Below are 67,369 nucleotides of genomic sequence, written 5' to 3' on the forward strand. Positions count from 1 at the left end.
GGGAAACCCAGGTTCTGGAGGTGGGACGTGAGCGGGGGCCGCAAGACCAGCCATGAGCTAGCCCAGGAGGGCGAGTTCTCTCAGCAAGAAGGGAGGCTGGGAGGTCACAGCCTGGCCAGCAGGTGCCCAGCCGGTGTTAACTGCATAGCAGTGGGTGCATAAGCAGGTACCTGTGGGCTGTGGCTGTTTTGGTTGGTTTGTTTTTGCTGCTGGCAAACAAGTGCACTCCCGACAGAAGCACCCTCACTTTCCTCTAGGAACCCACCCCTCCCTGATTCTTAGGACATGCGTTTTGGGTGAGCAAGTTCCCACCCCTCATTTTCCCACTTAGGCAATCAGTCCTGGCCAATCAGTGCACAGCGTCTGCTCCCAGCCTGAGTAGCTGATTCAGGGAGAGACGCGAGACTGCAGTGGGACACGTGACTCCCTGTGAAGTTGCCCAGTTCCCTAGCAAACCCCCACCTCTACCCTGATTGCTCACGTTTGCGCCTGAACTTCCTTCTGCCTTGAACCCCAGATTTGGGTCTCAGCTGCCTTGTTGACATCTCCCCTGGTACTTCCACTGCTGGACGTCTTAAACGTCCTGTGTCCAAAACAGAACCATGACTCTTGACCCCTCCCCAACCGGCCCCTCCCAGAGTCTTCGCCAGCTAAGCCAGTGCCATCTCGAGGTGCCTTCCTTGTCCCCAGGCTCCATCTCCAACCCACCAGGCTCTTCGGAGTCCAGCACTGACACCACGTCCCGGGCCCGGCCACGCCGTCTTTCACCGGGACTTTGCTGCGCCCTCTGGCTTCCTGCTCCCATTTTCTCCTGTTTGCTCTGAAATTCATTTCCCACCCTTCCTGAGAACTGATCTGCCCACATGCCTTATGTTTATTTGTTTTAATTAAAAAAATGTTGCAAGGCAGAGAGACAGAGGGACAGAGATCTTCCATCTGCTGATTCACTCCCCATGTGCCAGCTGACAGCTGGGGCCGGGCCAGGCCGGAACCAGGAGACAGGAATGCCATGCAGTCTCTCATGGGTCACAGGGACCCAGTCGCTTGAGTCATCCTCTGCTGTCTCCCAGAGTATGCGCGAGCAGGAAGCTGGAGTTGGGAGGAGAGCTGAGGCGTGAACCCAGGCACTTGGGAGTGGGTGCAGGTGTCTCCAGCAGTGCCTTCGTCAGCAAGCCAAACACCTGCCTCTCAGACCACCTTGACCACTGGCTTTGGGGGTGTTCAGCTAATGGAAGTTACTAGAAGAAGACTTGGGGCTGGGAGGAGCAAGGTTGTCCTCGCTTGTGCAGCCTGGGGTTGTGGGGCCGTGCGGCCGTGTGCTGAAAGGCAGCCTGTCTCTGCATAGCCCTGGCTCCCTCCCCGCAGCTCCTGTGTGTTTGGGTCTCCTGGAGGACGGCCCTGGCCTCTGGGCATCAGAACACCCCCTCCCTCCGTTGTCCCTCGGCTGCAGGTAGGGACTCCTGCTGTCGCTCGTCTTTGTGCCCATCCAGGTTGGTCATTCACTTCTTTTTTTTTTTTTTTAATAAGATTTATTTGAAAGAGTTACACAGAGAGAGAGAGAGGCAGAAAGAGAGAGAGAGAGATCTTCCACGTGCTGGTTCTCTCCCCAATTGGCCACAATGGACAGAGCTGTGCCAATCCGAAGCCAAGAGCCAGGAGCTTCTTCCAGGTTTCCCACGCGGGTGCAGGGGCCCAAGGACTTGGGCCATCTTCCACTGCTTTCCCAGGCCATAGCAGAGAGCTGGATCGAAAGAAAATGGAGCAGCCGGGACTTGAACCAGCACCCATATGGGATGCTGGCACTGCAGGTGGCGGCTTTACCTGCTACACTGCAGTGCTGGCCCTGGTCATTCACTTCTCTCCCTCTGTCAGATTCCCCGTGGGGTCTGGATCTTGACTGGCACACGCCCTGCAGCCCACTCACACGCAGCAGCCCAAGTGGGTCGGGTCAGGTCGTGACCCTGCTGTCAGTCAGCCCCGCCAGAGCTTCCCAGACTCATCAGCTCCCCCTCATCTGTGCCTCAGTCATCACTTGCTGTCCCTCTCACCTGTCAAGCCACTTCACACCACAGGCCCTTTGCACTTGCTGTGTCCTCTGATAGAAAACCCATCCTTGGGTCTGTCTGTGGGTTGCTCCTGCACTTACGTCAGCTCGTCGCAGGGAGGCCCTCGCCAAGCCCCTGTCCTAAAGCTGTCCTGCTTCCCCCTCACGCTAACGCTCGGGCCCTGCCTTGTTCTTCCTGGCATTTTCCTGAGATTTTATGTCACATCTGTGTCAGTGTTTGCCTAGAGGCTCTTATGTTACGAGTGCGAGCTCTCCGAGGGCAGGGACCTTGCTGGGTGTCGCTTGGGCCCCTGCCCCTAGAACCGACCACAGGCGCACGGACAGCGTGGGCTCGGGCTTGACGCGTTTCGTGCTGGAACTTGAAGGGCCCCATCCAATTCTCCGTTGCTCAGATGAGCACACGGAGCAGAGAGGGCAGGAATGTAGCCCAGTGCACACAGGTCCCCTGCTTCCCAGAGCTCTGCCCACACAGGCACCCCTCCCTGTTCTCGGCCGCACCTTGAACTTGGGCATTTGCCTGTGGGAGGTGATGGAGGACTTTTGAAGTCTGGCTTCAGAGGATGGGGGAGGGCCACCTCCTCCTTCCTCTTCTCCCTGCCAGCCTGTGGCAGCCTCTGGACCCCCAGGGCTGGGGAGAACTCAGCAGGGCCGTGTGGGAGAGCAAGAAGTGTACAGTGGGGGCGGGGGCGGGGGTGTGTGTCTCTGGAGGGTGGGAGCATGCACGCTCCCTCCCAATGCATAAAAAGAAAGGAAAAATGAAAACGCATGTGTGTGATAAAAAATGTATTTTCCAAAGCAACACAGGAAGGATAAAGCAGAGCTGATGACGCCGGCCCCTGGCCACAGGTGAGTGGGAGTGCAGTGAGGACTAGGGGCCCTCTTCTGAGCTCACTTTGTAGGGTTCACACCCTCTGTACGCCTTAGTTTACGGAATCTATCAGAAAGGCAGACGCACACGCACACACACACACGCACACACAAGCTCCCATTCACTTCCCAGATGCTCACAACAGCCAGGGTCGGGCCAGGCTGTGACCCTGTCACTGAGCCGTCGTCTCCTGCTTCCCAGTGTGCGTATTAGCAGGAAGCCGGATGTAGAGCAGAGCCCAGCCCAGTGTAGGCTTTGGGGAACTATGTTGATGTTCTCCATGTTGAAAACAAGAAATTAACAAAGATGAAGAAAGACTGGGTCGGTGCCGTGGCTCACTAGGCTAATCCTCTACCTGCGGTGCCGGCACCCTGGGTTCTAGTCCTAGTTGGGGCGCCGGTTCTGTCTCGGTTGCTCCTCTTCCAGTCCAGCTCTCTGCTGTGGCCTGGGAGTGCGGTGGAGGATGGCCCAAGTGCTTGGGCCCTGCACCCGCATGGGAGACCAGGAGGAAGCACCTGGTTCCTGGCTTCGGATTAGCACAGTGCGCTGGCCGCAGCGCACCGGCTGTAGCGGCCACTTGGGGGATGAACCAACAGAAAAGGAGGACCTTTCTCTCTGTCTCTCTCACTGTCTAACTCTGCCTGTCAAACAAACAAACAAAAACAACAACAACTGAAAGTGAATATAAACAAAAACAATGGACCGGGCCGGTGCTGTGGCGCAGTGGGTAAAGCCGCCACCTGCGGTACCAGCATCCCATATGGGCGCCAGTTCGAGTCCCAGCTGCTCCACTTCCAATCCAGCTCTCTGCTATGGCCTGGGGAAACAGTAGAAGATGGCCCAAGTCCTCGAGCCCCTGCACCCCCGTGGGAGACCCGGAAGAAGCTCCTGGCTCCTGGCTTCAGATCGGCGCAGCTCTGGCCGTTGTGGCCATCTGAGGAGTGAACCAGTGGATGGAAGACCTCTCTGTTTCTCTCTGCCTCTCCTCTCTCTCTGTAACTCTGACTTTCAAGTAAATAAATAAATCTTTAAAAACAAATGGACCTAGATGTGTTTTGGATGAATAACGAAACCACCCTGAAGAATAGCGATCAGCCAAGGGGCTGGCATTGTGGCACAGCGTGTTCAGCACTGGTGTGAGTCCTTCCTGGACACTCCACTTCCAATCCAGCTTCCTGCTAATGGCCTGGGAAGGCAACAGAAGATGGCCCAACTGGTTGGACCCCTGCACCCACGTGGGAGTCCGGGAGGGGGAGGGGGAGGGGAGGAGAGGAGAGGAGGGAGAGGGAGCCATCCTGGCCTGGCTCCAGCCTGGCCCAGCCCTGGCCATCACAGCCACTTAGGTAGTGAACCAGCCGATAGAACCGTGCACGTTCGTTATCTCTCTCTCTCTCTCTCTCTCTCTCCCCCTCTCCTCCCCTCCCCCTCTCTCCCTCCTTCCCTCCCTCTCTCTCCCTCTCTGTGTGTGTTTCTCCCTCTATGCACGTATCACTTTGCTTTTCAAGTAAAGAAAAAAATCCCATCTGCTGCCAGATCTTGATTTCAAACACCTTGTCCTGCTCCAGGGCTCCTTGGAGAAACGGCAGATTCTAGGTTTGTACGAGATGAGCCTGGAGCAGCGTGTGAGGCAGGGAGAGGAGGTGCGCAAACAAAGACGGGAACCACAGAATGGGCCCCCCTTGTTTTGGTGAAATCTTGGATAACTTGGGAATCAAGTAGTGACTGTGATGAATTATCACCCACTGAATGAAAAAGGAATCCATGGATCTACATCAATAATAAATAAAGCAGCATATTAATTAGTCAATATAAAAACGGTGAGATTAGATAACTCATTTGCAAGCATCTCAGCAAAAACTGATTCAGATAAATCGCATTAATGGGTGCTAAGGCTCATGGGTGGAGCGGACGAGCTCACCGAGTCTCCCCACGGGTCACTGGTTCATCACAAGATTAGGGGGGCAGCTTGACGGTGGAGAAACACCGGCAGCCGCTTTAGTGAAGGGGCATCAGCAAGACGGGACCCGGGCTCTCGCTGCAGTTCACCCAGGGCGCGACACTTATGTCCAGCTCCTGTCCGAGCCATACCCGAATCAGTCACGAGGAGACATTGAACCCAGGCCAAGACACACCGCACAGGACAGCCAGCCTTGCTCTGCCAGACTGTCACGGACGTCACAGCAAGGGACGAAAAAAAGGCTGGGAAAGTTTTCAGAGGGAAGGAGACAGAGATGAGCTAAGTGGAGGTGTGAGCCCAGGCTGGATCCCAGCCTGCTTGGCGGCAGCGACACCCCTCGTCCGTGGCAGATCACCGGGGGTGACAGCTGGTTTCCCGCCCGGGCAGCCTCCTCGCGTGTGCCCAGCCGGGCTCCTCTGCTGTATGCTGAATTTGTTTGTTAGGCTCAGACAGAAGACATGCAGGGAAGCTCTTCTGCCCTGGCAACGTCTTGGCCAAAACAGAGAGTCACCTGGTGAGAAGCAGGTGTTTGGTCAAGTGGCTAAGAAGCCAGGGCGGTCACCCACACCTCCCATCAGAGTACTGGGGTTCAGTGCCCCACTCCAGCTCCTGACTCAGCCTCCTGCCAATGCAGACCCCAGTGCAGGTACTTCCATCCCTGCCTCCCATGTGGGACACCTGGCTTGGATTCCTGGCTCCGGGCTCCGGCCCAGCCCAGCCCTGACCATTGCAGGCATTTGGGGAATGAACCAGTGGGTGGGAGCACCCACTTTTTATCTATTGGTATCTCTCTCTGCCCTCTCAAATGCAAACACGGATCACCAGACAGGTCCCCCAGTGATGGAGAGGGTCCCCTGGAAGACTCGATTATGAGGAGCAGGTGATGGTGCCCAGGTGGGGTAGGGGTGCATGTGAGCCACATCAAACCACAGGGGCGCCGTGTGCTGGGTCTCCTCACGGAGAGGGCAGAGGCCCGGGCCTGGCGCAGCTGTGACAGCCGAGCAGAGGCTGGCACGAGAGAACACTATGCTTAATGCACCTGCCTGTGCACACCTGAAGTTGGGTCTACCCCGGTGTGTCGCTCCCCCTCTTCGTGGAGGAACGACACAGGACCCTGCGCTGTTCTTTCGTCTGCTCGGCCCTCCCCGGGTTTGCTGCTGGTTCTTCCCGGGCTGGCTACTATCCCTTCCACCTCCGTGGAAGGGCAGTTCCCCCTGGCCACATTCCCCACTTCCGCAGGGGAGCGGCACACCGCCGGCCGGCTCTCTGGGGGGCTGCACAGGTGTTCCTTCAGATGTTCCCCTTAGATGTTCCTGGTGCATGCCGTCTCTCTCCTCCTTTATAGTCCTCCTCCGCCAATCCTAACTCGGCTGCCCACACGCCGAGTACGCTGCTCTCCTCCAATCAATAGCAAGTCCTACAGTTTATTAGTTGAACTGGAGGCAGCTGTGCGGAAGCTGTTTACTTCTCTCCCAGCGCCATATTGTGGGAGAGCAGATGCATAGAATAAGTCTTAATTCCAGTAACAGTATAGTCCGAATTGCTCCCCACACCGGTGGCTGCACCTGTCAGTCTGCGCAAGGGCGGACGGTGCAGGCCGATGTGGGTCCCCACCCACCCTCAGCCTGTGTCCCTCTAACCACGTCAGGTAGGCTACCACTCTGTGTCCGGTACTAACCTCCCACCCCACGGGCAAGACCCTGTGGCCAGAGCCATGCCAGGGCTAAGAGGGACTGGAGGGAAGCAAGACTGCTGTTGGGGGCACGGCGGGCCTGGCAAGAAGGGGCGATGTGGATGCAGCCGCCCTGCTGCTGCTAGACGGTGGGATCAGCAGGCCGAAAAGACACCTGTACGCAGTCACCGCCGCCAAGACAGGGAAGCGACCAGTGCATCCATCCGCGGGTGGCTGAAGGGCTAAAGGAAGCGGGGGGGGGGGGGGGCGCACAGGGACCAGGATGCAGCCCTTACGGCGAAGGCAGCCCTGTGTGGAGCGGCCTGGAGGACCGGATGCTAAGTGAAATGAGCCAATCAGAGAGACAAACAGCATGTGACCTCGCGTGTATGTGGAATCAGAGAAAGCTGGGCTCCTAGGAGCAGAGAGCAGAGCGGGGGTTCATGGCGTGGGGTGGGGGTCGGAGGGGGAGGAGCTGGGCAGATGCGGGGGTGGGGAGTCACAGTGGTGGGGGAAGTGAGACGCACGGCGAGAGCGGTGGCACAGCTTGGTGACTGCGTGAATGGCTCCACACCCGCACAGGCACGCACCATCCACGGCCGGCGGCACATCCTGACAAAGGCACCGCGCGGGGCATCTCAGAGTGGTCTACGCAAACGGAGATGGCCGGAGGTCGCCAGGCAGGCGGTATCCTGTGTGAGGCCACGGTGGCGTTCTGTGCATGACATACGGTATCCTTGGGAAAATACGGAAGTGGTGTGCGGGCACCAGAGATGGACAGGGAGACTGCAGACCCCGGGCCAGCCCCTGGCCGGCCCCCGGGCGCAGGGAGGGCAGCTCAGAGGTGGATCTCCAGCAGGTAGCGCAGGCGACACTGGCTCTCCTGGTAGATGAGGTACTCGCTCTGGGAGAAGTGGGAGCTGCGGAACTGTGGGCAGGGCACGGGCCGGCCCTGTGGCACCGCCACTCGCTGGCCATCCAGCTCCAGCTCAGTGTCCTGGGTCGGGTCTGCAGGGCACAGCAAAGGTCACTGGGCCCCTGCGCTCCCCATTTGTGCCACAGTGACTGCCTCCTCCCACCTGAGCCCCACGGTGCAGGCTGGACTGCCGGCCTGCAATAGCCACACACACACACACACACACACACACACCCCAGCTTCCCTCTGCGGAATGCCTGCTCCTCCTTCAAGGACACCTCTCCCTGAAGCCCTCCAGGATCGATTGGTGAGCTGGGGCGGGGTGGGGGTGTTTGTTGGAGGACAGTGGATGTCCACGGTGAGGAAGGCTGCTGCTTTGTGTCCTCCCTGCGAACATGCCTGTGCCCTGTCTCAGTATCCCAGCCCCACCGCAGGTCTGGTCAGTGCCCTGGGGCTCACCTGGCTCTGTGTGGCCTCGGGCAATGACACTGTCGAAGCCAGGGGGTGGACGCTTAAGGCCGGAACTGTCCGTGGTGATGTGGTGCTCCCTGCCCAGTGCCACCTCGCCCAGGAACATGTAGCCGACGTAGTGGGGCCCGCACTGCATGCCAGTAACTGCAGGGCAGGCGGAGGCTCAGCGGCGGGCGGCCCGGAGCTCCTGCCCGGCTCTCGGCTGCTCTCCTCTGGGTGGCTGCCGCAGCCGCAGGTCCCCTCGGCTCCGGCCAGCTTCCTCCTGCCTCACCTTACGCCCTCACTGCTGGCCCGCCTGCCCTTCTCACCCCGGCCTGTCACGGCCCCCTGGATTAAACCTGGGGAGGGGCTTCTCACTGCAGCCTGCTCTGCTGTCTGCTACTGGCATCCACGGCCCCCACCTTGCCGTGCTTTCTTAGACTCCCCTGCCCCCTCCCCAGGCCCCATGATCTTGGGCAACCTCAGAGACCCCAGAATGTGAGCCCCACCCTGGACGAATCCTGGGCCCTGGAGTGGGTGGGGCTGGCCTTCAGTGATGGGCGTGGCCAGGGCTGAGCCAAAAACTCAAAAGCCACTGGAGACACCTCTGACCTTCCGCTACCTCACTGCTGCTCTCCCACCCCCAGCCATCCCTTGTTCGGAGCCTCTCTCCACGGTGTGCCCTGCTCGCTCCATCCGGCCTGCCTACAGCCTCTGGCCTCTGCCCCACGCAGCCACCAGGACCCTGCTGGTTTCAAGTCCAACTGCGCCTTCCACTGCGCTCTAGGTAAGACCCCCTGGATGGTCCAAGCTCCCCTGGCCATGTTCTCATCTGCTGCAGTCTCCCCGCCTCTGTATCCACCCCACTGCCTTGAAACTCCTCTCCCAGTGCCTCCTGGTTCTGCTGGGCACACTCATCCTACCTGGATCACCTCCTCCAGAAAGTCCTCCCTGACCAGCAGGCTGGGTGCCCCCAAGCCCCAGGACGACTGCTGGGCATCGAAGGCTCCTCCCCCCGATCTGCAGGGGTTTCTAGTGGGCAAGGATGAGGCCCGGTCTCCCTTAGTGCCCCCATGCCCGGCCAGGCTGGGCCAAGCAGGTGTCTCACCATAGCTCGCCGACTTGCTGTTCTCCGAGGCGAAGTAGATGCCTTTGCCCACGCGGCCGCCGGAGTGTGGCATGATGCGGAGCCCGCTGCTGAGGATGGCGGCCACCACGGCCACATTGGTGCCATGCCACAACAGCCTCCGATTCCCCAGCTTGGAGTGGGCCTGGAACCTGTCTCCCTGAGCAGGGAGGAGTGGGAAGTGGGAGTCACGCCATCCAAGGGTGCAGGGCCCCTGGGTGCCACGCACTCACACTCACACACACTCGGCCTGCTGGGAAGGGCTCTGAGTCCCTGAGCAGCTCACTAAGGGCCGGATAGGCTAAGCTTATCTCCCTAAGGGCCAGGGTGACTGGCGGGGGGCGGGGGGGACTGTGCCTCACCTCCCCTTCTCGGTTCACTTTCCAGATGTGTTGAAGAGTGGGGCACCTGTGCTGGCTGCCAGTCTGCTCTAAGTAGGTGCGGATCACCTGTGGGGAAAGGGGAGGATGGAGGCTAGGAGTGGGTACAGGTGTGTGTGTGGGGGTGGCTCCTGGATCAGCCGCCTCTTCCCCCCAGGCCCAGGAAACACAGAGAGAAGGTGCCCAGAGGGGGGCCGCTGGCAGAGGGGCGGTGCCCACTGTGAGCCCAGCACACCTGGTACTCTGGTGCCTGGGGGTCCAGCAGCTGCAGCTGGCAGTGGAGAAGCTGGTAGTCGCGGTCCAGCGGGTGCGGCACCTCCTCCACCCTCCGCTCCTCGGGGGCTGCCTGCAGGGCCTGGGCCAGCTCGATGTCTGCCAGCACCTGGGACCATGAGCACTGGCAGCTGGCCTGCCCACTTGACCTCTGGCCTCTCCCCCCACACACCTGGGACCATGGCCACCCCGCCCGTGTGTGCCCCTGCCACTCTCACCCCATCTGTCTGGTAGGCCTTCCCCGCAGTCCCCCCACCCCCTGGCCTGCTGCCCCGTGGCCCCTGCCACGCCCTCACCAGAAGCATGTCCTTCTTGGTCCGCAGCAGCTCCGGTGAGTTGATGGGAGGGGGCCGGCTACGGCCGAAGTTGTGCGGGATGACGGTGTAGAAGTGGGAGGACAGCTCCTCCAGGCTCCGGCCGCAGTCCCCGGGGTCCTTCAGGGCCGCCTCCAGGGCCTCCAAGGCCTCGAAGCCGCGCGCGATCTGCTGCTTGCTCAGCTTTCCCAGGGGCATCTTCTTCACATCTAGGGGCCAGGGCGTGGAGACCCTCAGTCCTGCCCCGCCCGGCCCCTGGCCACCCCCCCCCCCCGGCCCCTGGCCCCTCACCCAGGTTCATGAGGGCCATGCTGTCCTTGAACATGTCCTTGCTGAAGATGTTGGTGATGAGCTGCTGCGTGGCGGGGTCCAGGGAGCAGGGCTGCACCTGCTTAGCCCCGGGCCTCGCTGGGCCTCCATCCACCTGGGAAGAGGGACATGGTGGGCAGGAGCGGCAGGGCAGGGCCGTACTCGGAGCAGGGCACGGCCTCGGACAGACCGGCCGGGTCTGGGACAGAGCCCAGCCAGGCCCCTCCCCCTGCCCTCCCCGGCCGTCACCTTCACCACGGCCTCCTGGGCCTCGTCCTCTCCCTGCACTTCGATGAGCGTGTACTTGCCGGGGTGGGCCACAAAGCGGTCCCGGTCCGCCCAGTGGTTCTTGGTCTTCTCCCGAAACTTCTTCTCAAAGTCCTTCTTGGCATCTGCCAGGCTTTCGAAGTGGCTGATCTTCGACTGGTCCGTCTCGCCCTGCAACCGACAGCCTTGAGGGCTGGTGCTGCGCACGCCCTGGACGGCTGGAGGGGGAGGCAGGGACAGGCAGCTGCTATGGCCTCCTGGGGACCTGGGCAGGAAGGCGGGGGTGGGGGTGGGGTGGCCCCGGCTCACCACGCGGCCCCAGCGGTTCCAGCAGGCGAAGCCAGCGTCCTCCTGCAGCAGCTGCATGATGTAGAACTTGTTGTTGTTGCTCCCGATGTTGGTCTGGTTCAGGGTGCAATCGTAGTCCTCGTGCACCTGCGAGAGGGGGTGGGGGCTGCTGGTGGGCCCTGATGGGGACAGAAGGACCAGCCACACTGGGCGTCAGAGAAGGGTCTGTCCAGGAAGGGCCGGATGGGGCGGGCATGGTGCTGGCCGAGAGGACAGAGTCCTGAGGACAAGGCTCAAGCCCGGCGTGGGGGTTGGGGGAGTGCTGGACGGATGTGGCTGGGCCCTGGGGAGCCTGCCGGGGCTCTGCAGGCACACGTGACCTACTGGACCCATGGGGGACAGCCCTGACCTCGGGGCGGGGGGACATGGCCTGGCTCTGGGGCTCCCTGAGGGGCCTTGAGCCACAGGGCAGAACTGGGCTCCCCCGGGGAGAGGGTTTGTGCTTAGGAGGGAGCAAGTGGCAGCCTGGCGTCTGGGACTGTGGCTCACCTGGGTCCCGGGGTTGTGGCGGAGTGGACAGGTGGGGTCCACGCGGATCACGCGCTTCTCTGTGGGCGCGGCCCTGAGGGCCTCGGCGGTGGAGCGGAAGCTGTCTTCCTCGCCTGCCTCCGGGCGCCCCTTCTTCTGGGGGCCTGCAGGCTGTGGCGGGGGCTTGCGCTTTGGAGCCATATGACAGTCCTGGGCCACAGCAGGCACCCTCAGGCCTCCCTGGCTGCCGCCCGGTGCCTGGCCTCATGGCACTACCGTGCCCCATCCTGGAGCCCCCACCGCTTCCCTCTCTGCTTCACTGTGCCCATCCCATCCGAGCCTCTGCACCTCAGATAGCCCCTTTCCCAGGCACAAGTGCAGGCTCAGGGCCCTGTCCCGCCCACCCACTCTGGTCAGCATCAGGGAGGCAGCTGCCCCCCCCCCCCCCCCCCCGCCCAGCTTCCCGACAGCGCCTGAGGCCAAAGGGAAAGTGAAAGTCTCTCCCTCCCACTTGGTTCTTCCCGGATCACAGCACCGTCTGGGTACCGGCTGCCCCTCCCCCTGGCCACCAGCTGGGCTTTCACCAGAGCTATGGAGGGGTGGGGAGGTGGGCAGCGCCTCTAGGGGGCAGCTCTCCTGAGGCCAGATCTGTCCCCCAGAGCTTGGGACCAGTGGTCCAGAAGCCTCTTACCCGAGGAGTCAAGAATTCTTGGGTTTCGATCAGGGGCCTGGCACTGTCGCAGGGCAGAAGCAGGTCCTACTCCACCCCTGCCCTGCCCACCCCTGCCCTGCCCAGGCCTGTGGGCAGGCCCACAAGGCACTCACCTAAGAGAGGCAGGGACAGGGGGAGGTGGCTGCAGGCTCTCTCAGGCAGTCACAGGTCTGTGAACACTTCTAAGTGGCCCTTGAGGAGCTGAGACATGACTCAGCCAGAGACTTCCCAACAGTCACAAGAGGGGAAGAACTGGGCGGAGGGTAGAATGCCAACTATTTGGCCACAAGGGGGATGAATCAGAGCCTGGGGCTGGCTCGGGTCTCTGGCCTCTCCTGCAGATGGGTGGACACTGATCTAGACACATCCAAGGCTCACGGGTCTGATGCAGCCTTGGCGTTGCTCATCTGGCCTGGGACCTGCGGCACGTGTTCACCGGCTGCCCAGTGACCTTGGGCACTGTCTCTCTAGGGCTGCTTGGATCCCCACTAGTTTAACGCCGGATTAGTTTACCCCAAACAGGGAGGAGTCACGCTCCAGAACGCGGAATCCCGCATCTCTGGCGCCCCCAAGCGGTCAGAGGACGCAGAGACAGCGCTTCTGGTTCGACCCCCTCTTGAGAAATCAGCCAGCTGAAGAGCGCATGCTCCCCGGCCTCAGGCCGGAAGCTCCGGGGACAGGCGTGCTTCCTACTCAAGCCAGGAGCGGGAAGCTATAGGCTCTCTCGGAGGCGTGGCCACAGCGATATATCCAATGGCGCTCAGGGGCGTGGCAAAGCGGCCAAAAGGCCCAATGGACCCCGCGGGGGGCGTGGCCTGCCGAACAGTGGAAGCCTATGAAGGCTCCGGGTGTTGCGGCGAGGCCGGGGCTTAGCTGCCACGTGAGTTCTCTAGCGGGCGCTGGAACACACACGGCAGGCAGCATGTCGGCAACAGCGGCGTCTCGGAAGCGGGGAAAGTCTGCGTTGGGGAGCGGAGCCGGTGCTGGCCCCGGCAAAAGACGCCGAAAGGTGAGCTGCGGTCCGTCCGGCTACCGGGACAGCTCAGCAGTCGTCCCATCCGGGGGACGCGAACCCGGGCCCCTCCCCAGCCCTTCGCGCAGGACCCTGGCCGGAATCAGCCTCGTCCTTCCCTTATCGGCCCGAGTCCTGGAAACCCTGGCGCTTGACCAGGGACGGGAGGCAACGCCTTCCCCAGTCCCGGGCCGTTAGAGGGACCGGAGGCGCCCTTGGTCAGTGCCGGGGTGTTCGGGACCGCAGACCAAAGAAAGGGTCCTGTAATTCCCAGGCAGACTCTGCGGGGGACAGGGGCAAGTCCAAAGGTGGAGGCAAGATGAATGAGGAGATCTCCAGCGACTCCGAGAGCGAGAGGTGAGCGGAAGGGGAAACTGAGGCCCGCGGTGTGCGGGAGACTCAGTGAGCCCAGGGAGAGCTGCGCCTCCGATTTCTGACCCTCTGAAGTGCCGTCTTTTTTGAGGGGTCCCTGTGGAGAGGACCCCAGGGCTCAGGGAGACGCCTCCCCGATGCATGGCAGGGAGTTCAGTGCAGGGCTGGACTGACAGGCCCGGGGAGTGCTCGGTGGTTCTTGATTGTGTTTTTCACAGTTTCACAGTTTCTCGTCTGTCTTGACCCTTAACAAGCCAGGCACTGGCGTCGCTGCTCGGGGTATGGAGCTGAGCAGACAGGTGAAGAGGGGACCAGTGTCTTCCCGCCTTGTGTTCTGGGAGCAGAGGAAGGACTTTTAAGTAGGGCCTGGGAGAGGAGGAGGAGTCTCTTGTTCTGGGCTTGGAGAAAACCCTGGGGGCAGAACGGGAGTGTGGAGAGGGCGGTGGGAGAATCCAGGCAGGGAGGCGCTGGAAGCCCCCTCCTCCGCAGGTGTTGGGGTGGTTGCTGTGTTGCGGGTGCTGCAGACGGCCGCACCAGGGGCTCCTGGTGCCTTCCTGCTGAGTGGGATTTAGAAAGTCTGCTTCTGAAATTGAGTACGTGTTCCCAGGAAAGCTTACTGTGCTTTTCTTTCTAAGATTTATTTATTTGTTTGAAAGGAAGAGTTACAGAGAGAGAAGTAGAGAGATCTTCTGTCCACCTGCTGGCTCACTCATCAAGTGGCCACAATGACCAGGGTTAGGCTAGTCCAAAGCCAGGAGCCTGGAGCTCCATCCGGGTCTGCACGTGGCTGGCAGGGGCCCAAGGACTTTCCCAGGAATGTTGACAGGGATCTGGATGGGAAGTGGAGTAGCTGGGACTCAGTTGGTGCCCATGTGGGATGCCTGCACTGCAGGCAGCCGCTTAACCCACTGTGCCACAATGCCTGTCCCCCGTGCGTGTCTTTGTATTTTTTTTTTAATTAGTCCTCTTATTTTTTAAAGGTTTATTTATTTGAAAGAGTTACAAGAGGCAGAGGCAGATGTGGAGAGAGAGAAGTCTTCCATCTGCTGGTTCACTCTTTAAATCCCTGCAGGGGCTGGGATTGGGCTGATCCAAAGCCCGGACCCAGGAGCTTCTTCCAGATCTCCCAAACAGGTGCAGGGACCCAAGCACTTGGGCCATCTCTTGCTTTCCCAGGCCATAGCAGGGAGCTGGATTGGAAGAGGAGCATCCAGGGCACTCCAGTATTTTTAAATACGGCCCCTCTAGTATTTTTTTTTTCTTTCTTTCTTTTCTTTTTTCTTTCTTTCTTTTCTTTTTTCTTTCTTTCTTTTTTTTTTTTTTTTTTTTTGACAGGCAGAGTTAGACAGTGAGAAAGAGAGAGACAGAGAGAAAGGTCTTCCTTTTCTGTTGGTTCACCCCCTAAATGGCCACTATGGCCAGCGTGCTGCGCCGATCCGAAGCCAGTAGCCAGGTGCTTCCTCCTGGTCTCCCATGCAGATGCAGGGCCCAAGCACTTGGGCCATCCTCCACTGCCTTCCCAGGCCACAGCAGAGAGCTGGACTGGAAGAGGAGCTACCAGGACAGAATCTGTCACCCCAACTAGGACTAGAACCCGGGGTGCTGGCGCCGCAGGTGGAGGATTAGCCAAGTGAGCCGCAGCACCGGCCCCCTCTAGTATTTTTAGTTTTTTTTTTTTTTTTTTTTTTTACAGGCAGAGTGGACAGTGAGAGAGACAGACAGAGAGAAAGGTCTTCCTTTGCTGTTGGTTCACCCTCCAATGGCCGCTGCAGCCAGCGCACCGTGCTGATCCGATGGCAGGAGCCAGGCACTTAGCCTGGTCTCCCATGGGGTGCAGGGCCCATGTACTTGGGCCATCCTCCACTGCCCTCCTGGGCCACAGCAGAGAGCTGGCCTGGAAGAGGGGCAACCGGGACAGAATCCGGCGCCCCATGTGCCGGTGCTGCAAGGTAGAGGATTAGCCTAGTGAGCCGCAGCGCTGGCCCCCCTCTAGTATTTTTAAAAGTTGTACTGTGGGGGCTGGTGCTGTGGCATAGTGGGTAGAGCCACTGTCTGCTGTGCTGGCATCCCATATGTGCCCCAGTTCACATCCTGGCTGCTCCACTTCTGATCTAGCTCTCTGCTGTGGCCTGGGAAAGCAGCAGAAGATGGCCCAAGTCCTTGGGCCCCTGTACCCATATGGGAGACTTGGAAAAACCTCCTGGCTTGGGATTGGTTCATCCCCAGCCATTGTGGCCATTTGGGAAGTGAACCAGCAGATGGTAGACCTTTGTCTCTCTCTCTTTTGCCTCTGCCTCTGCCTCTCTGTAACTCTTTCAAGTAAAATAAATGAATCTTTAAAAAAAAAAAAAAGAAAGATGTACTGTGGAATGTGTTAATACAGAAGAGTGTATTTGTGTTGGAGAGAGAAATGATAAAGCGTTGGAATCCTGTGCATCTACCATTTAGGTTCAGAACTAGAACATTTGCAGAAACATACAAGCCCCAGCTGTCATTTCTGACTTGGCTTAATCATTTGTTTTCTTCTTTTATTATAAAAGAGTTTTAAAGGCCCCATTTGGGTGTAATGTGTATGCAGTGACACCCACCTTTCTCAGTGAACTCTGAGTTCTGACGGCACACGCGGTCGTGTCGCTGCTGCCATCATGAAGATGCTGGTGGATTTCATCACCCCCGGCCCCCGCTAACCGCTGTCCCGAGTTTTGTCTTATCCGAATGCCCCGTGAATGGAATCTGCAGTGTGTCTTTCCCTTGCTTTCCTTTAGAGTTCTGCCTCCCATGCGTGAATCCCTGAACAAGAATAGTGCGTTTGGGGCTGCTGGGTAGAAGTCCCGACCTTGGCTGTACAGGGGAGAGGTCAAAGGCAGGCTGGATACCCGGCATCTGGGGCGTGGTCTGGCCTTGGCTGTCCTGAGAGTTTGCGAGGTCCCTTCTGGGGCGGGAGTGAGGTCATGAGTGACGGGTACGTGCAGGTCTGTGCGCAGAGGACGTGGTCCCCAGGATGTCTTCCAGCTTCCAGAATCAGGTCAAAGTAGGACCTGTGTGTGAGTGAAGCTCGGGTCTTCCGCCGGCCCAGGGACTGGGGCGTGAGGGGGACAACACGAACTCCAGCAGCGCCAGGCCAAGTGCCAGCCAGCTAGGACTCACCTGGACCCTTGTCCTCGGGATGAAAAATGGCACGTGGCAGTGCGTCGTGGGCCCTGGGATCTGGGCCTGAGGCCACTGCCTGGTCTGGGAGATGTCGCCCAGGGATGGCCTGTGTGTTGTCCCCGCCCCCCCCCCCCCGCCTCCATGCCACACCTCCTTGCTTGGGGAGCACATCCCCTGTCTCCCAAAAGGAGGACGGAGGACACCTCGCAGTCTGACAGCATCCTTGTCGGCGGGGCGTTCCCCAGCCTGGCATGACGGGGCCCGGCAATGCGGGGCTGAGCGTGTCTCTCTGTTGCTGTGCGCGACGCTCCTCGTCTCGGTCTTGTGGCTGTGCAGAAGGCTGAAGCCGTTTTGATGGCTGACCCTTTGTGTGTGGCCTGATTTCTCTGGGAAGCCTGTAGAAGCTTCTCTCCGCCCCAGAGAGGAGAGATTTTCCGCTACTCTCCTTGGTGCTGGGTTCCGAGAGGGGCCCTCCCGTCTGGTGCCGTCTGGTCAGTCGCTTCCTTCAGTCTTCTGCACGTGGCACCACCGGCCCTGTGGGCTGGCAGGGAGGGCATCAAGGTGGCCCGGATGCTGAGCCCCTCAGACCCAGCGCCCTCCCGCCCACAGCCTGGCTCCAAGGAGAAGAGAGGAGGAGGAGGAGGAGGAGGAGCTGGAGGAGACTGCCCAGGAGAAGAAGCTGCGCTTGGCCAAACTCTACCTCGAGCAGCTCAGGCAGCAAGGTGAGCCACGTGCTGGCCAGGCGAGGGGCAGGCCTGCCGCCCGCTGCTGTGGCCCCGAGCCACCTGACGGGTGACACAGGCGTCCTGCGGGCTGCCGGGGCTACTGGGGCTGACTGCTCTGCGGGGGATGGCCAGGAACTCTCACGGGCTTCCTGGAGCAGGCCAGACCTGCACGTGGCTCTGGAGTGACCTGACCAGGAAAGGCAGGAGGAGACCACGTGACCCTCTATCCTCTCTACAGAGGCAGGGTGGATTTCCCTCGGCGTTTGGGACCAGCTGTCGGGCAGTGGGGTGGGGATGGGACGAGGGGAGGGAGCCTCAGTTTACTTGGTCTGGTCTGTCGCACAGAGGAGGAGAAGGCCGAGGCGCGTGCATTTGAGGAGGACCAGGTGGCAGGGCGCCTGAAGGAGGACGTGGTGAGTGGGGAGGGCAGTGGGGGGTGTCCGTGGCTGGCCCTGCTCCCTGGACCTCACCTTTCTTCTCTGTGCGCAGCTGGAGCAGAGGGGCAGGCTGCAGAAGTCAGTGGCAAAGGAGGTGAGTGCACACGGCCCCTGCGCATAAGGTTGGAAGAAATTGGGGGCTCTACTGGGCTTGGTGGGCACGAGGTCCCCTGGGAACTCAGGCGGCAGTGGGATTTTGCCCCGGACCATTGTGGACAGACAGGGTCAGGGAAGGGTCTGGTCTTTGCAGCCCTGGGTCCTGTTTTCCTTTTGCCCAAGGTTGTAGGGCAAGGTTGGCATGGGGCAGGGAGTGGTGGTGCCTTTGTGCCGCCACCCGCAGTGACCCAGCCCTACCCGCCCAGGTCCAGGCCCCAGCCCCAGCCGACATTCGGGTTTTGCGGGGCCACCAGCTCTCCATCACCTGCTTGGTCATTACCCCTGATGACTCGGCCATCTTCTCCGCTGCCAAAGACTGCACCATCATTAAGTGTGAGTGCCTGCCTGGGGCGGGGGTGCAGCCCGGGGGCCACCAGGCGGGCTGGTGTGGGGAGAGGGAGTAGTCCTGGCAAACGGAGCCCTGACGGAGGAGCCTCTGGAAGCGGGCTTGCACTCACGGTGGAAGCTTCCACCCAGCCTGGGGCTTAGGAGCGGTCAGTGCCCACGGGCCAGTGAGCAGAGGCAGGGCCACGACCCACTGGGAATTGGCAGTGCAAGTGGGAGATTGGGCTGGAAGACTCGGGGGCTCTGTGGAGTCCTGGGATGGAGTCCCTGGAGCTCCCTTCTCTGTGGGCTTCCTGGCTGCCCTTTGGGTGGGCTGAGTGTCCCCACTTAAGAAGAGGAGGGGAACTTGTCCAGAGACCGCAGTGGCTGAACCAGCTCCTGTGACCCCTGGCCTGGACTTCTTCTCTGGCCGCTTTTCCATTGCTGGCCCTCGAGGGGGCCGTCAGCCAGCCCTGTTCCCCTACCCAGTAGCCTCTCTCCCTCCCCGGTGGCAGGGAGCGTGGAGACCGGACGGAAGCTGCATGTGATTCCTCGTGCCAAGAAGGGCGCCGAGGGGCAGCCCCCTGGCCACAGCAGCCATGTCCTTTGCATGGCCATCTCCTCCGACGGCAAGTACCTGGTAAGGCCAGGTTGGCCCCTGGGGCAGGCGGAGGCCTGGGTGCGCTGTGGGACCGCTGTGGCCACCAGGTTGGCCCCTGGGGCAGGCGGAGGCCTGGGTGCGCTATGGGACCGCTGTGGCCACCAGGTTGGCCCCTGGGGCAGGCGGAGGCCTGGGTGCGCCGTGGGACCGCTGTGGCCACGGTCCTCATCCCCCTGCAGGCCTCGGGCGACCGCAGCAAGCTCATTCTCATCTGGGAGGCCCAGAGCTGCCGGCACCTGTACACCTTCACAGGACACCGGGACGCCGTGTCGGTGAGGAGCTGGGCCGGCCTCGGCAGAGCACCTGCTGCTTGGGCCGGCTCACTGCTGGCCCCTGGGGCGGGTATGCCCTTCAGGAGGGTATGGTCAGTGAGCTATGGGATGGGGAAGGTGCTGGGGAGACCCCAGCTGAGCCTGCACAGGGACGGGGCCCCCTGAGAAGTCTGCGTGTGCCGCAGGGCAGCAGGGCCGCACGGACGGGCCCCATGCAGCCTCCACGGGGCTTCTTGGCTTCTCCCGGGGCCTGAGCTCCGTCACCCGCTGTGCTCCAGGTTCGCTTTTGCTCCCTGTCCCTGCACCCTTAGGGGCTGGCGTTCCGCAGAGGCACCCACCAGCTCTACAGCACCTCGCACGACCGCTCCGTGAAGGTGTGGAACGTGGCGGAGAACTCCTACGTGGAGACGCTGTGAGTGTGCCCGGGCAGGGGCGCGCGTGTCCTGCGGGAGTTCCCGCGTGACCCCGAGCCGTCTCTGCTCTGCCCCGCAGCTTCGGGCACCAGGATGCCGTGGCCGCCCTGGACGCCTTGAGCCGGGAGTGCTGTGTGACGGCGGGGGGCCGGGACGGGACGGTGCGCGTGTGGAAGATCCCTGAGGAGTCCCAGCTTGTCTTCTACGGCCACCAGTAAGGCGCCTGTGGGGCACCTGGGGCCGCGCGGCTGGGGCCGGGGCCGGGGCCGGGGCCGGGCCCTGCTCCTCACCCTGCCTTCCTGCAGGGGCTCCATTGACTGCATCCATCTCATCAACGAGGAGCACATGGTGTCAGGTGCAGACGACGGGTGAGCGCCACCCCCTTGATTTCTCTCTCTCTCTCTTTCCAATACTTATTTAATTATTTGAGAGGCAGAGTTACAGGCAGAGAAAGAGAGAGAGGTCTTCCATTTGCTGGTTCACTCCCTAAGTAGCAGCTATGGCTGGGGCTGGGCCAGGCTGAAGCCAGGAGCTTCTTCCAGGTCTCCCACAAGAGTGCAGGGGCCTATGGACTTGGGCCATCTTCCACTGCTTTCCCAGGCCATAGCAAAGAGCTGGATCGGAAGAGGAGCAGCCGGGACTAGAACAGGTGTCCATATGGGATGCCGGCACTGCAGGCAGTGCTTTACCCACTGCACCACAGTGCCGGCCCCAGTAGCCGCTTTTCACAGACAGGGGCACTAAGGCCGAGAGCTGGGCTGACCTAGGACATGTTCCCCCGGCTGCGTGTGTGTCTGTCCTGCCCTGGCCCTCACTGCCTGTCCTCTGTGCCCACAGCTCCGTGGCTCTGTGGGGCCTTTCCAAGAAGCGGCCCCTCGTCGTGCAGCGAGATGCCCATGGGCTGCGTGGGGAGCCGGGCCTGGAGCAGCCCTTCTGGGTGTCGTCAGTGGCAGCGCTTCTCAACACAGACCTCATAGCCACAGGTGGGTGCCCCCTGCGTGGCAGGGAAGGGGAGGGGCTAGGGAGGAAGCCAGGCTGGGGCTGCTCACTGTCTCCCTGTCTCCCAGGCTCCCACAGCTCCTGTGTGCGGCTTTGGCAGTGTGGGGAGGGCTTCCGGCAGCTCAGCCATCTCTGTGACATCCCCCTGGTGAGTAGGGCCTGGCGAATGCTCAGCCAGCTGTGCCACACTGCTGGGGCCTCTGGCGTTCCTGGCCCCTGGAACTCCTCCCCTGCCTTCCCTCTGCTCCCCTCCCTGTCCTGAGCCCTGTCCTGGGGGCTGGGGTCCAAGGCAGGCAGCAGCATGGGCAAAGGCCTGGAGGCCTGGTGCTGTGACCAGTTCTGCATGGCTGGTGCAGGGAGCGTGCCAGGCTGGGGCATGTGGACTTGACCTCCCGCACTGGAGTGACGTGGGGGAGGGTGGCAGGACCCATGTCTGTGTGTTGAAATCGCAGGACCTGGGCAGGGGGTGATGGTAGGGGTGTCTCTGGCAGGAGCGAGGCCACACCCTGGCTAGTCTTGGTGTGCACCATTTCCCTAGTCCCCACAGTACCCCTGCCAGGCTGGTGCCCTGCCTCCCCCATCTCTCAAAGGGGAGCCCCAGGCCCCCCAGGTACAGGGCTGGCCCAGGTAAACAGGCGGCAGGAGGCACAGCCTGGTAGGCCAAGCCCTTGACCGTGACGCGGCGTCTGATGTGTGACCACACTCCCTCTTTCCTCAGGTGGGTTTCATCAACAGCCTCAGGTTCTCTAGCACGGGGGACTTTCTGGTGGCTGGGGTCGGGCAGGAACACAGGTACGTGATGCCTCTTGAGGGGTGAGGGTACAGGGCAGGGGAGCCCTGCTGGGCGGCTGGGTGGGGACTGGGCTGGGTCTCAGCTCCTCCTCTGGTCCGTGCAGGCTTGGCCGATGGTGGCGGATCAAAGAGGCGCGCAACTCGGTGTGCATCATCCCTCTGCGCAGGGCCCCGGCGCCCGAAGCTGCTGGCTCCTGATGGCTCTCCCTCCTTATTTAAGTCCCTCCCAGGCCATGGCCACTCCCTGCCCCCGTTTGTAGTAAATCTTCCTCTTTTGGACCTTGTCTCTCTGTTTGTTTTAAAGATTTATTTGTTTTGAAAGATGGAGTTACAGAGACAGAGAAAGAAAGAGAGGTCTTCCATCTGCTGGTTCACTCTCCAAATGGCCATAATGGCCAGGGCTGGGCCAGGCAGAAGCCAGGAGCCAGGAGCTTCTTCCGGGTCTCCCACGTAGGTGGCAGGGGCCCATACGCTTAGACCATTACCCACTGCTTTCCCGGGTGCATTAGCATGGAGCTGGATTGGAAGTGAAGCAAGCAGGACTTGAACTGGCACCCATATGGGATGCAGCTGGCACGGGACTCCCACTCTGTTGGGGGCATAGGCACAGAAAGAGCAGGGACAAGCTGTGTTCCTACGAGCGGAGGGAAGCGTCTCAGGACCCGAGGGCTGAGTCTCCCTAGAGAGGTGGTCTTGTGCTATTTGACTTTACAGTATACCTTCAGCGGGCACGTACTTGGTCCTTGCTTTGTGCCAGCACAGCTGAGCTTCTGGGGACACAAAGGAGAAACGTGGCTTCACTCTGCCGTCAGGAGTGGGTGAAGCAGGCCAGGGACAGGCGAGACCACGATGGAGAGCGGGAGAAGGGCCGTGCAGCCTTGCAGGTGCTGGACCTACCAAGTCCCCCTCCAGTCCTGCTGGGAGGGCAGCTGGCCTAGGGCCTGCATGTGGTGGGGGTGGGACTGCTGCAGAAGAGCTGCCCTGGGGCAGGGGCCCATGGGGAAGGGACGCTTAGCATGGCTCATTCCTGGGAGGCCTGCAGGTTGTGGGGCTGGGAGCGTGTGTGGAGGGCTCATCCCATTGTGACCCTCCTGACCCGTTCTTTCCTTCCTCCCCCTCCCCAAAGAGGTTGGCTGAGAACCTCCAGGGTGGGGGTAGCATGGAGAAAGGGGGCGGAGTTGAGGGGTGGGGAAGGCGGAGACCCAGAGTGCTGGCACCTCTGCAGCTGGGGGCCACCACAGTGGTCCTGAGGGCGCTTGTGTCTTACTCCCTTACCCCAGCCTCCCCAGGCTTGCCCAGGGCTCCTCGCCCTGCACCCCTCACAGCTTCCCCTCTGGGGCAGGTGTTCAGCCCAGTGGGTATGGTACCATTTAGGACACACACATCCCATAAGAGTCCTGGGTTCAAGTCCTGGTTTGGCCCCTGATTCCGGCTTCCTGCTAATGTGGACCCGGGAGACAGTGGTGATGGCTGAAGTACCTGAGTCCCTGCACCTCCCACGGGAGCCCTGGACTGTGTTCCCAGCTCCCAGCTTTGGCCAGGTCCAACCCAGGTCATTGCATGCATTTGGGAAGTGAACCAACCGTGGGAGCTTGGTCTGTGGCGTCTGTCTCTGAATAAATAATTAAAAATTTAAAAACAAAGCAAAACGCCCCTCCGCTCTTTGCCTCAGTCCCTGTGGTAGCTCCTCCCTGCCCACTGGCTGGTCCAGGAGACACTGAAGACCCCAGCCCCTCTCTGCCCCTTTGTCAAGTGTTCTTTCTGAATTAATTGATATGATTATTTTTTTTTTCCTTTAACCCATTTATATGATGGATTATGTTGATTTTTAAAATATTGAACCATCCTTGCACTCTAGGTTAACCCCCACTGGTCATGGTATATTATTTTAAAAAAATATTTATTGATTTAATTGAAAGGCATAGAAGTGGCAGCTTGGGACTGGTGTGGCACAGCAGGTTAAGCTGCTGCCTGGCATTCCAGCATCCCATTTGGGTGCCAGTTCAAGTCCCAGCTGCTCTACTTCCAATCAAGCTCCCTGCTAATGCGCCTGGGAAAGCAGCACAGGATGGCCCAAGTGCTTGGGCCCCTGCACCCATGTGGGAGACCCTGATGGAGTTCCCGGCTCCTGGCCATTTGGGGAGTGAACCAGTGGATGGACGATTCTCTCTCTCAATCTGCCTTTCATATAAATAGAATAAATCTTGAAAAAGAAAAAGAAAAAAGAAGTGGCAGGCTAACCCTGCCGTGCCATAACACCAGTTCCTGGAATTTTCTTTACTAGAATTTTTCTAACATCAGAGTCAATTTCTTTAATAGACATGGCACTATTCAGATGTTCTATTTCTTCTGAGTTTTGATCCTTTGTACTTTTCAGTGAATTTATCCATCCCATCTACCATTTATTTTGCCCCGCTTGCTGTAGTCTCAAGTTGCTCATATATCTCATTTCCTGAGGCGGAAACTCAAGTTTTCGATTGTAGATCTTTCTTTTCCAACACATGCATTTAATTCTATAAAACTTCCTCTAATCGCTGCTTGCCCTGCATCCCACAGACTTTGACAAGCTCTGTGTTGTTTTCCAGCTTCTCCTGGGACTTCTTTGACTCAAGTATTTAATTCACAAGTAGAGGAGATTTTCCGGCCATTACCCCGTCACTGGTTTCTGCTTTAGTTCCTCCGCGGGCTGAAGCACACTGCATCACGTGTGTATCCCTTCAGACTTGTTGGGTTTGTTTGCGGCCGAGTGTGGGCTTTCTCAGCAGCGGTCCTGACGGGAGCCTGAAAGACTGGGGTGTTCTGTCTCGGAGGCCGTCGTCGCTGAGTGTGGGTCGGGCTCGGCTGCTGGCCGTTCAGGTCAGCGCAGCCTTAGCCATGTTCTGCCGGTTCGATCTGTCAGTCGCTGACAGGAGTGTCTGTGCCCGTCAGTGATGCCGGGTTCTGAACTGCTTGCCATTCTGTCAGCTTCTGGCCTCCTGCGTTTTGATGCATTGGGGTTAGGTGAGTGTGGATGTAGAATTGTTAGTGTTCTTGGAACGGTGGCCCCTTTATCATTCTGTAATGCCCCTCTTTATCCCTGATTGTATGCCTTGTTCTGGAGTTGAAGTGGTCTGAGTGTAATACAGCTACCCCGTCATTCTTTTGATTACGGTTAGCCTGGCAGACCTTTCTCCAAATCTTTACCCTTTCTCTTCTTAGTTAAGATTTTGATTTAACATATTTGAAAGGCAGAGGCAGACAGGGAGAGAAGAGAGACAAGAGAAGGAGGTTGGGGCAGAGCGTGAGCTATTGTCCACTTCCTCTGGTTCACTCCTCAAATGCCTGGAGTAGCGTGGGCTGGACCAGGTGAAAGCTGGGAACTGGGAACTCGATCCAGTCTCATGTAGGTGGCCAGGACCCGGGTACTTCAGCATCGTCCCTGCCTCCCAGGGAGGGCATCAGCACTGAGCAGGGCAGGGGTTCTTGATCACTCATCTGCTACCTGCTCATTGAACTAGCTCTTTCCTCCACCCTCAAGCCTTGTCTTCACTATTCTGTTTCCGTACCAGTGGCACGAACTAAGGTTTCAGTAAGTTTTGTTTTTAAAAGATATAATTTATTTGAAAGGCAGAGTTACAGAAAGGCAGAGGCAGAGAGAGAGAGAGAGGTCTTCCATCACTGGTTCACTCCCCAAATGGCTGCAACGGCTGGAGCTGGGCTGATCTGCATCTCCCATATGCGTGCAGGGACCCAAGGACTTGGGGCCATCTTGTACTGCTTTCCCAGGCCATAGCAGAGAGCTGGATTGGAAATGGAGCAGCCAGGACTCAAACCGGCACCCATGTGGGATGCCAGCACTACAGGTGGTGGCTTTACCTGCTATGCCACAGCACCAGCCCCTTCAGTAAGTTTGTCTTTTTTCTCCACTTATGAATACATTTTGGTTACCATCATCATCAGTAATATAGATCAAATTCATTATTACACTCTTATGCAGTATTCTGTTGTATAGATGGGACTATAGAACATTAAATCAACCCCTAGCGGATGGATATGGAAGCTTTTTCTATTGCGTGTTATTCCCGATGGCTGACATCTGTTCCTGGCCCCTTGGCTGTGGAGCCAGGGCTTCCCCATTCCTGACGGTGAACAGCAGGGAGCACTTCAGTCCTGCCTTTGAGGGGCTCGCTGTTGGCAGCCATCCTGGTGCCTGAGTCATAGCTGCCCTTATGACATCACGGGTCCCCCTCCTCCACTCTTGTCATGCCGTGGCCGGAGGAACACAGGCCTGAGGGGATCTGAACCATCTACACCCAATCCCTGCGTGACCAATGGTGAGTACCAGAGCCAGGCACACCAGGCTCGTTAGGGATGGCCCCACAGGTCTCAGGATGGAAGGAGCCCCTGACATCTGAACACACGGGGACGCCTGGGGCCATGTGGCCTTCTGAGTGGAGAGGGGACAGGGCCGCAGCGGCCCCACCGCTGCCTTTCCCCTCACTGATGCTTGCAGGCGGAGACTCAGTCTACACCAGAGGATGAGCCTCAGCAGAGTGCGGAGCCCAGCGGTGTGTCCTCGGCACCACCCGCCTCAAACAAGAAGGAGAAGGTAGGAGGAGGCCTGGCCGGGCGGCCTGAGCCCTGTCGCCTGGTGCTCGGGGGTCCTGTCTTGCGTGGTCCTCAGCCAAGAACAGGACCACCTCATTACTGCCCTCTCTCTCCGTTTCCCCTTCAGACTAAACCTCTGGCCGAGACAGAGAAAGTGGAAAATGCTGACAGTAAAGTCAAAGAAGTATGACCCCTCCCCCGATAACCTCCACCGTGCAGATCACACCTGGGGCGGGTGTGAGGGCTGCGTGCGGGGAGGGGAGCGGAATGAGACGAGGGAGGCTGGGTTTAGAGTTTAGAATTGTGTGTGTGTGTGTGTGTGTGTGTGTGTGAGTGTGAGCGTGTGCCTGTGTTTGCTTAGGAACTAAGATTGAAAGGAGAGTGAAGACGGGGAAGTGGGGTGGGGGACACTGAATACAGTGAGGCGGCAGAGGCGGGGAGCAGGTTGTGGGTGTGAGCTGCAGACAGGGTCAGAGGGCAGCCGAGCAAAGGTGCCCCCTGTGCAGCAGGTGGGGGCTTTGAAGGGAAGGCACGGGCAGAACGTGGTAACCCCTTGACCCACAGACCGCACTGTTGCTTCAGTTGGCAAAGCTGATCACTGGGGAAAGCGAGTAACTAGGGCAGGTGCAGCCCCATATTACAGATGGGGACACTGAGACGCCAAGAGCCAGGGGATGTGTTAACCAGAGGGTGTGGCTGGCTCTAGCCAGTGCTCCTGCATTTCAGGGGGAGGGTCCATTGTCATTAACGATGGCATCAGGGTCTTTCCCAGCACGGCCTGCAGCTCTCTCTGAATGTCCCCTCTTTTCTCTTGCAAGGTGCCAAAGAGAGAGAAGAAGATCTTTGATGAAAAGACGGCAGTTCTGGCGATCCAGGCCTGGTGGCGGGGCACCCTGGTACGGCGGGTGCTGCTGCACGCGGCCCTCCGGGCCTGGGTCATCCAGTGCTGGTGGCGCCTGATCCTGAACAGGGCCCTGGAGAAGAGGCGGCGAGTGGCGCTGGAGAACTTCACCCGGGAGGAGTGGGCGGCCGTGAGGCTGCAGTCCTGGGCCCGCATGTGGCGCATCCGCCGGCGCTACTGCCAGGTGCTCAACGCCGTCCGCATCATCCAGGCCTACTGGAGGTGCCACACCTGCGCTTCCCGGGGCATCATCAAGGGCCAGTACAGAGTCACGGCCAACCAGCTGCATCTCGAGCTGGAGATCTTGCTGGGCTCGGGGCCTTGCATTGTGACAGAGTGTATTCCCCTCCCAATAAAGCAGTGACGTGGTCCTCTCCACACTGTCTCTGTGTGACCAGCTCCAGGCCGAAGCTGGCAGATGCCTGGCCTCGCGGATGTGGAGTTGTCTGTGCCCCGTGTAGAGAAGGGCCCTGAGCTCCTTGCCCGGGCTGACAGGGACTGTGCTTGATTGGCACTGAAGTCTTACTGATTTATCTGAAAAGGAAGGGAGGAGGCAGAGAGAGAGATGCCGGTCTTCCGTCTGCTAGTTCACGCCCCAGATGCCCAGAACAGCTCCGGGGGGTGGTCTTCTGAGCTAGTTTTCAGTGCCTGTGCATATCCATCACATCAAAGCGAGAAGAGAAGAGGAAGGCAGACTGGAAGGCCAGCAGAGCGTGTGCTCCTTACACAGCGACGCTGCAGCTGCGCTGAATGCGGCTGTGTGATGAACCCCACCAGACTCGCCAGTCTGCACTGTGACTCACAGGAGAGCAGTGGTCATGGAGGCAGAAATTCAAAGTGCTGCATCTCGTCACGGAGGAATTTGTTTATAAAAAGCTAAAACAGGCCGGCGCCGCGGCTCACTAGGCTAATCCTCCACCTAGCGGCGCCGGCACATCGGGTTCTAGTCCCGGTTGGGGCGCCGGAGTCTGTCCCGGTTGCCCCTCTTCCAGGCCAGCTCTCTGCTGTGGCCAGGGAGTGCAGTGGAGGATGGCCCAGGTGCTTGGGCCCTGCACCCCATGGGAGACCAGGAAAAGCACCTGGCTCCTGGCTCCTGCCATCGGATCAGCGCGGTGCGGCGGCCGCGGTGGCCATTGGAGGGTGAACCAACGGCAAAAGGAAGACCTTTCTCTCTGTCTCCCTCTCTCACTATCCACTCTGCCTGTCAAAAAATAAAAAAATAAAAAAAAAATTAAAAAAAAAAAAGCTAAAACATGAAAAGGGGGCTGCAGATAGGATTCCAGGCTGCTCATTTGTTAGCCAAGCAGGGGCAGCTGCTTGCTGCTAATTAAATCATGTTTGATGGCAGCAGCCGGAGAGCTGGGGCCAGAGACAATGAACTTAACACTGTTAGCCTGTCAAGGAAGGGAGCTGCTGAAAGTGTGGAAGACACGGGGAGCAGGATCAGCAGTCAGTTAAAAATAGGGCAAATGACTTCAAGTGGTTTTCCTTGGCTCTTGATGAGCTGACAGGTGCCAATACAGCTCAGCTGTTGTTTGTTGCAGGCATAAATGCCAAGTTTGAAGTGGACTGGGGAACATTGCGTAGGAAACAAATACATTGGGAACATTTGTTGAAGACATTGAGAAAAAGCTAGTTTAGTATAACCTGAGATGGAATCTGCTGAGATGTGATAAAACTGCTAGTAGCAAAAATAGGGGTGGAGCAGAAGACTGGCTTCGTTGGTCAAGCTCACCAAGCACAGGAAAATATCAGACACAGGCTAGGGTTCCTCATTGTTATCATCCCTTTTAAGCTGTCCCAGGAGACAAGACCAATTGGAATCCTGAAGAAGCTAGCATTTAATTATTTATTTTCATACTGCATTTGAAAGGAAGGGAGGGAGAGAGAGAGAAGGCTGATTCTGAGAGATTTCATTTGCTGGTTCACTCCCCAAATGCCTTCCACAGGGCTGGACCAGCTAAAACCAGGAGCCAGGAACTCCATCCGGAACGTCCACGCTGGTGGAACGACCCAGGTGCTTGAACCAGCAAAGGTGGCCAAGCAGAGGTGGGACTTGAACCCAGGCACACTGCTAGGGGGTGTGGGCGTTCCAACTGGCAGCTTGAGCCAGTGTGCTGATGTGGTAAAGATTAGATGGATAATTTTAAGTTCATGAGCTGGAAGCCACATCTTCGTTTTGTGTTGTCATGTTCATCTACCTGTCAATCAGGAGACCCCTCCCCAGGAAGTACCTCCTCTTGCCTGGGCCGTGGGGTGGTGCCACGGAGACACTTCCTTTTTTCTGAGCACGTAAAAGGCTAGGAAGAAGGGCAGCGCTTTCTCCATGAGGATCAGGACGAGCAGAGCGAGATATGATAATTCTTTTTTAGGCCCCATTCTCCCTTAATGAAGCCCCACCTTAGGCCTGTGTATTTTTCTTACATTGTAAATAAAGTTTAACACACTGCATGTCGTGTTTGGGCCTGTATTTAGAACTCTAAGTAAAAGGCAAGAACCTGGAAAATGAATTTAGGCCCCAAACCCAGCCCATGACAGTACCACAGCACCCACCCCAGATGCCATTTTAAATGGTGAAAACTTACTATCAGGAGCAAGTAGGCGTGAGCTGCAAGAAGGGAGGGCTACGGTGGACCCTTTCTTTATAGCTGCTGAGTCACCCACATGAATGTTAGGATTGGCTGCAGGGGCCAGCGCTGTGGCATAGTAGGTAAAGCTGCTGCCTGCAGTGCCAGCATCCCATATGGGCACTGGTTCGAGTCTCAGCTGCTCCACTTCCGATCCAGCTCTCTGCTATGGTCTGGGAAAGCAGTGGAAGATGGCCCAAGTCCTTGGGCCCCTGCACGTCCGTTGGAGACCCGGAGGAAGCTCCTTGCTTTGGATTGGTGGAATTCCTGTTGTTGTGGCCAACTGGGGAATGAACCAGCCCATGGAAGACCTCTCTCACTCTGCCTCTCCTCTCTGTGTAACTCTGATTTTCAATTTTTTTTTTTTTTTTTTTTTTTTTTTACAGAGTTAGAAAGGTCTTCCTTTACCGTTGGTTCACCCTCCAAATGTTCGCTATGGCCAGCGTGCTGCACCGATCCGAAGGCAGGAGCCAGGTGCTTCTTCCCGGTCTCCCATGCGGGTGCAGGGCCCAAGCACTTGGGCCATCCTCCACTGCACCTTCCCGGGTCATAGCAGAGAGCTGGACTGGAAGAGGAACAACTGGGACAGAATCTGGGGTGCCGGTGCTGCAGGCGGAGGATTAGCCTAGTGAGCCACGGTGCCAGCCTTTTTTTTTTTTTTTTTTTTTTAATAAAAGAATATTGGCTGCAGTGGGGTCACTGCTGTCTCTCATTGGGAGTTGCCTTTGGCCAAGGGAGGAAATTTGATTGAGGTTTGTACTCTTCTAAGTGGAGTTCTGCAACCAGGGGCTGGCTTTTGGTTGGTGTTAGGGTTGAATTATGCCCTCCAGGGAGACCTGTTGGAAGTTCTAGTCCCCACTACCTCACAACGTGACCTGAATTGGAAATAGGGATTTTCATTATTTTCAGTTAAAAAAGATAATAACTCAGCTATACAAAAGAATGAAATTCTACCATTGAAAGCAAAATGGATGCAACTGCAAGACGTCAAGTTGAGTAAAATCAGCTGGCCACAGAAAGACCAATCCCCTTAAGTGGGAGCTAAAATTTATAACAGAAACTAAAGAAGAGATGCCTTTTTGCATTTTACATGTTAAACAACTTATTTGGTGAAGTATTATGCCTTTTTTACTCTAATGTAAATTTTTTTAAATTTTTTTATTTTTTGACAGGCAGAGTGGACAGTGAGAGAGAGACAGAGAGAAAGGTCTTCCTTTGCCGTTGGTTCACCCTCCAGTGGCCGCCGTGACCGGCGCGCTGCAGCCGGTGCACCGCGGCCGGTGCACCGCAGCCGGTGCACCGTGCTGATCCTATGGCAGGAGCCAGGTACTTATCCTGGTCTCCCATGGGGTGCAGGGCCCAAGTACTTGGGCCATCCTCCACTGCACTCCCTGGCCACAGCAGAGAGCTGGCTTGGAAGAGGGGCAACCGGGACAGAATCCGGTGCCCCGACCGGGACTAGAACCCTGTGTGCTGGTGCCGCAAGGTGGAGGATTAGCCTAGTGAGCCGCGGCGCCGGCTCTAATGTAAATTTAAAATGTTATCTCTCAACTTAAAAAAAAAAAAAAGGGATGGGAAGGAAATGGAGAGGGAGAGAAGGAGAAAGGGAATATCATTATATTCTTAGAATTGTATATCTACAGGGGCCAGCACGTGGTACAGTAGGTTAAGTCTTCGCCTGCTGTGCCAGCATCCCATATGGGTGCTGGTTCGAGTTGCGGCTGCTCCACTTCCAATCCAGCTCCCTGTTAATGGCCTGGGTAAAGGAAGCAGTGGAAGACGGCCCAAATGCTGGGGGCCCTGCATCCACATGGGAGACCTGGAAGAAGTTCCTGACTCCTAGCTTTGGATCAGTCCAGCTGCAGCTGTTGAAGCCATTTGGGGAGTGAACCAGTGGATGGAAGACCTCTCTGTAACTCTGCCTTTCAAATAAAAATAAATAAATCTATTAAAAATGTATATCTACAAAGCACACTGAATTTGTTAAAAACTAAAAACGTAAAGATTTATTTACTTATTCAAAAGACTTAGATGGCGAGACAGAGATCTTCCATCTGCTGGTTCACTCCCCAGATGGCTGCAGTGGCCAGTGCTGGGCCAGGCTGATGCCAGGAACCAGAAGCTTCACCTGGGTCTCACATGGGGGGCGGGGGCCTACACACTTGGGGCGTTCTGTCCTGCTTTCCCAGGCACAGTAGCAGGTAGTTAGATCACGAATGGAGCAGCCAGGAGTCAAACTGGTGCCCAAATGGGATGCTGGCGTTCCAGGCAGTGGCTTAACCCACTAAGCACAGCACTGCTCACCAGGTGATGGCTCACCTGCTACACCAAACGCTCGCTGCAGAAGTGGTTTGCGGGTGTCATCGTTAGGGTGGGGCCACGGTAAGCAGGAAGTTGCTATAGAAGATATGATGGGCCGGCGCCGTGGCTCACTAGGCTAATCCTCCACCTTGTGGTGCTGGCACACCGGGTTCTAGTCCCGGTCAGGGCACCGATTCTGTCCCAGTTGCCCCTCTTCCAGGCCAGCTCTCTGCTGTGGCCCGGGAGTGCAGTGGAGGATGGCCCAAGTGCTTGGGCCCTGCACCCCATGGGAGACCAGGATGAGTACCTGGCTCCTGCTATTGGATCAGCGCAGTGCGCCAGCCGCGGCGGCCATTGGAGGGTGAACCAATGGCAAACGGAAAAGGAAGACCTTTCTCTTTGTCTCTCTCTCTCACTGTCCACTCTGCCTGTCAAAAAAAAAAAAAAAAAAAAAAGATATGATGAGTCTGCCTCCTTCAGCATCCCCTTAAGGGTCAGAAATCTCTTGAAGGGGGGATGATGTGGGAAAGCTTAGATAAATTTAAGTTCGTGAGCTGGAGGCCCCACCTAGTTGGCTTTGTGTTACGTTCATCTGCTTGTCAATCAGGGGATCCCTCCCCAGGAAGTACCTCCTCTTATCTGGGATGTGGGAGTGGTACCATAAAAACACTTAGATTTTTCCTAAGTACATAAAAAACTAGGAAGAGTGTAAGCTTGCTCTCTCTCTCCACGTGCACTTGGGATGAGCAGAGCATGGTATGATAATTCCTTTTCTTTGGTCCGCTCTTTACCTTAATGACCCTAATGAGCCTGTGTATTTTTCTCACTTTGTAAATAAAGTTTATCACACTGCATGCCATAATGTTGTGGGGCACAGCGAGACCCTTGAAGTCAAGTGAGGAGTCTTTATTAGCCAGGTGGCGACTGCCCTCTCAGAGCAAGGCTGGAGAAGACAGCCCCGAGTTGTGGTGGCGGGCAGGGGCAGGGGGTTAAGGCAGAAACTACATTTTGGTGGCCTTGACCATTATCAAGGAAGCAAGCAGACATACAGAAGCCAGAAATATGCCCGTACCAGCAGACTGGTATCTATAACTTGTTTCTCTCAAAGGAACAGTCCCTGCTCTGAAAACCAAGCAAGATAACCTATAACCACTCGGGCAGGGTATGTCCCATGGGAAAACCTTAGACTTAGACACCCTGTCACAGTGTTGGGGCCTGTAGAAACTGGAAAATTAACGTGGGCCTAATTCCCAGCCCATAACATAACCAGAAGTCGGGCCACTGCGGCAGGAAAAGAGAGGACAGGAGGTGTAGGCTTCTTTAGAAGGGGCTCAGCTGTTGGAACACATTCTGGTGGCCGCATCACAGGTGCTGTTATGACGTCATCACCTCTCCCCTGCTCCACTCTTCCCGCTGGAGCTGTGGCTGGAGGAGGGCAGACCTCAGGGTGATGGAACCATCTAGCCCCTAGCCATGGGTAATTTAATAGAGTGGAGATTTTGGGGATTTGGCCACCTGTTCTCAAGCTAGGGGAAGCCATGTTTTGTAAGACAGATCCACCCAAGCTTTGAGAGGGCAGGTGGCTTTCCCACAGCCACCCCTGGGGGATCCCTCTCTGTGTCTGAGTCCCAGGAGGGGCCGAGAAGCCAAGTCAGTGGCTGACTGGGCACCTTGTGCTTGGGGACGCGCCCTTGCTTTCCTCCCAGTCTCCCAGACCCTGCCCAAACTCAATTAAAAGACAGCAAATGGTTTTAAATCATTAGAGACAATGTTGAAGTCACTACTTTGTTAGAGCAGAGCTTGAAGGAACATAGGCGAGAAGAGGGAAGCCCCCTGCAACCCAATCCCCACAAGCCTCTTCCTGGCTCTGTGGATAGGGGGACCCAGGCTGCGATCCTGTGGGCCAGTGGGCTGACATGAAGGTTAAGTACTATATCATCCATAGACAGACACTTAAGCGAGCAAGGGGGTACCTACCATCATTACGCCAGGATATAGGCATCAACCTGGTTGTCCCAGGCAAACTGGAGCCCATGGGCCCAACACACAGAACCGGAAGGTACCAGATTGATCCCGCCTTGGCTGTCTTTTCTCCTTTCATTTTTAGGCAGAGATGCTTGGGTCTAGCTGAGATTCAGAGTGTTGACTGTGGCAAGGAGGGAGGCACGGGAGTGTGAACCCCAACCATACAGGATTGGGAGTGGCAGGTGTGGGTTGTGTGGAATGCAGGAGCCAAGTTGTGGAAAGTAGGGTCTACAATATGCGTGTGTGTGAGTGTGTATGCACATGTGAACTGAACTTGAAGCTGTTGACTGGGTGTGCTGGACGAATCTCTTACTGCTTTGATGAGGCAGAGGTGAGGGACACAGTGGTTGTGGCTTTGGGCTCAGGAGAGATGAGAGGGCGAGGAGGGCAAAGGTGCCACTTTTCCAGTTGATGGGAGGGGTCTCCACGGAAGTGGTCAGGGCCAGGTGAAGCCTGTAGCTCTTGGACCTCTACGTTATGGTATTATTGCTTTAGACTGGCCAACCAGGTCCGTGGAATCCCGGGTCAAGTAGCCAAGGAAGCTGCCCCCATTCTGCAGATGTGGACAGAGACTCAGAGGTCCAGGTTGTGTGTCCGTGCCCCTTAGCCAGAGTGGCAGAGGCAGGACAGCGGTCTGGTCTCCTGAGTCCTGTGTTCTTGCATTTTGGATGGAAAGGAGTCTTAGATAGGAATCAGGGCCCCTTCCCCGGATACCCCCGCTTTCGCACGTGGCCTCAGTGCTCTCTCGTTTTCTCTTGCAAGGTCCAAAACGGAGCACCAACACCAACAAGGCGAATGCGTCAGCGGCAGTGGTCATCCAGGCCTGGTGGCGTGGCACCCTGGTGCGCCGCACGCTGCTGCACGCCGCCCTCAGAGCTTGGGTCATTCAGTGCTGGTGGAGGCACAAGCTGGCAAAGCTGATGGAGTTGAGGCGGCGGACAACACTGGAGTTCTTTGCCCGGCAAGAATGGGCGGTTGTCCGGGTGCAGTCCTGGGTCCGTATGTGGTGCATACGCCAGCGGTACTGCCGGTTGCTCAACGCCGTTCGCATCATCCAGGTCTATTGGCGCTGGCACAATTGTCATACCCGTGGCTTTATTCAGGGTGACTATGAACTCAAAGAAGACCGACTGAATATTCAACTTGAAATCTCTCTGGGCTCACAAGCTTGTAAGGTACAACAATGCATACCCCTTCCAATAAAAGAATGACGAGGTCTGCTATCTCAGCGTCTCCAGCATCTTTTGTCAGACATCGAGCTCCAGGAGGGCATCGTCTGAGCGCGTAATGGTGAATGTGAGGCATTAGGCACGTCTGCAGACCTGATGCTGGATGAGTAGGGCCCGTGATTGATTAGTAATGTCTGTCATGGTTAAGGATTTGGACTTGCAGGGTTGCCAGGAAACCAGCTCCATGGAGACTGCATAAATGATGCTGCCTGTCATTGCAGATGTGGGAGATCTGTGTCATCACCTCTTGTTCCTTTTTTTTTTTTTTTTGCAAATTTTAAACAGTTTTAAAAATGATAAAACATACAAGAAATGTACCATTTTATTTTTTTTTAAGATTTATTTATTTGTTTGAAAGGCAGAGTTACAGAGAGGCCAAGGCAGACAGAGATCTTCCATCGGCTGATTCACGCCCCTAATGGATGGAGCTGGGCCGATCCGAAGCCAGGAGATTCTTCTTGGTCTCCCATGCAGATGCAGGGACCCAAGCATCTGGGCCATCTTCTGCTTTCCCAGGCTATCAGCAGGGAGCTGGATTGGAAGTAGAGCAGCTGGGTCTCGAACTAGTTCCCTGCTTTGCCACAGTGTGGGCCTCGAAATGTACCATTTTTTTTTTTTTTTTTTGACAGGCAGAGTGGACAGTGAGAGAGAGAGACAGAGAGAAAGGTCTTCCTTTGCCGTTGGTTCACCCTCCAATGGCCGCCGCTGCAGCCGGCGCACCGCGCTGATCCGATGGCAGGAGCCAGGATCCAGGTGCTTTTTCCTGGTCTCCCATGGGGTGCAGGGCCCAAGCACCTGGGCCATCCTCCACTGCACTCCCTGGCCATAGCAGAGAGCTGGCCTGGAAGAGGGGCAACCGGGACAGAATCCGGCGCCCCGACCGGGACTAGAACCCGGTGTGCCGGCGCCGCAAGGTGGAGGATTAGCCTATTGAGCCACGGCGCCGGCTCGAAATGTACCATTTTAAAGAGTACAGTTCAGTGGCATTAAGTATGTTCACTTTGCTGGGCAACCATCACAGCTATCCATCTCCAAGCTGTTTTCCTTTTTAAATAGTGAAAAAGATTGTATTAATTCAACACACAGAGATCAGAGAGAGAGAGGTCTTCCATCCGATGGTTCATTCCCCAAATACCCACAACAGCCAGGGCTGGATCAGGCTGAAGCTGGGAGTTGGGAACTCAATCCACGTCTCCCACACGGTGGGCAGGGACCCACGTGCGTGAGCCATCACGTGCTGCCTCCCACTGTGCGCATGAGCAGGAGGCTGCAGTTGGGATCAGAGGCAGGAGCTGAACCGAGGCATTCCAGTGTGGGATGCAGGCGTTCCAGGCAGCATCCAAATTGCTGCCCAAGCGTCTGCTCCTCCAGGACACTTTCCATCTTACAAGACAAACTTTGTGTCCGTGAAGCAGTATTTCTCCATGCCGCCCTCCCTCTAGCACCTGGCAATCACCCACTTCTTGGCTCTGAGGGCGACTACTCCAAGTACCCTATGTGAGCGGAATGATAAAATATTTGTCTTTCTGTGACGGCCTTATTTCACTCAGTGAGATGTTGTCGAGGTCCACCCATGTCATAGCATGTGTCACATTTCTTTTTTATGGCTGAAGAACATTCCAGTCTATGTATGTGCACGTTTTATTGGCCCACTCGTGGCCTCTTGGGTTGCTTCCACCTTTTAGCTATTTGAATAATGCGGCTGTGAATATGGGTGCACAAATACTCCTTTGTGTTCAGGACCCTGTTCTCAATTATTTCATGTGTATATTCAGAAGTGGGGCATATGGAAGCCTACTTTCAATTTTTTTAGGAGCTGCCATACTGTTTTCTGTCAATAATGCAATATTTTATATTTTAACCAACAGTGTATAAGGGTTTCCATTTCTCAACATCCTTGGCAATACTTATGTCTGTTCTTAAAACTTTATTTTTATTCAAGAAAAAGGTGGACAAGGCTCCGTACACTGTTCATACTCCAAATGTCTGCAATGGGCCGGGCTGGGCCAGGACAAAGTCGGGAGCCAGGAACTCAGTCCAGTTCTCCCACATGGGTGGCAGGATTCAGTCACTTAGGTCGTTTCCCACTGCCTCCCAGTGTAGGCCTTAGCAGAAAAGTAGAATCAGGAGCAGTGCCAAGCCTGAAACCCAGGCGCTGTGATACGGGATGTGGGCATCCCAGCTGGCAGCTTAATGGCTAGGCCAGATGCCTGTCCCATCTCATAGCTCTCCTAGTGGGTGTGATAAGGGATCTCATTGCGCTTTGAATGTACATTTCCCTAATAGGTAGTGATGGGAGTGTCTGTTGACTCTCTCTAGTTGTTCTTTGGAAAATATTGGTCCACTTGATGATGTTCCACAGGTTTCTTAGACTCTGTTCACGTTAATCTTTTTTCTTTTTGTTCCTCAGACTCAATAATTTCAGTTACCTTGTTTTCCAACTTGTTAACTCTTTCTTCTGTCTACTGAAATCTGCTCTTGAAAGCCTCTGTTGATATTTTCATGTCAGTCATTGTACTTTTTGGATCTGGGATATATTTTTTGTCTCTTCATGTTATCTTTTTTTTTTTTTTAAGATTTACTTATTTGAAAGTCAGTTACACAGAGAAGGAGAGGCAGAGAGAAGGAGAAGGTAGAGAGGTAGAGAGAGGGAGAGAGAGGTCTTCCATCCGATGGTTCACTCCCCAGGAGGCTGCAACGGCCAGAGCTGTGCTGATCCAAAGCCAGGAGCCAGGAGCTTCTTCCGGGTCTCCCACATGGGTGCAGGGGCTCAAGTACTTGGGCCGTCTTCTACTCTTTTCCCAGGCCATAGCAGAGAGCTGGGTCGGAAGTGGAGCAGCCGGGACTTGAACCGGCGCGCATACGGATGCTGGTGCAGCAGGCTGAGGCTTTACCTGCTATGCTGCAGTGCCGGCCCCTGATGTTTTCTATCTTAAGACTGATATTTCCATTATGTTCATGGATCACTTTCTTGACTTTGTCCATGTCATCTCTAAGTTCTTTGAGTCTATGAGGGATCCCAGCTAGTTAATGAAAAATACACACCGTGAAGACCTGTGGTGTGGTGTGGTGAGGTGAGTTAGGCCTCTACCTGTGATGCTGGTGGCCCATGTGAGTGCAGGTTTGAGTCCCAGCTGCTCCGTTTCCAATCCAGCTCTTTGCTAGTGTGCCTGGGAAGGCAGAAGACGCTCAAATGTGAGAGACCTGAATAGAGTTCTAGGCTCCTGGCTTCAGCGGGGCCGTCACAGCCATTTGGGGGATGAACCAGTGATGGAAAATCTCTTTCTGTCTGTAACACTGCCTTTTCAGATAAATCTCTCTCTCTCTCTCTTTTTTTTTTTTTTGACAGGCAGAGTGGACAGTGAGAGAGAGAGACAGAGATAAAGGTCTTCCTGTGCCGTTGGTTCACTCTCCAATGGCCGCCGCGGCTGGCGTGCTGTGGCTGGTGCACCGCGCTGATCCGATGGCAGGAGCCAGGTACTTATCCTGGTTTCCCATGGGGTGCAGGACCCACGTACTTGGGCCATCCTCCACTGCACTCCCTGGCCACAGCAGAGAGCTGGCCTGGAAGAAGGGCAACCGGGATAGAATCCGGCGCCCCGACCGGGACTAGAACTCGGTGTGCTGGCGCCGCAAGGTGGAGGATTAGCCTAGTGAGCCACGGCGCCGGCCTTCAGATAAATCTCAAACTAAAAATACAAATTCATACTAAGAAAAAAATATGCAAAGATGTCCATTTTTGGCAGCAAAATAGTTTATCATTTAATTCAATTTTCCATAAACTTTTAAAAATACTCATATTTAAGACAGTTTTAACTTTTGGCACAGTAAGTCTGCCATCTTGGGGACAATTTTGTTTAATTTTGTCATTTGAGTGGGCCATATTTCCTGTTTCTTTGTATTTTTTATGATTTTTTTTGGTGAACATTTGAATCTATAATATGGTAATTGTAGAAATGAGACTTTCACTTTCCCAGGGTTTTCTGGATTTTTACTCTTTGGTCTCTCTGCTGGGTTTGTTTGTGTCCTTGTGACGGGGATTTGGGCTGGCGTTTAAACCTCGGGTCTTCTTTGCTCCTGTGCCTCTCTCTCAGCGTGTGGTGACTGTAGAAATCCCCCTGCATATGTGGGTGCTTCTGAGTGTCTTGCCCCTTAACTGGCTCCCAAAAAGGGAAAAATAGGGGGAAAAAAAGAGCCTAGCTCTTTAAATAACCTGGGTACTACTTGCCGAGAGGGGAGGAGTTTGCAGCCACAGTGGCAAGGATGCCTAAAATATTAAACACACAATCCAAAAAATAAAAAGAAAGGGGGATCTGTGGGGAGCAACTGGGGGCAACTCGGACTAGACTGTTACTGGAATTAAGACTTATTCTATGCATCTGCTCTCCCACAATATGGCTCTGGGAGAGGAGGAAACAGCTTCTACACAGCTGCCTCCAGTTCAACCAATAAACAGCAGGACCTGCTCCTGATTGGAGGAGAGCAGCGTACTCGGCGTGTGGGTAGCAGAGTTGGGATTGGTGGAAGAGGACTATAAAGGAGGAGAGAGACAACATGCACCAGGAACATCTATCTGAAGGAACACCTGAGCAGCCCCCGAGAGAGCCGGCCGGCGGTGTGCCGCTCCCCCACGGAAGTGGGGAAAGTGGCAGGGGGAACCGCCCTTCCACGGAGGTGGAAGGGACGGCAGCCAACCCAGAAAGAACCAGCAGCAAACCCGGGGAGGGCCGAGCAGACAAAAGAACAGCGCAGGGTCCTGTGTCGTTCCTCTGCGAAGAGGGGGAGCGACATAATGGATTGTGTGTTTAATATTTTAGGCAACTATAAAATTGTTTTCCAGAGTGACTACGTCATTTTATATTCCCAACAGCAATGCGTGAGAAATCTAGTTTCATCACATGCTCAATAGCTTTTGGTTTTGTTATTTAAAACATTTTTAGGGACTGACACTGTGACATACCCAGTAAAGCTGCCACCTGCAGTGCCAGCATCCCATATGGGTGCCAGTTTGAGACCCGGCTGCTCCACTTCTGACCCAGCTCTCTGCTATGGTCTGGGAGAGCACCAGAAGATGGCCCAAGTGGGAGACCTGGAAGAAGCTCCTGGCTCCCAGTTTCAGACTGGTGCAGCCTGGTCATTGTGGCCATTAGGTGAGTGAACCAGAGGATGGAAGACCTCTCTCTCTCTCTCTCTCTGCCTCTGCCTCTCTGTAACTCTGCCTTTTAAACCAGTAAATAAAAAAAATAATTTTTTTAAAGTTTTATTTATTTTATTTGAAAGGCAGAGTTACATAGAGGCAGAGAGATCGATCGATCGATCAATCGATAAATATTCCATCCTCTGGTTCACTCCCCAAATGGCCACAATGGCTGGAGCTGCTCTGATCTGAAGCCCAGAGACTGGAGCTTCTTCCTGTTCTCCCATGCAGGTCCAGGGGCCCAAGGACTTGGGCCATCTGCTTTCTCAGGCCATAGCAGAGAGCTGGATCAGAAGTGGAGCAGCTGGGACTTGAACCAGTGCCCATATGGGATGCCAATGCTGGAGGGGGCGGCTTTACCCACTATGCCACAGTGCCAGCCTCTAAAATCTCTTTTTAACCATTCTGATAGATGTGTAGAGATATCTCATTATGATTTCTATTTGCATTTTTTAAATGGCTATTGGAGTTGAAAAGGTGTTTGAATGCTTATTTGCTACCCATATATTCCTTTCAGTGAAGTGTCTCTTCACGTCCTTTCCCTAGTTCCTAATTGGATTCTTATTACTGAGTTTTGAGAATTAAAAGTTATACATTCTAGAGAGCACTATGCAACTATCAGTATGGCCAAACTCCAGAATGATGAAGACACTAGGGGGCCAGCACTGTGGCTCAGTGGGTTAAAGCCCTGGCCTGAAGCGCCGGCATCCCATATGGGCGCTGGTTCGAGACCCGGCTGCTCCACTTCCAATCCAGCTCTCTGCTATGGCCTGGGAAAGCAGTAGAAGATGACCCAAGTCCTTGGGCCGCTGCACCCGTGTGGGAGACCTGGAAGAAGCTCCTGGCTCCTGGCTTCGGATTGGCGCAGCTCCAGCTGTTGCGGCCATCTAGGGAGTGAACCAGTGGGTGGAAGACTTCTCTCTCTCTCTCCTTCTCTCTGTAACTCTGTCTTTCAAATAAATAAAATAAATCTTTAAAAAAAAAAGAATGATGAAGACACTAAGTGCTGACTAGCAGGTGGAACAACAGGAACTCACTTTCATTTCTGGGAGGAATGCAAACTGGTTCAGCTGCTTTGGAAAAGTTTGGCTGTTTCCAAATGGGCTAGGTTAGGGCTTAAATTAATTTTCCAGGTTCTTGCCTTTATTTAAACAAGAATTCTAAATAGAGGCCCAAACACGGCATGCAGTGTGATAATTTTTTTAAAAATATTTTATTTATTTGAGAGGTAGAGTTACAGACAGTGAGAGGGAGAGACAGAAAGGTCTTCCATCTGCTGGTTTACTCCCCAGATGGCCACAATGGCCAGAGCTGAGCCGATCCAAAGCTAGGAGCCAGGAGCTTCTTCCAATCTCCCCACATGGGTCATGGGTGCAGGGGCCTAAGTCTTGGGCCATCTTCTACTGCTTTGCCGGGCCACAGCAGAGAGCTGGATTGGAAGAGGAGCAGCTGGGACTGGAATTGGCGCCCATATGGGATGCTGGCGCCGCAGGTGGAGGATTAACCTACTGTGCCACAGTGCCGGCCCCAGTGTGATAAATTTTATTTACAACATGAGAAAAATACACAGGCCCATTAATACTTTATCAGGGGAGAATGGGGCCAAAGAAAGGGAATTACCATACCCTGCTCTGCTCAACCTGAATCCATGTGGAGGAGACAGTGAGCTTGGAGAGAGAGGTGAGTGGATAAGTGTGGTTGACACAGAAAATGGGATATTTAGCCCTAAAAAGAAATGAGCTATGAGACGATGAAAAGATACGGAATTTTAAAAAATATTTATTTGAGAAGTGGAGTTACAGTGAGAAGGAGAGGTATCCACTGGTTCACTCCCTAAATTTCTGCATCATCCGGAACTGGGCCAATCTGAAGCCAGGAGCCAGGAGCTTCTTCCAGGTCTCCCATTTGGGTGCAGGGGCCCAGACGCTTGGGCCATCTTTCACTGCTTTCCCAGGCCATAGCAGAGAGCTGGATCGGAAGAGGAGCAACAGGGACTAGAACCTGCACCCATTCGGGATGGCTGCACTGCAGGCGGAGGATTAACCTACTGCGCCACAGCACGGGCCCCCTGTGGAAATGCGTATTAGTAAGTAGAAGAAGCCGGTCTGAAGAGGCTCTGTGCTGATCCCAAATGCACGACATTCTGGAAAAGGCCAGGCTATGGAGACAGCAGAAATAATGTGGACAAGATCAGAGAGAGTGTTAAGTCCATGAGCTGGAAGCCGCAGCTTCTTCGTTTTGTCATGTTCATCTACCTGTCAATCAGGGGTCCCTCCCCAGGGAGTACCTTCTCTTACCTGGCACTCGGGGGTGGTGCCGCGTAGACACTTCCGTGTTTCTAAGTGCATAAAAAGCTAGGAAGAACAGAGGCTAGCTCTCTCCTCCGCACGGACTCAGGAGGAGCAGAGCAGGGTATAACTCCTTCTTTGGCCCAGTCTCCCCTAATAAAGCCTTAATGGCCTGTGTATTTTTTCTCACGTTGTAAATAAAGTTTATCACACTGCAAGCCGTGTTTGGGCCTATATTTATACTTACACATATACTTGTGTAAGTAAAGGCAAGAACCTGGAAAATTAATTTAGGCCCTAACCTAGCCCATAACAGAAAGACCAAGAGTTGCCAGGAATTTATGTACATATATATATATATATTTTTTTTTTTTGAGGGGGGATGAATGGGTGAGTCATAGAGGACTTCCAGGGAAGCTAAATTACTGTGTGCCCTGTAAAGGTGACTACTTGTCAGTATACATTTTTCAAACCCATAGATTGTGCCACTCCAGGAGTGAAGCCTAGCATAGGCTATGAATTTTGATTATAATGGGCAATGTGGGTTCAGCAGTTGTAACACCTGTGGTTCTCTGGTGGGGGAGACTGAACATGAGGGAGGCTGAAACGTGTGGGGTAGTGGCATATGACAAGCCTCTGTACTTTCTTCTCAATTTGTTGTGAACCTCAACTTAAAGTCTTCATTAAAAAAATCTAGATCCAAGTCCTTCATCTAATACGTGGTTTGTAAGGGTTTCCCCGACCCTGTAGCTTACCTTTTCATCTTATCTGGGCTTTTATGGAGCAAAACGTCTTTAATGTCTTTAATTCTCTCTCTCTCTCTCTCTTTTTTTTTTTTTTTTGACAGGCAGAGTGGACAGTGAGAGAGAGAAAGGTCTTCCTTTTGCTGTTGGTTCACCCTCCAATGGCCGCCGCAGCCAGGAGCCAGGTGCTTCCTCCTGGTCTCCCATGCGGGTGCAGGGCCCAAGCACTTGGGCCATCCTCCACTGCACTCCCGGGCCACAGCAGAGAGCTGGCCTGGAAGAGGGGCAACTGGGACAGAATCCGGCGCCCCGACCGGTACTAGAACCTGGGGTGCCGGCGCCACAGGTGGAGGATTAGCCTATTGAGCCATGGCGCTGGCCCCAAAATGTCTTTAATTCTAATGAGCAGTTTTCCTTTTTTGGATTGTGCTCTTGGTGTCAAATCTAAGAACTCTTTGCCTAGACTTTCTTCTCATTTTCTGAAAGGTTTATGGTTTTTATATTTAAGCTGATGGTCCATTTCAAGTTGATTTTTATATGAAATGTGAGACTTAGGTCAAGGTTCATTTGTTTCACCAATGGGAATCCAATTGCTTCATCCAACATCATTCGTTGAAAATGCTATCCTATCCTTCCTCCATGGAATGGATAGTGTACCTTTGCCAAAAATCAATTAAGTGTATTTGTGTGGGTCTGTTTCTGGGCTCTTTGTTTGAGTCCATTGATTCATCCTTCCATCAATACAACACTGTCTTGACTACCATAGTGGTATTTGGTGAGCCTTAATCTTGGGTGGAATGATGTCTCATACTTGATTCTTCCTTTCAAGACTGTTTGATCTAATCTAGAGCTTCTTCCTGGCCGTGATAGTTGATTTTACACGTCTGTGGGATGCCCAGATAACTGGTTACGCTTGTTCTGATGTATTTGTGAAGATGTTTCTGGAAGAGATTAGCATTTGAATCGGTTGGCTGAGTAGAGCAAATGGTCCTTCCCAGTATGAGAGGTCATCTTCCACTCTGCTAAGGGCATGAATGGAACAAAAAGTGAAGGAAAAAGTTGAATGGACTCTGCCTAACTACTTGAGGTGGGACGTTAATCTCCTACAGGCAGTGTTGCTGGTTCTCAGGCCTTCAGACGTGGGCTAAAATCTACACCATTGGCTTTCCTGGGTCTCCAGCTGGCAGATGCAAGAGTGTCATTCCTTAATTGAGTGACCCAACACCTTTAAATAACCATCTTCATACAATAGCTCTGTTTCTCTGGAGAATCTGAATAATATACCTTATAAATTTTAGAATAAACAATTTTAGGATAAGCTTGGCTGTTCCTACAAAGTGCTTTTTGGGATTTTGATAGTAATTGCATTAAACCTATACATCAGTTTGTGGATAATTGACATCTTTATTCTGCTGCCTTCCAGTCTGAAAATGTTGCGTTTCTCTATTCATTGAGCTCTTTAGTTTCTCCAACCAGGTCTCCCATGTGGGTGGCAGGGGCCCAGGTATTTGGGCCGCCTCTGCTGCCTTCCCAGGATCATTAGCAGGGAGCTGGACTGGAAGTGGAGCAGCTGGGACTCAAACCCGTGCTCATGCGGGATGCCAGCATTGCAGGTGGTGGCTTAACCTGCTGTGCCACAACACTGGCCCCATTCTTGTTTCTTAAATTAGCTTTTGTGGTTTTGAGCACGTAGATCCTACACATGTTATGTTAAGTGTATGTCTAGGGGCTGGCATCCCACCCTGCAGTGCTGCCATCCCGTATTGGCGCCGGTTCAAGTCCCCGCTGCTCCTCTTCCGATCCAGCTCTGATGTGGCCCGGGAAAGCAGTAGAAGATGGCTTAACTCCTTGGGCTCCTACATCCACATAGGAGACCTAGAAGAAGCTCCTGGCTCCTGGCTTTGGATCAGCTCAGCTCTGGCTGTTACGGTCATTTGGGGAGTGAACCAGTGGAATGAAGACCTCTCTCTCTCTTTGGCTTTGCCTCTGTCTATAACTCTTTCAAATAAATAAATAATAAAAAAGTTAGCAACTATTATAAAAAAGTGTATGTCTAAGAAGTTCATTGCCTTTTTCTTTTATTTTTTTTTCCAAATATTTATTTTCTTGAAGGGCAGTAACGGAGAGGCAGAGAGAGAGAGGGAGAGGGATGTCTTCCACCCACCAGATGACTGCAATGGCTGGAACTCTGCCGATCCAAAGCCAGGAGCCAGGAGCTTCTTCCAGGTCTCCCACATGGGTGCAGGGGCCTAAGGACTTGGGCCATCCTCCATTGCCCTCCCAGGCCACAGCAGAGAGCAGGATTGTAAGTGGAGCAGCCGGGACTCAAACTGGCACCTATATGAGATGCTGGCGCTGCAGGTGGTGGCCTTACCCGCTATTCTACAGTGCCGGTCCCAAGTTCGTTTTCTTTGTAGTGATTTTTTTTTTTTTTTAAGATTCCTTGGAATATCCTATGCAGATAACAATGTCATTTGAAAATAGGGATGGCTTTATTTTTTCCCTTCCTATATGTATGCTTTTAATTCCCCCCCCCCCTTTTTTTTATTTTTTAACAGGCAGAGTTAGACAGTGAGAGAGAGAGAGAGACAGAAAGGTCTTCTGTCCATTGGTTCACCCCCCAATGGCCACTGCGGCTGGCGTGCTGCAGTCAGCACACCGCGCCGATCCGATGGCAGGAGCCAGGTGCTTCTCCTGGTCTCCCATGGGGTGCAGGGCCCAAGCACCTGGGCCATCCTCCACTGCACTCCCGGGCCACAGCAGAGAGCTGGCCTGGAAGAGGGGCAACTGGGACAGAATCCGGCGCCCCGACCTGTACTAGAACCCGGTGTGCCAGTGCCGCAGGTGGTGGATTAGCCTATTGAGCCACGTTGCTGCACCACCCCCCCTTTTAAAGATTTTATTTATTTGTTTGAAAGGCAGGGCTATGGGGTGGGGTGGGGGAGACAGAGAGAGGGATCTTCCATCCTCTAGTACACTCCCAGATGGCCATAACAGCCGGAGCTGGGTGGATCCAAAGCCAGAAGCCAGGAGATTCTCCTAGATCTCCCACGAGGGTACAGGGGCCCAAGGACTTGCGCCATCTTCCATTGCTTTCCCGGGTGCATCAGCAGGAAGCTGGACTGGAAGTGGAGCAGCCAGGACTAAACTAGAGCATATTATGGGATATCAGCATCACAGGCTGTGGTTTTACCCGCTATGCCACACAGCACTGGCTCCTCCTCTTCCTACCTAATTATCTTGGGCAGAACTTTAAGTACAACGTTGAACAGAAGTGTGGATTTCCTGTCCCTAATCTTAGAAAGCAGTCAGTCTTTCATCATTAAATATGATGTTAGCTGTAGGTTTTTCATAGTTTCTCTTTAACAAATTGAGATAGTTTCCATTCCAAACTGGTTGAGTTTTTTTTAAAGAATCATGCATGGGTGTTGGATTTTGTCAGATGGCTTATGTATCAATGCTCCTTGGCCTTGATGGGGACGAAGACCTGTCATTTATTTCAACTCGAGAGAAGACAGCAAGTGTGGTCCAGATGCATCTGGGACGCAAATGAGCTGGTGAGAAGGTGGCAGTCCAGGCTGCTCTCATTTCTTCAGTCGAGTGGGTGGTGACACCATAAGTTAAATTCAAGGAGAGAAGAAGTAGAATCAGACAGTTGGGGAGGAGGTGGTATGAATTATTCAACTTAGAAAATGCAAATATACCAGAAAACTTATTGGGAAATTTGTCCAGTCGAGATATGCCGTCATGACTATAAACGGAGACATGACTGATTGTTGATTTTGCTCAAGCCATGCTCTCAATTTTGCAGGAACAAAGCAGGGAGATGGCTAGGTTCAAGCCATGCAGGTTTGCAGGGGGTGAGGGGGAGGGCTGGGCAAGGGGAGCTAGGTTGTGCAGGGGAGAGATTATATTAATTAAAATAATCTGTGAGGCAGCATCCCATATGGGCAACTCTTCAAGTCCCAGCTGCTGCACATCTGATCCAGCTCCCTGCTAACAGCCTGGGATAAGCAACAGAGGATACCGAAGTCCTTGGACCCCTGCCATCCATGTGGGAGACCCAGAAGCTGCCCCTGGTTTTGATCTGGCCTTTGTGGCCTCTTGGGGAGTGAACCATTGGATGGAAGATCTCTCTCTCCCTCCCACTCATCTTGTAACTCTGACTTTCAAATAATAAAATTTTTTTTTAATTTTATTTATTTCTTTGAAAGAGTTACAGAGAGGCAGAGGCAGAGAGAGAAAGGTCTTCGATTAGCTGGTTCACTCCCTAGTTGACTGCAACGGGTGGAGCTGCACTGACCCGAAGCAAGAAGCCAGGAGCTTCATCATGGGGGTGCAGGGGCCCAAGGACCTGGGCCTGGCTTTCCCAGGCCATAGCAGAGAGCTGGCTCAGATGTGCAGCAGCCTGGACTTGAAGAGTTGCCCATACGGGATGCCAGCACTGCAGGCGATGGCTTAACCTGCTAGGCCACAGCGCCGTCCCCCAAAAAATAAATCTTAAAAAAATGAGTCTGAAATGGGTAAACAAAAATGCAAGGGCATGTCAGTGATTATGCTTGTCAATAAATTGGAAGACCTGTGACAGCTGAAGAACAGTGTCCTGGGGTTGTTGAAAAGGTGAACCATGGGGCAGGAAGCGCCTAATCGGCACCTGGACCTCCCGGGAAAGCAGCCTGCGCAGTGGCACAACTCTTGAGTGACGGTGTGGGCCGGCGCCTCGCTGTGCAGTGAGAGGCCCAACCACGTGTGGCTGTTCACATTTAAATAAAATTGAACTTGTGCACTAGGCACATTTCAGGGGCTCCACACCCCACAGATCTCATGGCTGTTGTACCAGACAGTACAGACAGAAAATATCCATCTTCACAGATGGCTTTGTCATGTATCAGGTCAGTTTCTTGAGTGGCACATAATGTAGCCACTGTCATTCCAAAACAAGGTGCATAGACCCCACAGGCTAACCTCCCCCACCTTCTGTCCGGGGAAGAAGGGGAGGCGGTAAGGCCCGAAGGTCAGGGCTGCTATTGGCCGAAGGACACCAGAAGGCTCGCCAGAGCAGAGCGCATCTTTACTGTGGACGGACAGCCGCGCGTGCCCCTCCTGGCCAGCCCTTAGGAATTGATGATCTCAATGTGGAACTGCAGGTGGGTGGCGGTGACCACGCAGTGGCCGCGGAGAAGAGCGCACGTCTGGCAGTTGTGGCACTGCCAGTGGCACTGGATGACGTAGATGGCATTGAGCACCTGGCGGTATCGCCAGTGGACGCGCCACATGCGGACCAGAGACTGCAGCTTGATCACCGCCCTCTCTCGCTGAGCGTAGACCAGCAGGGCCTCGCGCCGCTTCCTCTCCAGCAGCTTGAGCAGCGTCAGCCGCCACCAGCACTGGATGATCCAGGCCCTGAGGGCCATGTGCAGCAGCGTGCGGCGCACCAGGGTGCCGCGCCACCACGCCTGGATCCATATGGCTGCGATTTCTTTTCTTTTCAAATCTTTCTAGGCGGAGAGAATAGAGACCACTCAGGGGGACGTCCTGCCACCAATGTCCAGGATCTTCCTGGGAGCCTGGATTCTCTGTCCCTTTTTATTTTTATTTTACTTATTTATTTATTTTTGACAGGCAGAGTGGACAGTGAGAGAGAGAGACAGAGAGAAAGGTCTTCCTTTACCGTTGGTTCACCCTCCAATGGCCGCCGTGGCCGGCACGCTGCGGATGGTGCACCGCGCTGATCTGAAGGCAGGAGCCAGGTGCTTCTCCTGGTCTCCCATGGGGTGCAGGGCCCAAGCACTTGGGCCATCCTCCACTGCACTCCCGGGCCACAGCAGAGAGCTGGCCTGGAAGAGGGGCAACCGGGACAGAATCCGGCGCCCCAACCGGGACTAGAACCTGGTGTGCCGGTGCCGCTAGGTGGAGGATTAGCCTAGTGAGCCGCGGTGCCGGCCTCTCTGTCCCTTTTTAAACACTTTCAATTATTTGAGAAAGAGAGAGAGAGAGAGAGACAGACAGACCTTGCATCTACTGATTCACTCTCCAAATGGCCACAACCAGGATCCAGGAACTCAATCTGCATCTCCCATGTAGGTGCAGGGACCCAACTACTTGAGCCATCACCTGCTGCCTCCCAGGGTGTGCACTTACAGGAAGCTGGAACGGAGCATGGAGCTAGGATTGGAACCGGACATTGTATGGGGGTTGGGAGGGCACCTACAGGGGTGATCAAGCTGTTGCATCGTATGCCTGCCCCTGAATTCTGTGTCTTAACATCAGTCCTTCCTCAGAGAGAGCAGGGACCAGCAGGACCCTAACTAGGAGCCAGGACACCGACGGTGACTGTCTCCTGCCATGAGGGCACGTCGTCACAGCCCCAGGGTCCCAGGTCCTTCACCAGGCTGTCTCGGCGTGTGGAATGACTCCGTTTTTGGCAACTGGTGAGCTTTTGGCTTCCTCATGGTGCCCTCTACTGCTGCCCCTCCCCTCTGAACATTCTGCTGTCAGACTTGGAGCCCCCGCCTTCTCCCTTCTCTGCCCCATGCATTTTTGGATGACCCCGCTTCTGTGCAGTCACCTTCTGTGTCATGGTCAGACCCGGGTGCAGCGCAGCCAGGCCGAGAAAGGCCGGGGAAATGAGCTCACACTGAGTGGACTCCCGAGGAGTTCAGGCTTTGGAGCCATCAGAGGCAAAGCCCACACTCTTGTGATGTGGATGAAAACGTCCTGGATTTCTCTTAACAACAAGGAATTCTACCCACCATTTTCTTTTTCTTTTCCATAAGACGCCATTGAGTTATTTCTTCAGTATCTTCAACCTCAATTATCATGAAGTGGCCATCGACCTGTGGTCAGAACAAGATGGGAAATAGAGGCTGAATGAGGCTGCGGCTTCTCGGTCTGCACCAAGGGCCTCGCTGCTTAGCCTCCTTGTGTCACCGAGACTGTGGGCCCCAGGCTGAGGCTCACCCATCCCTAGCCCACCTGGTAGATCTGGCCATTTTCTCTTACACAAAATCGAACCCCCATTGCCTGTTTCTAGATGGTTCATTAGCCCTGATTTCTGTACTTCCACAGGCGTGGCGTGAGCAGTGTGGGTGAGAGGAGAGGTATGAGCTCACAATGCACTGTGACATGGGCCTGGCAGTCTTCCGCTAGCGGAGTCTGCCTCACTGCGACCGCGTCTGCCTGCCTTGCCTCCCACCTGTCAGAGCTGTGCCAGAGCTCCGGGCGGAGGGGCAGGGCACCGGGATGGCACTCGTACTTGGGCTGAGGCTAGGACTAGGAGTAGGAACTCAATAACTCAGGAACCAGAATCTCAGTCCTGGTCTCCCATGTTGCTGGTGGCAGGAACCCAGTTACTGGAGGCATCATTGCTGCCTCTCAGGGTCTGCACTGGCAGAAAGTTGGAGTCGGGAGCAAAACTGTTAAAGTTGAGCCAGGAACCAGAACCGTTAATCGAACCCAAGCACTCCAATGTGGGATGCAGGTGTCAACCACTATGGAAAATGTCCCATTTTTGCCTTTATTTTTGAACCTATATATTTCCTCCTTGTAATTTCTTTATTTTTTTTTTTTTTATTTTTGACAGGCAGAGTGGACAGTGAGAGAGAGAGACAGAGAGAGAAAGGTCTTCCTTTTGCCGTTGGTTCACCCTCCAATGGCCGCCGCTGCAGCCGGCGCACCGTGCTGATCCGATGGCAGGAGCCAGGATCCAGGTGCTTTTCCTGGTCTCCCATGGGGTGCAGGGCCCAAGCACCTGGGCCATCCTCCACTGCACTCCCTGGCCATAGCAGAGAGCTGGCCTGGAAGAGGGGCAACCGGGACAGAATCCGGCGCCCCGACCGGGACTAGAACCCGGTGTGCCGGCGCCGCAAGGTGGAGGATTAGCCTATTGAGCCACGGCGCCGGCCCTCCTCCTTGTAATTTCAACATTTTATTTTCTTTTTGACAGGCAGAGTGGACAGTGAGAGAGAGAGACAGAGAGAAAGGTCTTCCTTTTTTGCCGTTGGTTCACCCTCCAATGGCCGCCGCGGCCGGCGCGCTGCGGCCGGCGCACCGCGCTGATCCGATGGCAGGAGCCAGGAGCCAGGTGCTTCTCCTGGTCTCCCATGGGGTGCAGGGCCCAAGCACCTGGGCCATCGTCCACTGCACTCCCTGGGACAGAATCCAGTGCCCCGACCGGGACTAGAACCCGGTGTGCCGGTGCCACAGGCGGAGGATTAGCCTAGTGAGCCACGGCGCCAGCCTAATTTCAACATTTTATTATCTGTTAAAACATTGTTCATATACTTTCATCTGTCCTTAGGGGTGGTTTTCTCTAGCTTTTTGAAGATACTACGAATAACAATTTAGAGGCAGGCATTTGGCACTTAAAATGCCTCTTGGCATATCTGCATTATGTAGTGGAGTGTCTGAGTCTGTATCCTGTCTCCACTTCTCATTCTAGCTTCCTGTTAGTGTGCACCCTGGGAGAAAGCAGGCTCCTAGCTTGGCTTGGTCCAGCCCTGGATATTTGTGGGCATTTGAGGAATGAACCAGGGATGGAAGATCTCTGTGTTTGTCTCTGTTTTTCAAATAATAAGTAAATAAATAAATAACAGTCAACTTAAGGTCCATGTCTACTGAGTCCAAGGTGTGTGTTTCATAAAGAATTATTTCTGTTGATCACCTTCTCCTTCCTTTGCATGTCTCATGTTGTTTTGTTGGAAACCAAACATTTATATATATTTTTAAAGATTTATTTTATTTGAAAGAGTTACAGAGAGGTAGAGACAGAGAGGTCTTCTATCTGATGGTTCACTCCCCAGATGGCCGCAATGGCCAGAGCTGTGCTGATCTGAAGCCAGAAGCCCCCTCCGGTCTCCCACGTGGGTGCAGGGGCCCAAGGACCTGAGCCATCTTCCACTCCTTCCCAGGCCACATCAGAGAGCTAGATCGGAAGAGGAGCAGCTGGGACTAAAACTAAAACCAGTGCCCATATGGGATGCCATTGCTTCAGGCCAGGGCTTTAACCTGCTGCGCCACAGCACTGGCCCCAGAAACGAGACATTTAAAATAACATAATGAGGCAACTCTAGAATCAAGTATTCTTCTCTCCCTGAGTTTTATGGCTGTTGCTGTTTAGTGTTGTAGTTATTGTGTGTTTGCTTAGTGACTTGTCTGAATTCATTCTGTCAGGTCTCTATTGTATGTTCTGTGTGGCCACTGATATTTCTTGTTCAGGTAGCTTAGTGGTCAGATACGGACTGGACCAAGTTTCCCTAAAGCTCGAGAGTGGATTTCTTAGTCTTTGCCAAGGGTCTTACTGTGTGTGTCAAGGGTCCCCTTCAACATTCAGTCATGCAGATTACAATTCTACCCTAGCCTTGGCTTCCTGCTCACGCACAGCCTCATGGTCAGCCAGAGAAGAGAGTCTAGAATCTTCCCGGGTCTCTCCTGCATGCGTGTGGTCTTCTGGGTTCCCAGGAATAGGTCGGATCTTTTCAAAGCTCTATGGACATAGCATTACCCATTTCCCCCTCGTCAGCCTTAAAAAAATTACTTATGTATTTATTGGAAAGAAGAGGGCACGTTTCCATCCACTGTTTATTCTCCACAGGCCCACGAGAGCTGGGGCCGGGCCTGACCTCAGCTAGGAACTCAGTCCTCATCTCCTGGGGGCCGGGGGGGCAGGGACCCAAGTACTTGAGCCATCACCTGCTGCTCCCCAGGGTGCACAGGAGCAGGAAACTGGAGTTGGGGTGGAGCTGGGGCTCAGCCCGGCACTCTGCTCTGGGGTGTGGGTGTCCCAAGTGATGCGAGGTCAAACATCTGCCACACTCTTCAGCTGTTTTATTAGTCTATTGTTTTTTACATTTTTTTTTTAAAAAGATTTATTTATTTGAAAGGCAGAGAGAGAAATCTTACATCTACTGGTTCATTCCACAAATGTCCACAGTAGTGAGGGCGGGGCCAGGTCAAAGCCAGGAGCCAATAACTCAATCAGGTTCTCCCACATGGTCATTAAAGCCATCATCAGCTGCTTTCCATGGTGCCCAGTAACAGGAAGTGGAGCCGGGATCCAAACCCAGGCTCTCCCGTATAGAGAGGGTGTCAGTGTGTGAGCGTCCCACGCAGCAGCTGAATGCACTACACCGTGATACCCATCCCAGGCTACTGTCCTTTTAAAGAAGAATATTCATATACGCATACGTAGGTGTGCATTCTTTTATCTGTTCATCCACAGACAGACGCTTAGTGTGTTTCTTGACAACTGCAATTAAAGCTGCAGTGGAGTCAAAATGTCTTCAAGATACTGATTATGCTGCCTTTGGCTATACAAAAAGTCTTCAAAGAGTTCTGGGGGAATGGGTATTGTGAAAAAACTCTGCATGAATTTTAATTTTTTTGTGCCTAAATAAACTTTTAATTTCATTTTTTAACAAACTATTTGAAGTACTCATATATATCCCAAAATGGGATTGCTGGGTCATGTGATAGTACTATTTAAAGTTTAAAAAAATTGTTTTATCTATTTGAGATAGACCTATTTGGGGGGGTTGCTGGGAGAGAGAGAGAGAGAGAGAGAGAGAGAGAGAGAGAGAGATTTCTTCTCCAAGTGGTTGCAGCAGCTAGGGCTGGGTCAGGCTGAAGTCAGGAAGGGAGACCTCCAGCCAGGACTCTCACAGGGATGGCAGCTGTCACTCTGCCGCTGCCCAGGATGTGGGTTAGCAGGAAGCCGAAATCAAGAGTGGAGCCATGGCCGGTGCCTCGGCTCACTAGGCTAATCCTCCGCCTTGCAGTACCGGCACACGGGGTTCTAGTCCCGGTCGGGGCGCCGGATTCTGTCCCGGTTGCCCCTCTTCCAGGCCAGCTCTCTGCTGTGGCCCGGGAGTGCAGTGGAGGATGGCCCAAGTGCTTGGGCCCTGCACCCCATGGGAGACTAGGATGGGTACCTGGCTCCTGCCATTGGATCAGCGGGGTGCGCCGGCTGAGTGGAGCCAGGACTTGAACCCAGGCACTGCAGGACGGGATGTGGGTGTCCCGAGTCTCAGCCACCCACACCAGAGGCCCAGCTGCTGTTCCTGAGTGTCTTAGAGGACACCTCAGGGCTGTTTTCCACAAGGTCTGTCCCGACTTCATCCCTACCCAGAGGGGTCCCTTTGCTGCACACCAGTGCCGACACCTGTTAACTCGGCCCCCGCTGGGCGGCGATATTGATTGTGGCCTTGGTGTGTATTTCCCTGAAAACTAGGGATGCTGAGCGCCTCGTTTACTTGTTGCCAGTTTTAGGTCTTCTTTGGGAAAATGTTCAGCTCCTTTCCCCATTTTTAATCAGGTTGCTTGCTTTTTGCTATTTTATAATTTTTCTTACATGTTTTGCATATGGAAAACTTGGCTATATGATTTACAAGTATTTTCTCCTATTTCACTGGCTGGCTTTTCAGTCTCTTGCTGGCTTTGCTGGGTGGGAGCTTCCAGTGGAGTGCCACTTTTTGTTTTTGCCTTTGTTGCCTGTGCTTTTGGTGTCACATCCAAAAATGCCACTGGCAAAGCCAATGTCAAGAAGCTTTTTCTCTGTGTTTTCTTCTAGGAGTTTTATGGTGTCAGATCATTCATTAATGTCTTTATTTCAAGCTAATTTTTGTGTATGATGTAAGACAAGGGTCCAGTTTCGTTCTTTTGTACAAAGGTATCCAGTTTCCCCAGCACCACTACTTGGAAAGGACACTGTCCTTTCCCCATTGTGTATGACAGCTTTGTTGAAGATCAGGTGACTACATTTGCATGGGTTTATTTCTGGGCTCTCTATTCCATCCTATTGGTCTGTGTGTCTGCTTTTATGTCAGTGTCATTCTGTTTTGATTATGATAGCTTTGTGATATAGTTTGAAGTCAGAAAGTTTGATGTGTTCAGTTTTGTTTTTCTTTCAAGGTAGCTTTGGCTGTTTGAGGTCTTTTGAGACTCCCTCTGAATTTTAGTTGAGAACCTTGTTAAAATACCCAGAACAGTCCTGTCATATTTGAAATGCTGAATTGAAACAACCACACTTTAATCTTAGAAATATTATATTAAGGGTGTAAGGCTATTTGAGGAACTGGTGAAATAATTTTAACTTTAGCTCAAGTTAAAAAATAGGAAATGAGATTCAAAGTCACAAAAAGTAGCTCAAATCATCCCCTCACAATTGAAATGTTGAGTCACCCTAGATCAACCCTATTGGCTTTGAACTTGGACTGAGACTTAATGGGTGACAGCTCTGCTGTAAGTTACATATAATTAATCAACATAGTTTTAGTATTTAAGTTGACGATGAAGGATTGTGTATACTCATGGATAGCATGCTTTTTTTTTTTTTTTTTTTGACAGGCAGAGTGGACAGTGAGAGAGAGACAGAGAGACAGAGAGAAAGGTCTTCCTTTCCCGTTGGTTCACCCTCCAATGGCCACCACGGCCCGAGCGCTGCGGCCAGTGCACCGTGCTGATCCCATGGCAGGAAGAGGGGCAACTGGGACAGAATCCGGTGCCCCGACTGGGACTAGAACCCAGTGTGCCGGCGCCGCAAGGTGGAGGATTAGCCTAGTGAGCCGTGGCACCGGCAGCATGCTGTTTTAAAATATGCATGCATTATGGCTAAATTGAGATAATCAACATATGCATTACTTCGTATAGCTTGTTTTTGTTTTTTTTTTTTGTTGTTTTTTTTTTGGTAGTGAGAACACTTAAAATCTGCTCTGAACAGTTTTCAAGAATCTGGGCAGGTGTTGTGGTGCAGCAGGTCAAGCCACTGCTTGCAGCGCTGGCGTCCATACCAGAGTGCTGGCCTGAGTCCTGGCTTCTCCACTTTTCATCCAGCAAATGGCAGGCTGATGCGTCCCGGGAGCAGTGGATGATGGTTCAAGTGCTTGGGTCCCAGTCACCCACCTGGGAGATCTACCTGTTGGAGTTCTGAGCTCCTGGCTTCAGCTCGGCCCAGCACTGACTGTTGCAGGCATTTGGGGAGTGAATCAGTGGATGATCGATTTCTCAATGGGACCATAATCACTGTCCAGTTCTAGAAAATTTTCATTACTCAGAAAAAAAAAAAAAGAGATTAAAGCAAACTTCTGTACCCATTAGCAGTCTATCCTTTTTCCCCTCCCCCAGCCCGAGTAGCTAGTAAGTTAATTCATGTCTGTATGAGGTACCTATTCTGGATGTTTTATAGAAATGAAAGCATAGAATTGATGACCTTTTGTGCCTGGCTGTCGAGGGTCACCTGGGTCAGGGCGTGTATCAGTCTTCACCGCTTTGTGTGACTGAATGATAACCAGCTTATTTCTCCGCTCCGCAGGTCACGGGCATTCGGCTGGTTTCCCTTTTTTGGCTGTCATGAATGACAGCAGCATCGTCTTGCGTGGACTTTTCAGTTCTCTGGGCTGCATACCTGAGGGTGGCAGTGCTGAGCCACACGATACCACTGTTTAGCTGCCTGAGGAGCTGCCAGACTTTGGCCAAGCGGCTCTACCGTGTTCTCCTTCCACCAGTGGTGTGTGAGAAACTCAGTTTCTCCATCTCCTTGCAGACAGACTTGACACTGCTTTCAAATAACCGATCACGACAGTGCACTTTATTAGTGCTCAAAGAAGGTTTACAGCAAACACGAATATGACCTGGAAATGTGGGCCAAAATAAATCAATTTTTTAAAAGATAATTTTATTTATTTGAAAGGCAGAGAGAGAGAGAGAGAGAGAGAGAGAGAGAGAGAGAGAGAGAGGTCTTCCATCTGCTGGCTCACCTCCCAGATGGCAGCAACTGCTGGGGCTGGGCCAAGGCAAATCCGGGAGCCGGAAACTGAATCCAGGTCTCCCACATGGGTGGCAGGGACCCAGTACTTGAGCCTACTGCCTTCCAAGGTGTGCATTAACAGGAAGCGGGAACTGGAAGTGAAGCTGGAACTTGACCCCAATATGGGATTTGTTTATGCCAAACAGCTGCTGCCTGAACGCCGCCTTGTCCTGGTTGTGGAAGGATCAGGGCAGGCGTCCGTATATTAGTGTAGACTTACCCACTTGTCGTCCCAAGCACAGCTACTATGCTGGATATGTGCCTACGGGAACTGATCAGCTTAGCCTCCAGTGTCGAGTTCTTTGAAACTCTTATCAATAAGGAGATTGAAAATGAGTTCAGGTTCACTCAGCAAGGACAGTGCTACACAGCCATGGCCCTGCACCAGGGCTCTTGCTGTAGGCCTTTCTGCCACTCTACAACCCAAAGGGATTTTGCTCATGTGCACAGGGGGCAGGACATCCACCCTAGTTCTCTGCAAGGTGGTTGGACCTGGCACTCGGTAGGTGTTGAGTACCCCGGCGTGCATCTTTCCTGTACAAACTATTTTTCCTTTACAAATTACGTTTCAGGTAAGCAAAGAGCAGAAGAAAATGTTTTTCTAGAATTCCAAATTAAATAAATGAACAAACTGATGATAACATAACCGCGTGGTGACATTTTCAATCTCTTTTATACTTGTTTATTTTTTAAAAAAAAGGTTTATTATTTATATATTTGAAATAGTTAGGGAGGGAAAGGGGGAGAGATCTTCCATCCTCTGGTTCATTCCCCAGACGGCTGCAAGGGCTAGGGCTGGGCCAGGCCGAAGCCACAAGCCAGCAGCTTCATCGGGGTCTCCTAGGTGGGTGCAGGGGCCCAAGTACTGAGGCCATCCTCTACTGCCTTTCCCAGGTGCGTGACCAGGGCCCTGGATCGGGAGTGGAGCAACCGGGATAGGAACTTGTACCACCCGCGACGCCACAACACTGGCCCCTCCACTTGTTTTACCCTGACATGAAATACGGCTTTTCTGGATCTGAGGCAGAAAGATTACTTGCTTGCAAAATATTTTAGCGTCAGCTCCTCACGCTCGTACTGTGGAGGTCACTGAGGGCACCTGGCAGGGGGCGAAAATCCCTAACAGCAATAAGAATGTCCCAGCTCCACCCAGATCACCTAACCGGGACCCAAGAAAGCAAGCTGCCCCTGAGAGGGGCTGTGGTTCCGCGTGGACCCCTTGGACCACTGCCCATGTGGCCGCAGCCCACTGCCTGCCTGCCTGCCTGCCGCTCCCTAGCCGCGTGCTCATCAATCTAACCTGCTCCCTTTCTGACGCCCAGGTGAACTCTTTCACCACCCACAATGCCTAACACGTGCCCTCCAGCCCATCATGAGAGCACACGTTACCCATGTTCCGAGGAGTTGGAACCACAGGAAGAGGACCCCAAAATTGTAAATTTCACAACACAGCACAAACCCTGTCTTCCTGACAGAGAGGGAGACAGAGAAAGATGCTTTATCTTTCTAGCTTCTCACAGGGGCACAGGGTCCCAAGGATTTGGGCCATCCTCTGCTGCCTCACAGACACACCAGCAAGGTGTGGATGGGAAGTGGAGTAGCCGGGTCTTGAACTGGTGCCCATATGGGATGCCAGCACTGTTTAACTCAGCTTAACCCACTGAGCCACAGCACTGCCCCCCAGCAAATCCCTTCTGAGAATCCAGCTCTCTGCTATGGCCTAGGAAAGCAGAAGAAGATGGCCCCAGTCCTTGGGCCCCTGCTCCAGAGTGGGAGACCTGGAAGAAGCTCCTGGCTCCTGGCTTTGGATCGGCGCAGCCCTGGCTGTTGGGGCCATCTGGGGAGTGAACCAGTGGATGGAAGACCTCTCTCTCTGCCTCTCCTCTCTCTGTGTAACTGACTTAAAAAAAAAAATCCCTTCTGAGAAAAGAGGGGGGGCTTCTCTTAGATGCGCACAACCCTTTGGAATGTGAATACACACATCCAGGGAGTCTCCCCCTGCCCTAACCTAGGTGGCAGGGCATTTTTATCCAGAAAGCCCTAACTATGCAAAAACAAGATCGCCTGCGGATATTCACACCCAGGTGTATCATCTCACCCCTTCAGGGTGACTGGGCTAATCCAGTTACCTTAATTGCTAAAACGTGGCAGAAGCCATGGGCTGTCAGTTCTGAGATCAGTTTGTAAAAGTCATATGGGGAAACCGGGCTGGGAGTTAGGTAGGAATGAGTGAGCTGGGAGTTCTGGGCCCGCGTTGCAGCTCCATCCAGTTACCTGTCAATAAGTACGCCTACTTTCCCAGGATGCACCAGTGCCGTATCCGGGATCCGGAAGAGGGGGACGCCATGATGGCAAGGGGGAAGGTAAGCTCCACGTGATCCCCCAGAAAGCCTGGCACACACAAAACTCCACCCTGTGTTTATCTTCGTTAGGGCAGCACTGGCGACCTGGCAAAATAGATAATGTTTGCTCTGCACGGTGCTGGGGGGCCTCTCCGGCCTGCTCAGCCTGTGCTAGGCAGCTCTCCCGCCCAGTCCCGACAGCGCTCTGTGCGTGGTGTGGCCCACACTCCTGCTGAATATATGGTCACTCTCTTGTTTAAGTCCTACCTCACGTGTGCACTGTACTATGCCTCTGCTTTAAATTCTTAGCTCCGCGGGGGCAAGAACCTGGAATAAAGATGGACACCAGGGCCAGTACCATCCAGACTCCTCCGTCTTGGGCGCCCTTTCTCTGAGGGAGTGCAACCTCCATGTTGTGGACAGGTCCACGGAGAGGGAGAGCCGGTTATATAGTTCTTTGTTTTTAAAATATTTATTTATTTGAAAGGCAGAGAGGCAGTGGTAGAGAGAGGGAGAAAGAGGCCCTCCATTGCTGGTTCACTCTCCAAATGGCTGCAGTGGCCAGAGCTGGGTCAAAAGCCAGGAGCTTCTTCCAGGTCTCCCACGTGGGTGCAGGGGCCCAAGCACTTGGGCCAGCTTCTGTTTTTTTCCCAGACCATAGCAGGTAGCTGGATGGCAAGTGGACTTGAACCGGCACCCATGTGGGATGCTGTTACTGTAGGCAGCTGCTTTACCCACTAACCCACAGCACTGGCCCCTGTTTTAGCTTCTATGTTTGATTGCTTTGGGTTCCTTGTTGGGGAAAAAAAAAAGTTTTTTCTATTAAGTTGTTTGTATCTCTCTAAAAAAAAAAAAACCACTTGATTATATTTGTTAGTAGTTGTGTATTTAAAATTTCTTTTTCAATACATGTACCGAAGTGTTTATGATCAAATAAAATATTTTGAGGTTTGAGTTGTGCTACATCTCAAATGTAGATGGTCTGCTAGAGATGGTAATGATCTAATTACCGGTGTTGATTTAGATTGTTGATTGTCGCTGTGGGTGATGACGCTGGGAAATGTGTGACACTATTCTGTCTCCTGGTCTGTGTTAAGACTTTTGAATAAATGAATGAAGGGGCAAGAATTAAAGCCAGGAAAATAACCCATGGGTTCTTATGGTTGTTAAGAGGTGATGGATACTTGTACTCAGAAGGCAAAAATAGGAAAACAGGAAGCGGGCAGTATCACAGAATTCAGTCAACAGCAATCGCTGATGAGCTGATGTGGAGTGAGCAGGTTGGGAAGTGAAAGGGGAGGAATTTGAGGCAAACAGGTTGGGTGAACAGTCAGGGCACAGAGCAGCAAGTATGGGAGGGAAGCAGTACGTGGGGAGTGAGAATGCGTCGTGTTTGAATGTTTGATGTTAAGAACCGATGGAGCCTGGAGTTCAGAGGAGGTGTCAGGGACAGAAATTTAGACTGTGGTGCTATCAGCATATGGCAGGTACTTAAGTCTGGGGGAGGAAGTGACAGACTGAGAAAGGTTTCAGGATTTTTCTTTTTTGAATTTTATTTATTTTATATGAAAGGCAGCAGCATGACAGAGAAAGAAAAAGAAAGATTTTTCTATCTGCAGGTTCACTCCCGAAATAGCCATATGGCCAGGATGAAGCCAGGAGCTTCTTCTGGGTCTCCCACGCAGGTGCAGAGACCCAAGCACATGGGCCATCTGCTGCTGCTTTCCCAGTTCATCAGCAAGGCGCTGGATGGGAAGTGAAACAGCCGGGACCCGAACTGGCCCCCAGATGCATCGCAGGCAGATTCTTTTAATTAATATAATCTCTGGAGGCTGGTGCTGTGGCGTAGTAGGTTAAGCCTCTTCCTGTGAGGCCAGCATCCCGTATGGGTGCTGGTTTGACTCCTGGCTACTCCACTTCCGCTTTAGCTGTCTGCTATGGTCTGGGAAGCAGCAGAAGATGACCCTAGTGCTTGACCCTAGTGCTGCACCGGCATGAGAGACCCAAGAAACTCCTGGCTCCTGGCTTTCTATCAGTGCAGCTCCAGGCTCCTGGCTTCGGATTGGCCCAGCTTCAGCCTTTGTGGCTGTTTGGGAAGTGAACTAGTGGATAGAAGACATCCCCCCCCCCCCCCCCCCCCGGTAGCTCTTTGAAATACTAAATCTTGTAGAAACTGAGCCGGGCAAGGAAAGATGCAGGGGCATGTCAGTGGTTGTTGCTAGGTCTGGGATTGCTCAGGGTTCTGGTCTTTTGTACCCCCAGAAAGGAGAAACAGTAAAAGGAGACGGAGACCGACCTCAGAGACAGGTCGCTTTATTGGAAGCAAAGAGGTTGGCAATTCTCTGTTCTTGAGAAGAGATTGCACATGCTGGGCGCATTTGTGAAACAGGTCCTATCTGGTTAGTAGAAAAACTGCCACTGGGGTGGGGGGCTGGGGGAAAAGTGGGTGTCTTTTTGAAGCCTCAGAGGACTTCCCCCTTATCTGTTTCAGAACATGCTCTGTGCTGCTTATCTACTTTGCTATTTGCATTGCAAGGGGACAGAAAGGATCTGTTTGGGACCTAGATCTCCACAAAAGGGAGGAGGTGGGGAGGAGAAGAGGAAGAACAGGAAGAGGGGAAAGGTGCCACAAACCCTTTGTGCCAGCCCTAGAGTCAAAAAGGGAAAGGGGCATCTGCATGCAGCAAACTCAGAGAATGACAAATGTCCTAAACAGCACTCTGATCTCAGAATCAGCCCTTAAGGCGTTCATATCTGGCTGAAGAGCCCATGAAAGCATTTCAGGCATGGAAAGCCAAAACATCGTGGAAAAAAAAAAAAAGATCTACTTGAAGGATCTCTGTGAGTGAGATCCCAGTAGAAAAAAGGGGCCATCAAAGAAGGAGGTACTTTTCTCTGAAGGGAGGAAAAAACTTCCACTTTGCTTATGGCTTTGTCTAAATACCAAAGGAATTTGTGTACTCAAAAGGCTTCCATAGCCTTGGCAGCTCATGACAAGAGCCTCGGGTGATCACTGACATCATAAATTAGAGTGTCAATTGATAACAGGAATCGCTGTGCATTTGCTCCTCATGGAGGACCTGTGTCCTTAATGAGTTGTACTATGAGAATTAATGGTAAACTTGTCTTCAAACTGTACTTTATACTTAGTGTGTGTGTGTGGCTGCAAATTGTGGAAATCTTTACTTAGTCTAGAGTTGGTCTCCTGTATATAAAGTTAATGAGAAATGAATCTTAAGAATGGGATGGGAAAGGGAATAGGAGGTGGACGGGAGTGGAGCTGAGAGGGTGGGTATGGCGGAAAGAACTGCTATTTTCCTAAAGCCATACCTATGAAATTTGTATTCATTAAATAAAAGATTTCTTAAAATAGATGCCCCCTTCCTTTAAATCTGGCTACTTCCTGCTGAACGGGGCAGTGTGGATGCTGGGGTTTGTCTCTAGAGCCTGGAATCCTCCTCAGGTTGTGAGGGAAGGGGCTGGTATCCTTGACTGAGGAGGTGGAGTAGCATCATGGTCTTTTTTTTTGACAGGCAGAGTTAGACAGCGAAAGACAGAGAGAAAGGTCTTCCTTCCATTGGTTCACCCCCTAAATGGCCGCTATGGCCGGTGTGCTGCGCTGATCTGAAGCCAGGAGCCAGGTGCTTCCGCCTGGTCTCCCATGGGGTTCAGGGCCCAAGCACTTGGGCCATCCTCCACTGCCTTCCCGGGCCACAGCAGAGAGCTGGCCTGGAAGAGGAGCAACCAGGACTAGAACCTGGTGCCCCAACTGGGACTAGAACCTGGGGGGCCGATGCTACAGGCAGAAGATTAGCCAAATTAGCCACGGTGCCGGCAATGTCATGGTCTTAAACTGGTCTCGAGGCGGCTTTGATACAGTTCTGTAAGAAATTTTGGAACAGATTAAGTAGGCATTGTCCAAATAGCAGGGCCATAAGGATGACCATGACGGGCCTGAGAAGAGGAGCTAGCCACGCCCACTGTCGCTGTGGAGCAGTCCACCCATGTTTTGTTGGTTTCCAGCCTGAGCCCGCCCCAGTGGTCCATTTTGTCTAGGGAGTCCGTGACCACTGCAGACTGGTCAGCGTAGCAACAGCACTCTTTCCCTGTTGTTCTGTCGGGAGATCTAGGGCTCTCCTGCAGGACCGTGGGTGCCAGGGAGTTTACCGCCTAGTGGAGGCTTTCCCAATCAGTGTCTATATGTTGGGCAATTGGTTTAAGGAATGCTGAGGAAAAAAAAAATTAACAGTGGTCCAATCAGTAGGAGCAACTGCCACTAGTCTTATAAGAAGACTTAAGGCAGGGGGCTGGCGCTGTGGCTCACTTGGTTAATTCTCTGCCTGCGGTACCTGCATCCCATATGGGCACTGGGTTCTAGTCCCGGTTGCTCCTCTTCCAGTCCAACTCTCTGCTGTGGCCCGGAAGGGCAGTGGAGGATGGCCCAAGTGCTTGGGCCCCTGCACCCACATGGGAGACCAGCAGGAAGCACCTGGCTCCTGGTTTCGGATTGGCGCAGTGTGCTGGCCGTAGTGGCCTTTGGGGAGTGAACCGACAGAAGGAAGACCTTTCTCCCTGTTTCTCTCACTGTCTAACTCTATCTGTCAAATAAAAATTAAAAAAGACTTAGGGCAAGGACTGTGGCTGCAGACAGCAGCAAGGGGTGACAATGCATTTAAACAGAAAGTAAAACAGATCTTTGGATAGGAGTGAAGTCACTGAGACCACCGTGAGGGTTCCCTGGAGCCAGGGATCTTCCCCCAGTAGTTGCAGGTTGTTGAAAGAGGTCATCCAGAGCTGTTCCCAAGGGCTGTGAAGAAGGCATAGAGTTGATGCCGGGTAAAGGCCATTAGGCTGAAAGCTGACTGTGAGGCGGATCCTACTGAAAATGGGGAGTAATTTGGTTAGTCTGAGTGATATAGGGTCGGTGGGGGTGGCCCTATATCCAGAGTGGGTTGGCATGAGAGCGGGCATTGTGGGAGGGGCCTCTCTTGTAGCCAGGGCTGGAGGGGGCCTCAGGTGACTGGCTAGCATGTTTCCATAGAGACAATCTGAGGGCTGAAAGGAGAGGAGAGGGCTAGTTGGAGGGGAGGGGGAGGGTTAGATCTCGAGCCCTGGGAGCAATGGGTCTGCCAAACCTGACTCCAAAGGCACTGAGCTTAGGGGTTTCTGTGGCTTTAGGAGGGCTGAGAGTAGCAGTTGTGTCCAACATAAATGGACTTCAATGGAGAGTTTGGGGGTTTCTTCTAAGGATGATTGAGGCCTATAATAAATGTGTGATTTCTAAGGGATATATGAACCCCAAGTGATTTGTTATGACACCTGGGAGGTGAATTTGGGTGGCCTATTATATAACAGTAGGGAGGAGAGGAAGTCAAAACGTAGGTATAATTTCTGTAAGGAGGAGGTGGGCAACCATGGGGGCTCTTTCATTTGTAGTGGGGAGTGCCTGCACTCACCAATACAAGGAGATACTTAATTTAATGCACAGGTGGCATGGATCAAGTCTACCTGCTGGTCTGTGGCTGGGAGGGAGCCCTGCATCTGGTGAGTGGGGGACTTAGGGGCTGAAGCGTTGGTGCCAGGATTTGTCTGCTGGCAGGTGGGGCAGGTCTTCATGAGGCTTTCTAGAGCTTGTTGGTCTAGGGGTGTGAGGACAGGTGAGTCTTCATGAACTGCTGTCAGAGTTGAGTGGAGGGATGAAAAGGGGGTCGATCTGAGAAGATTTCAGGGGTGTAAGGGTTAGATGGGTGTTGGGAGGGTTTTGAGGTTGTAGCAGTTAGGACTAGTACAGAGTTGAGGGAGCTGACCCAAGGGCGAGTGAGGGCACTCTGTTCGGCTACTTGGTCTGTGATATTATTTAAGGTGGTCAGGGGAACTTATCTTTTTGGTGACCCCGACAGTGGATTAAGGCAGCTTGTTTGGTGAGGAGGGCTGTGTTGAGAAGAGCTTTAATGTGAGAGGCATTAACTGCAGGGTGACCTCTGAGTGAGAAGGCCGTGTCCTCTCCAGCAAGGGTACTAGAATGAAGAGTATTATAGGCGTGTTGGAGTCGGTGTGGGTGTTTACCTGTTGATCTTTTGTTGGTGTGAGAGCTCAGGAACACACAGTACACTCTGCCTGTTGGGAAGTAGTTTTGGACGGCAGGGGCTGTGCCTCTAATAGGATGTGTTTTGGGGGATTAGAGCTGTTTTCTTGAATGACTGTGTATCCTGCGTTTTTGGGAACTATAGTTGATGAACCAGTGTTGGATATGGGGGTCTTGAAGAGGCTCATCCGTGATGTGGGCAAACGAGTTGAGGGTGAGATCCAAGACCTCACCACAATTATGTGTTACAGCTTGGGAATCTTGGGTATGAGGGCGAGGAGTGTTGTAGGGTTTAGAATGGAGCATGGGGGAAGGATGAGGTTGGGTAACGCGTGTGGGATCTGGACCCTGGAAGGAGGAACAGGAAGAAAAGTCTAGTGGCTCACTAGCTCTTTGAAGTTAAGGGGTGAGTGAATATGTAGGTGCCACTCCCTTGCCCGCAAAGGAACGACACTTCTCCCAGCTGGTCAGTCTTCAGTAGACTTTTATTTAAACAGGATAGAAAGAGAAACCCTTGAGCAAGGGGAGCTCCGAAAGAAAGGGGAAGCTCCCGTTACTATTTCACAAACGGCTTATATAGTATATCCTTGCAGAAGCATGTAATGCAAGCTTAGTCCATGCAGCGGTGCTCCAATCGGGTGCCTGATTACGCACAGTCCATGTGCTCCTTGTCCAACCATAAAGGTGATCACGTGTCTTCATCCAATCAAGCTCCTGGTCACGTAGCAGGCAACTCGGGTGCTAACAACAAGCTTCCACCTGGTGTTTTCTCAGCCTTGGTCAGTGGGAAAAGAAGTACGGGAAGCCCCAAGGCCATAGTTGTTTTGACTCTAGCCTGGGGTTATGAAACGGTCCCGATATCGCAGCTCAACAGAAACCATAAACATCCACACAGCAGTAACTAATGCCAATGATCAGCAAGCCAAGCCTTAGCATGTGGGCCCATGGCCGGCTCATGGGTCCCCACAGTAGGTGTGAGCTAGGGACCTGTGGTCAAGACAGTGTTAGGGGCCAGCACTGTGGTGCAATAGGTTAATCCTCCACCTTTTGCGCCGGTATCCCATATGGATGCTGGTTCCAGTCCTGGCTGCTTCTCTTCCAATCCAGCTCTATCTGCTGTGGCCTGGGAAAGCAGTGGAAGATGGCCCAAGTCCTTGGGCCCCTGCACCCACATGGGAGACCAGGAAAGAAGTTCCTGGCTTCGGACCGGCGTAGCTTCGGCCTTTGAGGCCATCTGGGGAGTAAACCAATGGAAGGAAGACCTTTCTCTCTGTTCCTCCCTCTCACTGTCTGTAACTCTACCTTTCAAATAAATAAATAAAAACTTAAAAAAAAATAAGAGTTCAAGCAGAAAGTTTGAGAGGCCAGTAGTCTTGATCACTATACTACATAGACTGCAAGAGGTAGCTCTCAGGTAGTGTTAGGCGGGGGACCTAATGTTTGGAAGGAGACCCGTGTGTGTGTGTGTGTGTGCGTGTATCATTGCTGGGTGGAGGGCTTGGTGGGTATGGAATTCCTGAACTTCCTCCCAAGACTTTACAGTGGACTTGATGGTCCTCTGGGTGCAGAGCTGGGGAGCCACTAGTTAGAGAACACTTTGGAGCTGAGCCTACTCAGAAGATGGCAGGGGGTGGTGTGGTGTGGGTGGGCTTGGGGTTTAAAGTCAGCCTTGAAGATCAGAATTGTTTGTTGGGGGAGGTGAAGAGCACCTGATGAGGTGGGGAGGGGTGGTGAGAGGCTCCCTGGCAAAGCTCACAGTGCATTGTTGGAGCATTTTGGAATGTAGCAGGTGCAGGGCTTTCCGG

The 67,369-nt window shown here is 53.7% G+C and overlaps 5 protein-coding genes across 10 annotated transcripts; 3 read left to right on the forward strand and 2 right to left on the reverse strand.

Annotated features, from left to right (window-relative positions):
- Window positions 1–6,932: 6,932 nt before the first annotated feature.
- On the reverse strand, window positions 6,933–12,379 carry PARP3 (poly(ADP-ribose) polymerase family member 3). 4 transcript variants are annotated; one of them, XM_008260744.4, is made up of 11 exons: window positions 12,239–12,379; window positions 11,435–11,623; window positions 10,907–11,032; window positions 10,580–10,768; window positions 10,313–10,445; window positions 10,004–10,230; window positions 9,670–9,816; window positions 9,417–9,503; window positions 9,037–9,214; window positions 7,938–8,093; window positions 6,933–7,570 (listed from the first exon to the last, which is right to left on the reverse strand). In XM_008260744.4, the coding sequence occupies exons 2-11, from the start codon at window positions 11,612–11,614 to the stop codon at window positions 7,401–7,403; spliced, it is 1,593 nt and encodes a 530-aa protein (XP_008258966.1). In that variant the 5' UTR covers window positions 11,615–11,623; window positions 12,239–12,379; the 3' UTR covers window positions 6,933–7,400. The 4 variants fall into 4 exon arrangements, with proteins under 4 accessions (XP_008258966.1, XP_051707546.1, XP_051707545.1 ...); XM_051851586.2 differs by having other exon boundaries at window positions 12,105–12,243; XM_051851585.2 differs by lacking the exon at window positions 12,239–12,379 and having other exon boundaries at window positions 10,907–11,064; window positions 11,435–11,853.
- Window positions 12,380–12,915: 536 nt separating this feature from the next.
- RRP9 (ribosomal RNA processing 9, U3 small nucleolar RNA binding protein) lies at window positions 12,916–21,717 on the forward strand. The gene is made up of 15 exons (XM_002713229.5): window positions 12,916–13,134; window positions 13,412–13,494; window positions 17,269–17,381; window positions 17,730–17,797; window positions 17,874–17,915; window positions 18,184–18,310; window positions 18,817–18,941; window positions 19,142–19,234; window positions 19,546–19,646; window positions 19,727–19,861; window positions 19,953–20,015; window positions 20,485–20,630; window positions 20,715–20,794; window positions 21,365–21,438; window positions 21,543–21,717. Exons 1-15 carry the CDS (start codon window positions 12,961–12,963, stop codon window positions 21,634–21,636), a joined length of 1,518 nt encoding a protein of 505 aa, XP_002713275.4. The 5' UTR covers window positions 12,916–12,960; the 3' UTR covers window positions 21,637–21,717.
- A 137-nt stretch (window positions 21,718–21,854) lies between these two features.
- Window positions 21,855–27,302, forward strand: IQCF1 (IQ motif containing F1). Its single transcript, XM_008260743.4, has 4 exons — window positions 21,855–25,751; window positions 25,931–26,026; window positions 26,153–26,209; window positions 26,844–27,302. Exons 1-4 carry the CDS (start codon window positions 25,749–25,751, stop codon window positions 27,288–27,290), a joined length of 603 nt encoding a protein of 200 aa, XP_008258965.1. The 5' UTR covers window positions 21,855–25,748; the 3' UTR covers window positions 27,291–27,302.
- A 5,874-nt stretch (window positions 27,303–33,176) lies between these two features.
- IQCF5 (IQ motif containing F5) lies at window positions 33,177–35,102 on the forward strand. Its single transcript, XM_002713372.4, has 2 exons — window positions 33,177–33,331; window positions 34,642–35,102. The coding sequence occupies exons 1-2, from the start codon at window positions 33,328–33,330 to the stop codon at window positions 35,088–35,090; spliced, it is 453 nt and encodes a 150-aa protein (XP_002713418.1). The 5' UTR covers window positions 33,177–33,327; the 3' UTR covers window positions 35,091–35,102.
- A 13,284-nt stretch (window positions 35,103–48,386) lies between these two features.
- Window positions 48,387–50,462, reverse strand: IQCF2 (IQ motif containing F2). Of its 3 annotated transcripts, none has more exons than XM_051852402.1 (3): window positions 50,360–50,462; window positions 50,089–50,172; window positions 48,387–48,834 (listed from the first exon to the last, which is right to left on the reverse strand). In XM_051852402.1, exons 2-3 carry the CDS (start codon window positions 50,155–50,157, stop codon window positions 48,451–48,453), a joined length of 453 nt encoding a protein of 150 aa, XP_051708362.1. In that variant the 5' UTR covers window positions 50,158–50,172; window positions 50,360–50,462; the 3' UTR covers window positions 48,387–48,450. The 3 variants fall into 3 exon arrangements, with proteins under 3 accessions (XP_051708362.1, XP_002713274.1, XP_008258960.1); XM_002713228.3 differs by having other exon boundaries at window positions 50,339–50,443; XM_008260738.3 differs by having other exon boundaries at window positions 50,312–50,437.
- Between the last annotated feature and the right edge of the window lie 16,907 nt (window positions 50,463–67,369).

Source organism: Oryctolagus cuniculus, chromosome 10, assembly GCF_964237555.1.
Source record: "Oryctolagus cuniculus chromosome 10, mOryCun1.1, whole genome shotgun sequence".
In the NCBI taxonomy this organism is placed as follows: domain Eukaryota; kingdom Metazoa; phylum Chordata; class Mammalia; order Lagomorpha; family Leporidae; genus Oryctolagus; species Oryctolagus cuniculus.

Coding starts and splice junctions, on each gene's coding strand:
- PARP3 (XM_051851585.2), bottom strand. CDS start 11,699: ATGGGGCACGGTAGTGCCATGAGGCCAGGCACCGGGCGGCAGCCAGGG. Junction 10,769..10,906: donor GGAACCGCTGGGGCCGCGTG/GTGAGCCGGGGC, acceptor TGTCGGTTGCAG/GGCGAGACGGACCAGTCGAA. Junction 9,817..10,003: donor CCAAGAAGGACATGCTTCTG/GTGAGGGCGTGG, acceptor TCATGGTCCCAG/GTGCTGGCAGACATCGAGCT.
- RRP9 (XM_002713229.5), top strand. CDS start 12,961: ATGAAGGCTCCGGGTGTTGCGGCGAGGCCGGGGCTTAGCTGCCACGTG. Junction 13,135..13,411: donor CCGGCAAAAGACGCCGAAAG/GTGAGCTGCGGT, acceptor TGTAATTCCCAG/GCAGACTCTGCGGGGGACAG. Junction 20,631..20,714: donor CACAGACCTCATAGCCACAG/GTGGGTGCCCCC, acceptor CCTGTCTCCCAG/GCTCCCACAGCTCCTGTGTG.
- IQCF1 (XM_008260743.4), top strand. Junction 26,027..26,152: donor CCTCAAACAAGAAGGAGAAG/GTAGGAGGAGGC, acceptor TTTCCCCTTCAG/ACTAAACCTCTGGCCGAGAC. Junction 26,210..26,843: donor CTGACAGTAAAGTCAAAGAA/GTATGACCCCTC, acceptor TTCTCTTGCAAG/GTGCCAAAGAGAGAGAAGAA.
- IQCF2 (XM_008260738.3), bottom strand. CDS start 50,356: ATGGGGGTTCGATTTTGTGTAAGAGAAAATGGCCAGATCTACCAG. Junction 50,173..50,311: donor AAAATGGCCAGATCTACCAG/GTGGGCTAGGGA, acceptor TTCTGACCACAG/GTCGATGGCCACTTCATGAT. Junction 48,835..50,088: donor TGGAAAAGAAAAAGAAAATG/GTGGGTAGAATT, acceptor CTCTCCGCCTAG/AAAGATTTGAAAAGAAAAGA.